Source organism: Silurus meridionalis, chromosome 4, assembly GCF_014805685.1.
Source record: "Silurus meridionalis isolate SWU-2019-XX chromosome 4, ASM1480568v1, whole genome shotgun sequence".
NCBI classification, from domain to species: Eukaryota; Metazoa; Chordata; class Actinopteri; order Siluriformes; family Siluridae; genus Silurus; species Silurus meridionalis.
The window spans coordinates 20,729,964-20,790,911 of NC_060887.1; the positions used below are offsets into that span (position 1 = coordinate 20,729,964).

General features: G+C 36.6%; 2 protein-coding genes and 1 long non-coding RNA gene across 7 annotated transcripts; all 3 read left to right on the forward strand.

Moving 5' to 3' along the window:
* Nucleotides 1-1,896: 1,896 nt before the first annotated feature.
* abhd5a (abhydrolase domain containing 5a) lies at nt 1,897-7,815 on the forward strand. Of its 3 annotated transcripts, XM_046848162.1 has the most exons (9): nt 1,897-2,041; nt 2,495-2,552; nt 2,635-2,705; nt 3,046-3,131; nt 3,739-4,114; nt 4,939-5,093; nt 5,964-6,075; nt 6,350-6,536; nt 6,866-7,815. In XM_046848162.1, exons 1-9 carry the CDS (start codon nt 2,007-2,009, stop codon nt 6,953-6,955), a joined length of 1,170 nt encoding a protein of 389 aa, XP_046704118.1. In that variant the 5' UTR covers nt 1,897-2,006; the 3' UTR covers nt 6,956-7,815. The 3 variants fall into 3 exon arrangements, with proteins under 3 accessions (XP_046704118.1, XP_046704119.1, XP_046704121.1); XM_046848163.1 differs by lacking the exon at nt 2,635-2,705 and having other exon boundaries at nt 1,898-2,041; nt 2,495-2,614; XM_046848165.1 differs by lacking the exons at nt 2,495-2,552; nt 2,635-2,705 and having other exon boundaries at nt 1,931-2,041.
* A 21,423-nt stretch (nt 7,816-29,238) lies between these two features.
* LOC124384886 lies at nt 29,239-45,142 on the forward strand. The gene is made up of 4 exons (XR_006925634.1): nt 29,239-29,393; nt 38,313-38,372; nt 42,067-42,101; nt 45,078-45,142. It is a non-coding gene; the product is annotated as an uncharacterized LOC124384886 (long non-coding RNA).
* A 6,639-nt stretch (nt 45,143-51,781) lies between these two features.
* tcaim (T cell activation inhibitor, mitochondrial) lies at nt 51,782-58,362 on the forward strand. 3 transcript variants are annotated; one of them, XM_046848544.1, is made up of 12 exons: nt 51,876-51,983; nt 52,305-52,350; nt 52,437-52,504; nt 52,716-52,848; nt 52,952-53,102; nt 54,062-54,320; nt 54,516-54,638; nt 55,237-55,334; nt 55,454-55,545; nt 55,688-55,920; nt 56,554-56,697; nt 56,841-58,362. In XM_046848544.1, exons 3-12 carry the CDS (start codon nt 52,476-52,478, stop codon nt 57,064-57,066), a joined length of 1,488 nt encoding a protein of 495 aa, XP_046704500.1. In that variant the 5' UTR covers nt 51,876-51,983; nt 52,305-52,350; nt 52,437-52,475; the 3' UTR covers nt 57,067-58,362. The 3 variants fall into 3 exon arrangements, with proteins under 3 accessions (XP_046704498.1, XP_046704499.1, XP_046704500.1); XM_046848542.1 differs by lacking the exon at nt 52,305-52,350 and having other exon boundaries at nt 51,782-51,983; XM_046848543.1 differs by having other exon boundaries at nt 51,861-52,350.
* Nucleotides 58,363-60,948: the final 2,586 nt, after the last annotated feature.

Below are 60,948 nucleotides of genomic sequence, written 5' to 3' on the forward strand. Positions count from 1 at the left end.
CTTTATTTTCATGTTTATGAAAATTGTAGAGTCACACTGAAGGCATCAAGGGCTATTTGACCAAGAAGGAGAGTGATGGGGTGCTGCGCCAGATGACCTGGCCTCCATAGTCACCGGACCTGAACCCAATCGAGATGGTTTAGGGGTGAGCTGGACCGCAGAGTGAAGGCAAAAGGGCCAACAAGTGCCAAGCATCTCTCGGGGAACTCCTTCAAGACTGTTGGAAGACCATTTCAGGTGACTACCTCTTGAAGCTCATCAAGAGAATGCCAAGAGTGTGCAAAGCAGTAATCAAAGCAAAAGGTGGCTACTTTGAAGAACCTAGAATATGACATTTTTCAGTTGTTTCACACTTTTTTGTTATGTATATAATTCCACATGTGTTAATTCATAGTTTTGATGCCTTCAGTGTGAATCTACAATTTTCATAGTCATGAAAATAAAGAAAACTCTTTGAATGAGAAGGTGTGTCCAAACTTTTGGTCTGTACTATATATATATATATATATATATATATATATATATATATGCAGCAGCGGAAGGTTCGCTTGTCAGTGCTCAGACTATAAGCCACACACTGCAACAAGTAGGTTTGCATGGACATCGTCCTTCTGACATATCTAAATATATATATATCAAGCTTTTAATTTTTTTTTTATTATTATTATTACTAGCAGTCACAGGTTTGGACACATCTACTTCAGTGTACATTAATAACAAAGACATCCAAACTATTAAGGTACATGTATGGAATTATATAGTAAACAAAAACATGTTAAACAACCCAGAATATGTTTTATATTTCTAATTCATCAAAGTTTTGCTTTGATGACAATTTTGCACCCATGGCATGCTTTTCCAAAAACCTTGAGGATTTTCTCAGAGGTGTTAAGAACTTGTTGAATGTTTTTATTTCACTCTCCAGTCCAACTCATCGCAAACCATCTCAAATATATTTAGGTGATTGTGGTGTCCAGGTCATCTGATGCAGGACTCCATCACTCTCCTTCTTGAACAAATAGCTCTCACATAACCTAGAGTGTGTTTATGGTCATTGTCCTATAAGAACACAAATTAAGTGCAAACTAAATTGCAAAAAAGTGTATGGCATGTATTCAGGAGCCTTCCCTTCACCCTCTGTAAATCTAACAATGACACCGCAGTTAGAAGCAAAAATCTTAAATTTGGACTCATCGGACCAAAGAGTAGTTTTCTACTGATCTAATCTCAATTCCTTGTGTTTTCCTGCCCCAATCAAGTTTCTTCTGCTTGTTGTTCTTCTTAGGTAATGTTTTTTTCCCCCTGCAATTCAACCATGAAGGCCTGATTTGTGCTGTGTCCTCTGAACAGTGGATGTTGAAAAATATGTCTTCCACTTGAACTCCAGGAAGCCTTTGTGTAAATCTGTGGTTTCCAAAGCTGGTTTATTTTAATAATTATCCTCTGCAGCAGAGGTAGCTCATGGTCTTCCTTTCCTGGGAAAGTCCTCAGTCTTCATGAGAGAGTTTCATCATAGCCTTTGATGGTTTTGGAGACTGCACTTGGAGATACATTACAATTTCTTAAGATTCTTCTAATTTAACAGAATCTCGTTGCCATAAAGTTAGTCATCACGTTAATTAACACATTTTAAAATATTTGTAAATCTTTTTTATTTGCATTTCCTTCATTTGCATCCTATTTCACTTTGAGAACACTTTCTAAAATACCTGTGAAACACCAATCTTTTCTCTGAAATGAAACGCATTTTTGCGTGCGTTATGTTTTGGGAACAAGCGGCTGGGTCAAAGTTTAGCGTTGTGACCGGGGCTCCGTCTCAAATGCTACGGAAGTGCACTACAGCGAGCACTGAATAGCGGATTTTTTTGACGCACACTACTTAGCACACTACATATACAATAGCGGGCGATTTGGGATGGAGCTTGGATTCTATTTGACTGCGGACTAAAGTGCGCGATGACGCGAGAGGTCACGTGGTTCTCAAAAAATAAAAAATAAAATAAAATATGGCTGAAGGTCCGGAGACGTCTATGGAGACAGGGTAGGAGCCGATTCTTTGCTTTTATTATCATTATTATTATTATTATTTTAAGTTTCTGATATGTTTATAACTGAAGAAATGGTGAATTAATTTATTTCGCATTTCCTGTTCGTGTGGGATTAATAATCGCTCTGTTTTAGGTTGTCAGGTAGCTGGTAGTTTTATAGCCAGATTCTAAATGTCCTCATGTACCCTATATTAGTAATCTGAATGTGCACTGAAGTAATGGTGCTTATACACTATTTAGTGCACTATGTAGCACCTAGGAAGCCATTTGGAATCACCATCTAGTCAACTTCTTACACAACCATGTACTTTATTTTGTTAACATTGTGTTTGTTTATTTATCTTTAATAGTAGTAACGTAGTTTAAACCCTAAATTAGATCCAATGATTGTGGACATATCTTTCTTTTTGATTCATTTTCACTTTCTCTTATTAAATAATCAACAGCACAAAAAAATCCAACACCCCACATTGTCTTGGCTTCAGACTGGTCCATCGTGCTCTGGTATTTCTGCATATTCGTACTATTTTCTACAGTTTTGTCACATTCATGGAGGTGACTCTAAGGTAAATAGTAAACTTCATAGGTGCCATGCTGTCAAGGCTCTTGTTTGGTGGACTGGTGCATGCTCTCATGCAGTCCTGTCATCGCTTCATTGTGAGTCATTTGATTTCACACCTCTACACTTCCATGTCCACGTTGGCTTCTGGGTCACTGATTTTCTTCCTGCACATGATGGACTGTGATCCATTCGCTCATTCTGATAAGACCTAGTCTAGTCATTACAGGTGTCTGCTGTCTAAAGCTCAGTCTTCCCTCTCAGTCTTCCCTCTCTTGCCCATTGTGTTGTTCCTGTGTGTGTTGTTGGCGTCTTTGGCATGTGGCGGTTTTGTTCGGCCTAAATGTGTGTGCGTGGATGAATGCTGTGACCTGTAAGATATGTACGTGCTAAAGCATTTAAGGACCAAGTTCATATAAAAAAAGATATATATTGCAGGTCATGGGGGATCACCAGCTGGCTGCCATCATGGTGCCCGACATCTCTGTGCAAACTAGAAGAGGCAGAGCAGAGGATGCTGCAGCGTGAGTGCTGATTTATAATAGAGCCTATTATACAAAGTACCGATATATAAAAAATCAGTGCTCGAGGCACATGTCGTTATATACCTGATTTTACTATTTCTGCATTATAATGCCTAAATGGTCTACTAATTGTTTTTACCTTATCTGAGAACTTGCATATTTTTCCAGGTGTTAAATTGGCAGCAATAATGACGGTTATATTATGAGTGAGAAGTGCTGTGACTCTATATACTAGGTCCACCTCTCTTTCCTGCAAAAATAATAATAATAATAATAATAATAATAATAATAATAATAATAATAATAACCATTAAGAATAAGTAGTCAGAATTTGTATTCCCAAGAAAATATGCATATTATATTTAATTGGGTAATGCTATAATGTTTGTAAGATTATGTATTTATAGTGTCATTTTGAGAAAGCATCCCACACTGCTTAAAAAGAAATGGCGAGAGATTTAGTTTGTACTATCCACATATTTTGGAAGTAGCTCTGAAGAAATAATCGTGAAATTAGCTTTAATAACAGTAATGTCCTACATGTAACCAGTTAAGTTGAATTTGAATTGTAAATCTTTCACTTTTCTCACTTGTCTCTGTATATTAGCCATCCACAGCAAGTTCTACAAAAAGTTTGTCCATATCTCCAGTGATAACAAATTGTGGACGCTGGTGTTCAGTGACACTAGTGTGGAGCATAAGACCCCTCTGGTGCTGCTGCATGGTTTTGGTGGTGGAGTGGGTCTCTGGACAATGAACCTGGACGCTCTGTCGCAGCAGAGGCCCGTGTATGCGCTTGACCTTCTCGGCTTCGGTCAAAGTAGCAGGCCTCATTTCAGCATCGACGCCCACGAGGCTGAAACACAGTTTGTGGAGTCTGTTGAGGAGTGGAGGGAAAAACTAGGCCTGGAGAGTGTAATTTTGCTAGGCCACAACTTGGGAGGATATCTGGCAGCAGCCTACTCACTTAAATACCCTTCAAGGTTCGCAGTTAAGTTTCATTTTGTCGCTTTGTGATCTCCATAGCTGATGATTGGTCATTTTTGTTAATCCTTGTATGGCAACACAGCTAAGTGTTATCATACATTAAACTATAACTAAAACTCCTAACAAATGTACAGAATTTATTGTTTTAATGCTGATTTTTCATTGCACTTGGGAGTATTGTGAAAATGGCAAAACAAAAATAATGAATAATGCGTGCTCACAGCAGAGCCTATATTTAATGCCACCCACGAAACGTGCAGAGTGCTGAAAATGAGTGAAATGTGAAAGCGTGCCTCCTAATTTTGGTGTGTGTCAAATTTTCCAACGCTGCACCTCAGACAGTGCACCATGTCTTCCTTTTATAAGGTGCCGTTTCTTTCGTTCTGATTGAATAGCTAGTTGTGTCATTTATAAATTTGTTTTGGTTTCATTGTTTTTATTAAATTTGTGTGAGTTTGAAATAAATTAACAGTTTAAACCCAACAGCCAATTTAAGTCTGTCAAACAAGTCTACTAACTAAATTTACACACACTCAAAAGCTGCCAAAAGACACAAACTGTTTTTTTTTTTCAATGTAACTAAATTTTTTGCATATTTCTGTTTAAAATTATTATAATTTTTTAAATAAGAGAAATGAGTAGATTGCTGAACAGAATTTTCAAGCAACAGTGTTGAATTCAGTATTCACTCTACAATTTTCTGGGAATCATTGTACCACATCAGTTCTCTTTACAAATTCTGAGTGCAATGGCTTTAACTGTTACATTTTTTTCAGTGAAGTGTATATAAGTTCTGTCATGTTTATTTGACCGTATTCAGAGTAAAACATCTGATCCTGGTGGAGCCATGGGGTTTCCCAGAGTGTCCAGAGGCTGGTGTAGAGGACAGACCCTTTCCTGTGTGGATTAAAGTTCTTGGGGCCGTCCTCAGCCCTTTCAACCCACTGGCTGGCCTTCGCCTTGCAGGACCACTCGGTAAGATAACAAAGAACAGTCTGGCATATAATGAATGCACCTCAGGCAATTGGTTCTATGTGTACTTGGCTTTCTTATAGGGTTTCCAACATTTATATTTTATGTGTAGACTTTATAATATCTGCTGCATTGAGTACACTGCTGCAAGTGATCATATGGCAATCTAACAGGTGTGTCTCTCTCAACCCCTCCCCCCCAATTTCCAATAGAAATGGCAAATGAGCCAATTATCTGTTGTATCGGTACTAATAGACAGTTGTGCTGGTGTTTTGAATTCTTCAGTATTAACTCACATGTGGTTTAAACATGTTGGGCAAAAAAGAATTGAATTAAGCATACAGTGATATGTCAAATAAAACCCTTTCACTTAATGGTCGGGAAAATTAAAAGTGATTCAAAACACACTAGGTCTTGTGCGATGCGCAGGTCTATTAGAGTGCTCGTGGGTACAGGTTTTTACAATAATCATGAGGATCCATTGTGGGGAAAAAAGATGCCATAGTATATCTGTTTTAGTTAAGATGTGGGTAAGTAGGTGTAGTTAACTGCTGTATGTTACATCTTTTTCATAGAACAGGAAAAACAGTGTTCAAATAAACATGTCTTCAGCTAAGACAGAAGAGCAGCATCTTTTTCCTCTCCAGGTTTTCAGTATGACTCCCATATATATTCACATTTCAGTTGTTATCCTGAATAATTTTAAATAGACTGTTAAAACTACACCAGGTTTTACCCCCCACTCCATCCTCAACAGGACACATTATCCCTCTGGAATCGGCAGCTCTGCTGATTAGGTATGCTATTGTGTGTCTTTATGTTCTGCATAAGTTGAGATGTTATTTTAAAGTATGCCATTTTCCCACCATTCAGGTCCACGTCTAGTGCAGATTGTGCGACCTGACTTTAAAAAGAAATATACCACCTTGTTTAATGACAACACAGTCACAGATTACATCTACCACCTGAATGTCCAAATCCCAAGGTGCATTTATTTGTTTCATTACAATCTGAACCTGTAAAAAGAAACAAAAATGCTGTTGATATCTTATTAGTTTCAACTCAAATCTTGATTAAAATCTATCATTTTTTATGTATAATGTATATAATTTTTAATTTTAACTATTATTTTTAATTAATTGATGCATAATTTATATTTTATTATTTTTATGATATATTTCAATAATAATACTTGGACTGATATTGCTGCAATAATAAACTCATAATAACGCTGTTTTTTTTATTATTATTATTCGTAGTGGTGAAACAGCTTTCAAAAACATGACCATTTCATATGGCTGGGCCAAGCGGCCCATGCTGCAGCGCATTGGCCTGATTCGCAGTGACATTCCCATTACCGTGATCTATGGGTCACGCTCCAGCTTAGATGGCCACTCCGGCAATTCAATCAGAGAAATGAGGCCAAATTCCCACGTGGAGTTAATCGTGAGTTCTACATTCAGCATTCACCTTACAGTGAGATTTATCAGGATTGTTTATGAGTTGATCTGAAATTTGGATTTCTGTGGTTGCTCTCTAAAAATTTATGTAAGACACATTTTTTTGCGAACGTCAGGGATTGTAAAGTGCTGCCAAAAGAGTTATCGGTTTAATTTGTACTATTTATTTTTAGGGCAGTTTTTAACAGTCACTTGTTAAAGCGTAACTACTATTCTCAAAGGATTTTCTTGTGATCCCCGAAGTAAACTTGTGTATATATGTATAAAGCTCCTATGTAGTCATTCGTTCTCCTCTCATCGGTGTCTTGTCTGTAGGCCATACGAGGAGCGGGACACTATGTATTTGCTGACCAGCCGGAGGACTTCAACCACAGGCTTCTTCGAGTGTGTGAAACAGTGAGCTGAAGGGTGATGAGGAATGGCTGTTTTTAAAAAATGAAAAAATGCTATTTATTAAACTCATTATGTTCTCTCTCAGACTTAAAAAGCTGGCCAGAGCGCCTCTGTAATTCAGTATGAATTTGCATGCCGCAGTGCAGCTCTTATCTCTATAGCATCTCAATCACCACTGCAGGTTTGCTGATAACTGGAATTTTTGTTTTACAGCTAACATTGTCATAATTGTGCACTTTTAGAGATTGATTTGATTGTTCCAATTTATATTCATTGTTTTTCAGTCAATAATATGAGCATTTCTTTTAATACACTTATTGATACATAGGTTTAACTGTATATATAAAGGGGCAGCAATAAGCGTAATAATTACTGTAGTATGTGGTAAATATCAAATAGGGTATAAATAGTACTTGAAATCATGAAATTAAAATGTTAACTCAATCGTTGGGAACAATTAAATTCTTCTCAGGGATTTATTCAAACAATTAAACAGAACAAACATATCAAAACAATGACCAGTGAGTGTTCAGTCCTGTCTAAACTCAGCCATTTGAAAAGAAAAGGACGTTCTAATATTTAGGACATGTCCCTTTCTACCTCACGAATAACGTATCTTCTGCAACTATGAAACAAGAGCAGTGTTCACTGTACACTTGAATGTTTTGTGCAATCTGAGCTGTGTTTTTACTTTTGATACACAGCTGAGGTAGTTTTTGCAAAACAAAGGTTATGTAATTCTCAAAGTATGTTTTTGTATATATATATTTATTGATTCATTTTAAACCTGTGTAAATTCATGATAGTGCCAATAAGAAAGCAATCACACAGTAATTACTGTATTAAAGTCTCAGTAAATGAAGTGTTTTAAATTTGTGTGGGTGTGAAATTAATTTCAGGGTTTGGATGGATAATTGGATATCTGTTTTTTACTTATATAATCATTTGTAGGTATTATATTCTGCTTGTTGATATAGCTTGGAGCAGTTTGTGTATCTGATTATTAGCATGATTGAAGAAACGTAAGAGCTACGAGGTTTTACAAAAAAATAGATGCTTGCATCACCATTTTTTCAATAAAAAGTTATTTAGGTTAATTGCTGTGAACAGCTATAAGGCTATAGTCAAGTATAATCAAGCAGTAAGTCTATAATCTGTTAAAGTACGGCACTGTGTAGTAGCTTTTAAGAATGAATTCTTAGTATTTAACTAAGTTTGCACATAGTTACTCTGCGACAATGCAACCAGAGCCTATTCTTTTTGAATGGGAGCTAAATGTGTGCAGTTCTAGCAATGGGACTACGGAAGCGAGGACGTAATGTGTCTCACGATTTACTGTCAAAACTACAATGCTAGTTGAGCCACAAACTGATAAAAGTTACTATAGCAACCAGTTGTAAGAATGTCTACTGGCGACTTCATAGTACAATCACTGGCAACTTGCAGCAAGAAAATGCATGTGTGAACGTATAATATAAGAGAGGTATGCATTTCCTGCCTGTATCCACAAGAGGGCACAATTACACATTGCATGTAGATCTCCAGCCCTGCACTTACAGCATGCAGTAAAGGCATGAAAATCAGTATTGTGTGTGTTCCTTGAGTCCTATAGCTTCCAGTCTCACATTTTGCTGCAAAAAAAAAAATCATAACCTGTCTATACATTGTTAATAAAGAGCTATTAGATTAAAGAAGCCAGTGTCTTGTGATTACAAGATTAGGAAAATGTAATCAAAGCACATTGATGGCTTTTTATTTTTTTTATCCCAGAATTGAATGTGTATGATTGGTCTGTTATGTCTGTGTATCCAAAAGTATGTGACATAAAATGTATGCGCATACAGACTGCACTGGGTTTTCCTAACCTGATGGGAGTCGCCAGAAATGAGACAGCAGTCACGACAACGACGGCTGATGCTTGAATCCTTTTTCTATTGCAGTGCACCAGTATTACGTAGGTAATGTGAATAACTCGTCTCTCCTCACTCAGGTTGTAGTCCAAGACTTGTCAGTATGATCATAAATGAATGAAATTAAGAGTTTGGAAATTGTACTGCTGGACATGTTTTTTGGAAGGGTATGGATTATTTTAGTATAATTTAGTAGTATTTTTCTGTGGGGTTTATTTTTTTTTTAAGCTGAAACATGTCAAAGAATCTAAGTCCATTGCAGAATGAAGAACTGTTTGGATCTGAGCATCTCTAAAAACCTTCTCCACCATTGTGCCCACTGCCACCTATCTTTGACACTTATAGCTTGAGTGGGTGTGTGTAGAACAGCAAACTGCAAAGTGTGTTATATGTGTATATGCCCTGAGTGTTTAGGTCCCTTCATGTCTTTAATGTTTGATACATCCTCTGATCTTATCATATACACCACTGTATGGTCTTTACACCGTAAAACACACAGATAAATAATAAAGCAGGCGGTTTAGTCAATTGGTGTAGATTGCAGTATGTGTTACAGATTGGGTATGGAATGTGAAGGCGACAGGGTCGATGACGGAGCCCTATGGGTCGTCTTGACATCAGGCCAAGGGAGGTCTCCACACAGCCCTCAGCCGACTGAGCTCTTTCACGTTGCTAGGAAACCAGCCCAGCTCCTATATTAGATTTAATTTATTAAATTCCCCTCACTCTGGTGCTTTTTTACAATCTCTCTCACTCTACTCGCCATGTCCCTGTCTGTTCTTATCTAGTGATAAGAGAAGCAGGCATGTGCCGGCATTGCAGCACGACTCGACTGTTAGTGTATACATGTGAAGGTGTTCTGACAGTGGTGAACTGTGACAGACAGTAAACCATTGTACAATAATGACCTCATGTGTGCGCCATGCTGTCACTGACCAGGCCAGTTACTTTTATTTTCAGTGAAGAAGTCAAGATTTTTACTTCACTAAACTTGTGGAAATAAGTCCTTTATTACCTAGCATTAATTCCCAAAAGTTTACAATGGTAAATTAGTATAAGAGCAGAAAAAACATTAACCAGTAAGTTCTCACCTAGCATTATTAAAAGCATGAGTTCAATCATTATGGCACAATTAGTATTATTATAATTTTTTTACTTTTAATGACTAATATGGTGGTAATTGTATTGGTCAGTATTGTATGATATGTGTTTCTGAGATCCTTCAAATTATTCTCAGAATTATTGAAACATAAATATATATACATGGCAATTAACAAGCTATCAATATATGCCTCTAAAATGATACTTTATATATATCTAAATAAATTTCCATTTTAAGTCAGTTTAAAAGGCCAATGGATGCCAAGCTGATACTGCTCTGTTCTGCCAGTTTTGATGTGTGCAATCTGTAAGGTATTAATGTATTGTTACAGTCATGGAGTCAGAAGGAGCTGCAGGTCTGAGTAATGCATTAGCAAGCAAGTGAAAGAGACTATGATCTCAACTCTCTCTGAGACCACACTCATCATTGCATCATGTTTGACAAAGTATATGATGTCAGTTTAAAACAAGGTAGGAAGTTTATAATGGATAATGCTGTATAATGTGTCTGTGTGTTTTTTATAGAGACTGATAGAGATGCTTAAATTGGGATTACTATATTTCTTTCTACATCTTTCTTTCAGGAACAATTTCATCGATGCACCTTAATTATCATCATACTGTGTGTGTGTGTGTATACACACACACACACATACACACACAAAAGACACTGGTTGTGTGTGTGTGTGTGTGTGTGTGTATTTAGGTGTGTTATGTATATGACATTAAGCCATTTAGAAACTGAGCCTAGTGTAATCAGCACCACATTATCAAGCTCATGTTGCATTTGTCTTGAAGTTTCTCTGTCATTAGAGATTATGGGAAAAAGTGTGTGTACGTATGTGCATGAGCAATCAAAGGAGTTAAAAACAGATTGCCCTCTCATAATGCCTCCAGCCACTTCTCCACCCCTATTTTACTTTAGCTGTCACAACTGATACTTTACAAAAATAAAAATAAATTCAAGTGTTTTACAGCTTGTGCATGTACACTAATTCTCACACACTCGGGATCGCTGTGATGGCTGTGAAACTGCTGACTGCTCAGGTGGGCCAAAAGTACAACAGTCGCCATGGTGACCGGAACCTGACAATTCCAGATGGTCCAACAGTCAGCCAGGCTAAACCACAGTGCAGGGGAGTTAAGAGGGTTCGGATTTGTTTTAAAGCTAGCACATACTGAACAGCCCAGAAATATTTACTTCATATAGAGCAATGGATGAACGGTAGCCTGCCTGCTTTTGTGATAAGCCGAACTTCATCCGTGCTGGAGATGCACAAAGCTCTAAAATTGCATATTAGAAGTAGCAGCGCTGTCGTATATGATTAATATGTAAATGGGAAGCACTGAGGCAGATTTGTGCCTCGTCTATTTTAAAGTAGCCGTCTCAGCAGGTTCCCATCCTCTCTGCTTTTTTATTTAAAGTAGAGGGTCTGGGCTGTACCGCCGCTGTTTAGGCAGACAGCTCTGGCAGCCACTTCTGAATCTGAAAAAGAGTGAGTGTGTGAAAGATATGTACTGTGTGCGTGTGTGTCTCTTCATCCTGCTGGCTTTGCTGACCCCACAGTATGAGGCGGATGCTGATGTTTAGAGGTTCAGCTTCCCTTGAATATCCCTGCTGACTGACATGACCTTAGATCTGTGTGTGTGTATGTGTGTATGTGTGTCTACATTTGCTAACCTAAATACTACTTGTGCTGTATAAGAGTGTGTAAGAGACAGGGTGTGTGTGTGTGTGTGTGTGTGTGTGTGTGTGTGTGTGCGCGTGTGAGAGAGAGAGAGAGAGAGAGAGAGAGAGTGCGTGGGCAAGAAACAAGTATGTTCCTGCCAAGCCAGCACTAATAGTCCTAATGCTTCCTGAGGAGTTGCCCAGTGCTGCATTAGGCCTGGATGGGCTCATTGATTTAGAGCTAAGAGCTTCAGCCTGGCCCAGCCTCCACCCTCCTAAACCCACCCAGCTTCCTGTCCCAGACCTCGCCTCTTATCTCCCCAATGCAATTATAGGGCAGCCAAGTGCACTTTCAGGAAGGGGGCGCAGCAATAAGGGCTCAACTCGCCCCTCACTCCTGCTGGAGCCATAGATAGCCACAGTGGGCAGGGGAAATGGATGCACTGCTGCCTTACTGCGGCCGGAAAATGCATCGATGAGAAAGCATGGATCAGCAGGAGGGACTGCATAAAAGAGGGCAGAGTGAATAAATGAGAATGAGAGAAGAGAGATTATGCACAAAGATGTAGCACATAAAAAGGAAAGATGAGGGAGGAGGATTATAAAAATAAAAATAGCGATTGACAAGCTTAATTGATTTATGCTCCACTCATGATGACCGTAATAGTTTGTGTAGATTTATTTTCTTGCATTATCACACTTTAAACAATCATATGTAGTAGTTGACAGTCGCGTTGCACTCTGCTTTTTTTCTAAGTGCTTTATGTAGCTTTAGCATAAATTAGTGAGACACAAATGTAACTATTTCACTTTAAGTGCTATATGGATTGAAAACTATACAAAGTGTACTGATGAAAAATGTATGATTTGTGTAAGACACATCCCTTGAGCTTTTCTGTTGTAGTGTCACACCCTGAAACTGAAATTAACATAATTTAGATATTATTATTATTACTATTAATAGTAGTATATAGTATTATTAGATGATATGTACTGAATCACAAAATAGCCTGTAGTATTGCAGTGGAGGGAAAATGTCAGAAATATTCACCCCCAAAACTTCTGGTACATCCATCTACTATCAGAAAGGCTACTATTAGTTGAATGGAGTTCACTTTAGTGCAATTAAAGTGTCACATGATCTTCATATAAATACACCCTTTCCTGGAAGACCTCAGAAGTCTTCTTTTTTTTCATAGAGCATACATACCAGACCAAGGTACTTTAAAAACAAGTCCGGGACAATATTTCATTCAATTATTAATTTATATATAAAAAATCTATTCTTAAGAAGCATTCAGTGTTAAAATCTGATATACAGAAATAAGTTCCTGAATAAAAATGCATGACTGCATTCTATCTTACAAGGTTTGCATTTTGGTCTCTCCACAATATCTCTCTGTACAATTCAATGCATTTAGGGCATGTATTATTATTATTATTTTATAAATAACACCATCCTTTCGCTTTTAGACACAGTGTGCATAAATCCGACTACATATAACATTTCAGTCAAAATTTTGGTGACATGAGAAGTAAACTGCTATTAGTTGCATTCTGTCAATAACTTAGCTCTCCACTGTCTTCCCTCCTGTACTGCAGTCCAAATGCTTTACGTGAATCACAGCAGGCTTTCACAAATGCCGAATCAAATCTTATCGGAGGAATAAAGGGGTGAAAAAAGGAGGAAGGAAGAGTAAAAGTAAAACTGAGCAGTGTGTGCATAAAGAGCATGTCTTCCTGAGTCTTTGTATTTGCCTCCGCTTCCTGTAAATGCCAGCCATCTCTGCAATCAATAGTTCCATAATTCCACTCCAATTATTGCAGTTTACTTTCAGTAGCAGCAGTTAAAAAAAAAAAATCTAGCTAGACCAGCTGCTGTGGCTCAACTGAAGGCAGAAAAGAGCTAATAAAGACTGCCATGAAATCCTTAACCTCCAGTGAAATTTCTGTACCTTTGTGAAAAAGGTTACACACAGGCCAGGACAAACACAGCCTTATTGTGTTGGGTTCAGTAACATGTTTAGGTGGTCTGCTGATTTCAATTGTGTTCAATTATTATTTGCTGGACATTTCCTGGAAACCAACTCCATTTCCTTAGAATTATAAACGTTTTTTGTCGAATATTTATTTAGATATAATATGTAATTTTTTTTTAGTAAAAACCCCATAGAGGGAATATTATTGTGTCAGCAAATCAACACCTCTGACGGTATTTATTTTTAACTGTTATATGTTGTATATTATACACTATATTCATATTGTTATTATAGTATACATGTGCATTTAACTTTATAGCTATGTTTATCTGTGTAGTTTTTAATTTGTGTGGGATATTAAACAATCTCGTCTCATGATAAGGCCATTTTTATAACTGCTGATGTCAGTTTTCTTTGCAGATTTGACCAAACATGAAGTGACAAAGGTTAACAAATGTAAAATGATTTAGTTATCCATCAATGTGGGGTAATCCTAAAAAATATTTAAAAAATTAAATAAAAAAAAATACCAAATATATTTAAATGAAGAACAGCTCCTGATTTACCAGGACAATGGGCAAGTTAGCATTCCCAGTGTCCATTTTTAAGGCCTATTGAAATCTGAAATGCACAAACCTAAAAGAAAATTAAAGGATTTGTAATGGAGGAGAGGGTCTACAAAGTGTCTTTAACTTTGTAGACACTGCATGACATTTACATTTCGAATGTATGGCATACAGCAGGCACCCTTTTCCAGAGAAACTTACATTTATCTCATTCATACAAATGAGTAGCTAAGGGGTTAGGTCTTTATTTAGGGTCCCATAAGTGGCAGATTTGTAAGGCTGGGATTTGAGCTCACAACCTTCTGAACCAAAGGCCAATGCCTTAACCATTAAACTACCACTTTTCCGATATTCAGTAGAGGCATTCAGCTCAGGCTAGCAAATATTAATTGTTGCGGGTGCCAATAATTCAGGAACTCACTGTACCACTTCATGCTGTCTGAAAGTCAGTGGGCTATTTGCTCAGAGCTGGCGCAGTTCCAGTTGTCAGTAGATTAGGAAGGTGGTAAATGCTCTTTGGAAGAAATGCTGCAGGGCATGTTGGGGATGAATATACCATCCTGTCTATTCTACACTAATGGCATCAGAGGAAATCTGATTTCTAGAAATCGCTTATGTGTGTGAAAGTATCTGTGTGTGTGTGTGTGTGTGTGTGTGTGTGTGTGTGTGTGTGTGTGTGTGTGTGTGTGTGTGTGTGTGTGTGTGTGTGTGTGTGAAAAGAGAAAGAAAGAAAAAGAGAGAGAGAACAAATCTGCTCTAATAGCTTTATGAGTGAGGTGGCTCAAGACTTAGACCTTCATAGCCACTAAAAGCCTATATGCTTTTACACACCCGCACACACACACACATAGACAGAAGCAGTTTTGATGCTTTCTTATGTTAGCTGATTCATTATAACAGCAACTTTTTTTTGAGCAACAAATTGAAAAGTGCCACAGCAATACAGACGCATAGAAATGTTTTTAGTATCTCGCCCAGTGAATATGGAGAAGTGCATTTGTTCAGATTGCAGTCACAATGTTAATATGTTCTTTTTAAACCTAAACAAATCTACTCTCTGTACTTAGTGAGACGGAGTCACCTTTAAACAGCTGTTTGTATTCTAATATTAAGGGCACATTTGTGAAGGAAATTCATTAAATATGTTTTTTTCTTATTGCGTAATCGCATAAATGCAAAAACATTGTGCTAGACTTTAAAAACAAAATTCAAGTCAACCCTCCTGATACTTCATGAAGGGAAACTCTTAGAGCTCACTTTGCTGTGATGCCGAGACATGACAGCAAATCTTCATGATGCTCACATTCCTAGGTAGCACACGCAAGCTAATTTCCTTCTTTAAATATTCATGTATTCAGGAGAGGCAGTGTATGCGCGTTTACACCTACACAGGGCCTGTGACAGGCAGACGGTTTGTTTTACAATGAGCTTCCCCTGAGGGGGAGGCAGACTAAAGGATGGATTTAAATCTGAAATAGCAACATTAAGGAGGCTGTGGCCGGGATCGAAAGGAGCGTGTGATTGAAACCTGAAGTTGTGCGGCTTGGGCTGAACGTGCCTACTGATGAATATAATCCCAGCAGCACGTTTTTAGCCCGGGTTATGATAAGGTGTCAGAAAACCACATGAGCATGGCAAGAGCTTTCCCTCTCTTCCCACCTCGTTTTCTCATTCACTCACTGTTTTGCTTCATCTTTTCTCACTGATATTCATGCTCGTTAATTTCTTTCTCTCGTTCTTGCTTTCGCACGCGCGCACATGCACACTTTCTCTTGCTAGGTCTACAGAAATAATTGGAATTAAAATACACATTTTTAATCCAGTGTGCTTTCAGAAAGTGTCTCGAAGTTAAATAACACGACATCCTTAATTAAGACTTACATTTACAAATAATTTGCAAATGGACTGAAGAGTCGATCGTATTTCTGGTTTCATTACAAACATTTTCCCTAATGATTTCTGCCTGTACATCTTGGCTGCAAGCGTACAGAGAAGCTGCTGTAAAGAATGGAGTCGTAAATGTGTCTCTGTACAGAGCCGAACCGCGTCCTGTGCTGATAGCAGGAGACAACGAGAGAAACAGCATTAGAGCAAATGAGATTACAGCCACATTACAATGGAGCCTGTCAGTCCTTCATTCTCTACTGTCTTCCCAAACGTCTCAACCTGCAGCTTTTCCTGAAACACAGAACAGACATGATGTGCTATACAGTCCATGCATATGTGTGGGATGGGTTTGTTCATTACTATACGTTTGCTATGTCTCTCTTAACTCATACTCATGCTGGGGTTTTTATACTGTGTGGGTGTGTATTTGCACTGTACACTATACCACTATACACCAAACCCATCGAAACTCGTGCATCATACCTCCAGCACAATATGCAAAAAAGAGCTAGACCAATAAATCATTTTCATCTATATACAGCACATTGTGACATAATACTAGAGCTAATAAGATGCATGATTAATGCATCTATTTGCATAAACAGGTAAAAAAAGTTTATGGACTACAGTAGACATAAATACAATCTTTGTCCATAATATTAAAGTAACTGGAGACTTATCAATTCAAAAGTTTGTGCTTCTCATAACACACCTGTAAACTTCCTTTTACAACCAATTCGACCTGTGACTTTGTTTCTAATTAAATTTTTTAATATATTGCACAATATTTAACAGGTTATTGCTCAAAATTTCAGTAGGCAGAGAACTAAAATGTACTCAACTCTGGCTTTTTAGGTTCTGTATTGTTAAATATACTTTACCTTTTTCAACTGTCTTCCACTAGGACAATCTGAAATCTTATATTTTTTCATAGACATATAAGTTCATAAGGCAATAGATCTAAAAGGGCTAGTGTTGGTGAAAAACCTAATATTTCCCAGTATTTTTTATAGTGCTTGCACACAATTAAACAGATGCCTTGTGTTTATTGTGAATGATTTAACCAATGTACCAATTTTATTTATTTATTTTTTTTTACAAAATCTTGTCATTTGTGTATGATGGAAAACTGTATTATAACAAAACACCAACTACTACTTCACTACTTCACTACAACTGCTTTGCACATCATATGTGTGAAATGTAAAAATGCATTTGACTTTCAATTGCTTGAAATATTTAGTATTTGAAAACTAGTATTAAAATCTTTAGCCCTAAATTATGTGCACATAAAAGCAGAGAAATATTACAATGAGATATTGTGGCATCTCATTTACCTAGACTACCTTTTAAAAAGCTTTTTTTTCCGCAAACACTTCCTTTAATTTTGTCTTCTTCATTACATATACTCAATATAAAGAGGTTTTTCACTATACAGCTGATAAAACACCACTGAAATTTTTGTCACAGAAAATAATCAATTCTGTAATTGTCTGCTGGAAATTGCTTTCTAGTTGTTAAACGGCTTACTTGCTTGAATAACTGATTTTGTACATTAGGTGACAGACGGATCATTAATCTAAAATGTGAATAAAGTGTTCCCTGCCTTTGAATGTGTAAATATTATGAACAATGAAATTCATCTGATGTGTGTAGGTGCATAATAATTTGTAAATGTGTTTTTGTGTTTGATCCAATAAATTTTATTACTGCTAAATAGCTGTCTATTCCCTCTCTGACTACATTTAAGGTCATATAAAATGTCTTTGTGCTAGTGTGTGTTATTTTGAGTAAATTCAAGCGTGGTAAAGTTATACATAGGTGTGAAGAAATAAGACTCAGTGCTATTTATATATGAAACTTCCACATTAGAACGAGAGAAATCAGAAGCAGTGTGATTTATTAACTAACAATGATTCAATAAAGAGGAATGTGGAATGTGCTGCGTTCTCTTTTGTAAAGCACAGCAGTTATATTTTGTCATTTTAATTGATCCAGTTTTAACCAGTATTCAGGACAGGTTTTGGATAAATCTTGGTCATTTGAAGATTTTTCCTTATGATCATTTCATTACTGAATCTTTTGGCCTGCAGCAAACTGAACACCTGTGGGGAGTTTGGGTTTATTATTATAATTAATAACATGATCCTTTTTTTCTTAAAATAGACTCCTGCTGTCTGCTAAAAATACGCTGAAATTAAATCTAAAGCAGGGGATGGAGAGAGAATGAGAGAGGGATGGAGAGAAGAGAGAGAGAGAGAGAGAGAGAGAGAGAGAGAGAGAGAGAGAAAACAGAGAAAGATAGAGAGAGAAAAGAGAGAGAGAGAGAGAGAGAGAGAGAGAGCAAAAGCAAGAGCAGGGCCTGGAAAAGTGGGTTGTCTTGCCAGTATATAAAAAGCCTTGCTATTGATAGCACCTTGCATTTGTTGCAGCTTCTGTTTCCCTCGATTTGTTCAATAGATGTGACTCATTATTTAGATCTAAAGCCTGTAGAATTCACACACAAACCAACGCTTTGATCAGTTCACACACCACAACCTTAAATGCGCAACTGAACCCAGTGTGATGTTTCATTTTAATGGTAGTAGAGCTAGATTACACAGACTAACAGCTGAATGGAAGCAGTACAGATGTTGCAAATAGAGGCAGACTAAGTCCATTCATACAAAAAAAAACAGTTAATACATATATTTCTTTTCATTTTTAATCACATTTAATGACTATCTTGGAGTATTCTTATTGCATATTTCATACCCTGTGCACTCTATGAATTGATATCTAATTTTATTTAAATTTATAGTATTAATATTAGAGAGGTATTTATATTGCCAGCACTTCACATAAGCAAATTATTATACTAAACAGATCTAAAGATGTCTTAATAATAAAAAAACCTTGAGTGGCTGATATTGGTGAAGTTTTAAATAAGGAGAATTATTTTTATATTAATGAAAAGGGTTCTTGATGTCAGCACTTTATAACATTCAGAAGGTTTTCCACTAAGGGAAGGTTCTCGGGACAGAGCACTTTGAGCTTTTTGGTTTCTTGATAACAATAGGGTGCATTGTGTTTATTTTTTTTTTTAATAGGTACAAATAAAATGAGTACTGAGTGAGGAGATAATTGTCCCTAATTGTTCAAGTGATAGGGACAAATATTTTAGTACATTTAAACGGAAAAGGAGTATGATGTGTATGTATGATAATAAAATACACAATAAACAGCAAAATTCTATGGCTGAAAAATGAAAGATAACACTCAGACATCACAAGATCCTAATTGATTATTGATTGATTATTTCCATATAGCAGCATGTCCTCATCCTGATTTATCCCTTACATCATTACAATTACATTGTAATTACAACTGCATAACTTTTTTAAATATTTTTCTATGTAATTATATTTCATTTGATACTTCATATTAAAACAATTGCATATTTCATATTATTTAGATATTCAAATACAAATTTTCCTTACTGAATTCTAAACCTACTGATTTATAGCATTATTGAGAGAGAACATTCTCTACAGTGATCCGGCTCTTCTCTCTCTCTCTCTCTCTCTCTCTCTCTCTCTCTCTCTCTCTCTCTCTCTCTCTCTCTCTCTCAGGAATAGGAGTGCTGTTAGCCATGCTTAGCTGTGAAGCTTGCTGTCTCATTCTGTTACGTTAACGCTGATTGTTTTGTCTGTGAAATCTGTTTATTACAGCTGGGTTAGCATGTTGTCCTGTTAGCCAGTAGCCGTGGGGAAACTGGACCTGCCAGCTTTAGCTGTAATGAGACAGTCACAATTTCATTAATGTTCTGGATAATATAAATTGCGTTTTTGTGTGGGGGAGGCTCGTCTCTTATCAGTTCGCCAGCTTCTGTGATTTGTCATGAGAGATGAAATCTCTCTCTCTTTCTCTCTCCTCTCTCCTTTATTTCCCTGCCATTGGTACAATCTGACTTAAGACTCGTACAGTACAGTAGTATAGCATGTTTTGATCACAGCATAGCTTGTCATTTATACTATATATATTAAAAACAAAAAAAAATTGAACAAGTGAACACTTCTACATTCTTCTTATTCATCTGGGAAATTTTGTTTTGTTAGTTGAAACCAACCTAGTGTGTTACACATCTATTACACTCTACTTATGTAGTAATTACAACAGGGGGCTTGTGTGTGTTTGAGTAATGATGCACAAATAAATATGACATAATTTGTATTTTATTAATCGTTAGATTTTTTTACATAGGTGTACCATATGGGAGTCTTTCCATTTAGGTTGTTGTGTTTATATAAGTTTACTATACATTCGTTTCAAATGTAAAGGCTACGGGAAAAAATAGTAATAAAATCATTTCTGATCTTTTTCTGCCAATAATATTATGCTGCAAATAACTGTTAAATGCAACTTTTTTTTTAACGAAAATGTGCACAATCATCCTTTTGTCATGACTTAGGAAATACAACAAAATGAAAAGGTGTATAGTTATGTATTTAAAGGGCACATTTAATCTTAAGCTAGTTAAATTGAACCTTTTGAAAATGAACAAGTAAATTTTTTTCAAAATTAAATTTTCAGCATAACAGTTTAGAGAACTCTATATTACAAAACACTCTAAGGATGTGGAATTGGCACATATCTGGTTAAAAGTATTCTCATGACTTTAATCTGGTTTAGAAAGATATACAATCCCTCCTTTTGAACAAAAAACCCTCAGACCTTGTACATTTCTGGAATCGATTGACTGTCTCGTTCTTTATCCACTTGCATATACATTTAATATTGTGTGTGTAACTTTTAATGGCTCATGTCTAGGATATAGCAGCGTTCACACACCTAGGAATACTGAGCAAACACCTAATGAATCACATCCAGTACGGCTTTATTTGTCAGAATTAAGTGCTGTATGAATAAATTATGTTCACTGGGTAAATTTAGTTTAATGTAACTATCCATTGGGATGTGTGTGTGTGTGTGTGTGTGTGTGTGTGTGTGTGTGTGTGTGTGTGTGTGTGTGTGTGTGTTTGTTGCATCTGCAATGTAAAATAAGCCCATAATATTGCATGTTGTCTACAAAAATGAATGAACTCTTGAATACACACCCCCACCATGACACACTTGCTGGTAGTGGCTTTTGATCCACACTTGACTCATGTCTGTTGCCGCTAGCTGCTTGTTCCTGATTGCTCCTTTGGGAGTCTGGTACTGAGCTGTGTTCTGGAAGCAGTGTAGGATTCTGGGAAGGTGGCGGTGACAGGGGAGGAGACATGGATGTAGCCAGGCCAAGAATGCTGACTCATTTTGGGCTTGATCAGTTTCTGTTGTGTGTGTGTGTGTGTGTGTGTGTGTGTGTGTGTGTGTGTGTGTGTGTGTGTGTGTGTGTGTGATCAGAGACTGAGAGAATATCATTTCCCCTATGGCTGAATGCTGAGTGAAATGCTGGTTTAACAGGGGTCAGTGGCATGTTTGACATGGAGAGGGAAAACACCAAAACAAATCCTGCTGTGTACTCAGCCACGATGCAAGAGCACATCTGACTGAACACCCTCAGGCAAATAACAGCATCTTCTCAGTACAAACTTGTACTTATCTACTTAATGCAAATGGCAGCACTGAAATACATTGTAAAGATAATTTCACATGCCCCGCAGACATGTCAATCAAAAATAGCCCTATATAAGAGAGTGACTGCTACTTGACTGCATTATGGGTTTGTAAGACACAGCAGATGTCAGTGGACCCACAGCTGGATGGAAAGTGTGGTGATTTGAGGTTTTGTTTGAGTTACTATAAGCTCTGACTGTGTCTGTATTCAAAATAATTTTATGTTTCACAAGAAAAGAAAAACATATGCAATTGAAATGCCATTCACATTTTCCTATAAGCAAATATTGGGCAGGTGGAGAGCTAGCATATGGGGCTGCTGATCTAGCATGAAATAATTAACCTAAACATTTCTATTTTCACTTAATGTATTCAGATAAAAACCTACAGTGGGCATAGCTTCCTTGTGAAGCTTTCTGGCATTAAAAAGTACCGTTACTCCTTTTTATATCTGTAATTTATCAGATCATTTATACAGATAATTTTGACTAATGGGCCACATTTATCAATGTTAAACTGAGTGTAAATGTTTGTTTAAGCCAAAACAAAAAAAGAAATTCGCCACATTTTAGGAAATGCTGGTTTCCTTCATACTCGTATGCATACATCCAGGGACATGCACAAATATTTTGAGGGACAGCAGCTCAAGTGGAAAAAAGGGCAAGTCGTTACCTATTTTAATTTTGTTTCTAAACAAAATGTTAAATATATGAACAATATATATATATATATATATATATATATATATATATATATATATATATATATATATATATATATATATATATATATATATATATATTTGCATTTTTGCATTCACAACAATGCTAAGGGTATTAACAAAAGAATGCTAGGGGTATATGAAAAAAGTGTCACTGTGTCTACTCACTCCATACCAGAAATGCGATTTGTTTTTACATGCATTAAAACGCAAAAAGAATCCTTAGCGCTAGGAAGTGGCTAGCAGCTAACACCAGCACTAAGGATTCTTTAGCATTTTATGTCCAGCTTCAAATATTTCTCTTCAAAGGAGAAAATCCTGACAATTGCACATATTAAGTAAGTAAATGAATGAAGAATGGAAGGAATGAAGACATTTATTTAATTATGCTGAAATAAGAACAGTTAAGTAGATCATATCTTTAGAAAATTAAATATTAAATGTAAATCTCTCTCACATATACACACACAGACACACACACACACACACACACACACACATATATATATATATATATATATATATATATATATATATATATATATATATATATATATATATATATACACATATGCATTACCTTAATGGGGTCTAACAAATGTAAACTAATTACCAATCTTTTCCATTTATTTATTTAAATTTGATTTATGCCAGTTTAATTGTCTACTAAATTTATTCAATATAATAAAACGTGTATTGCATTAATTTAATTTAATTGATTCTATTTTATTTTAATAAAATGTAATAAAATATTATTTGTTAGAGCTGTCAAAATTAGGGCAAATAAATTTTATCAGCACTAATTTTTATTAATGTGCAATTAATGCAACACGCATTTCTGTTTGATTACAATTAAAATTTTATTTACATTTTTTATATTCTATTTAAAATATAAATAAATAAATATAAAACAGGTGAAATTTAATTAAACGTAACACACATTTATTCACAATGTCCTTGGTTTAATCAGATATAAAAGAAATTAATAAATAAACTTCACTGAAAAATATTTTTTAATCACTAAACATTTGTTTTACTGCTGCACTCAAATCAAGCACCAAAATCAAAAATTCAAACTGTCATAACATAACAAAAGTTCCGTTTGATGTAAATTTATGTAATTTACAACACCAAAACTACTTTTGAACCTTTACAAGAGTATTTGTATGAGCTTGTTTATTTTGATGTGTCTAACAGGCATGAACAAGTTCTTTGAAAAGCATCTATGACCTTGTCTAGTCTTTATGCTCTATGTTGAGTATGTTTTCACTATTTTTATTTTCACTATATTCGTATATATATATATATATATATATATATATATATATATATATATATATATATATATATATATATATATATATATATATATATATATATATATATATATATATATATATATATATATATATATATTCTGAAGACGTTATTTATTTTACTGTATTCATCTGTAGTTTCTCCACTTAGGTAGCCTGTTTGCCCATGATATTGCCTAAGCTAAACTTTAGCTCATTTATTAAATTGTAGCTCATGCGTCATGGATGTTAGCAAGACAAATTAACTACATTTGCCTTTTGTCTTGAGTATAATTAGCTGTAAATGTATAGTCTTTTGCTCATCACCACTCACTTCCACACCAAGACAAACACTTCTGGAAAGGGAGGGAAGCTTCACTGCAGCTCTCTGCCTGTCTGTGCGGTGCCGATCACTGTGTGCTACACTGCTGAGCTGCGCGCCGGAAACGCAGAGACGCAGAGGTGAGAAAGGCATTGGAACTGGACAGAGCTGTGTGCAAACAGAAACACGCATACATTCATTTATTTAAAAATTTAAAATAAAAACTTCACAAAAAGGGCACTTACTCTTGAGGAAGCAAAAGCCCCCTTTGATGTCTATGTGTGCACGTGCTTGCATACATCACTAGTAAAGTCTCACTCTCCAGTGTTCTGTATTGTTTTCCCCTTTTGAGTCTGGTTCCTCTCCAGGTTTCTTCATCATAACATCTAAGGTAGTTTTTCCTTGCCACAGTCGCCACGGCTGCTCATCAGGGATAAATGCACACCGTTCACCTTAACTTCAATTCTGTAAAGCTGCTTTGAGACAATGTCTGTTGTAAAAAGCGCTATAGAAATAAACTTGACTTGACTTGAATAAAGTGCAAAGGGTGTGCATGACATAACTCATTTACATACACTGATTCTCACAAAACTCAATTGTTCACAGATAGTTGAGAACACAATCAAGCTAATGAACAATCAAGCTAAGGTCTAAAAAGCTAAAGTTGTTATTCACATTTTAGGCAATAAATCAAATACATTTGTGTGTGTGTGTGTGTGTGTGTGTGTGTGTGTGTGTGTGTGTGTGTGTGTGTGTGTGTGTGTGTGTGTGTATAAAAAATATATATAAAAAAAAGATTTAAAATTACAAATATGTTCCATATGTAAAAGTGCAATAATCCATGATAATTATATAATTTGAAGACAAGGTTTATATGTCTTCACATGACTCACTGTATTCAAATTTGGTGTTTTCTGATTAGTAGTGCTTCCTTTCTTTCTTTCTTTCTTTCTTTCTTTCTTTCTTTCTTTCTTTCTTTCTTTCTTTCTTTCTTTCTTTCTTTCTTTCTTTCTTTCTTTCTTTTGCTTTATAAAGTTACTGTAGAATCAAGGGAAACTAAACATTATTAGGGTAGCATTGTGTGCATGTGTAAATCATCACACATACCTATTTCAAATCTATCTAAAGATAATAACGGCTGTGAATTGTTATCTCAAATTAGATTTCTCAGCATTATTTGCGACATGTAACTAGGGTTGCACAAGCCTTAATTCCGGTCCCAAGCCCGGATAAATGGGGAGGGTTGCGTGAGGAAGGGCATCCAGCATAAAAAAAATATGTGCCAAATCAAACAAGCGGTGGTCTGCTGTGGCGAACCCTAATGGGAGAAGCCGAAAGAAAGTTTATTTGCTACATGTAACTAACAACAGTAGCAACAGTCATAGTGACAGCATCACTTTTGTCTTTCATTTATGAATGTAAAAATGTTAACACTTTTTCCCAATGCATGTTTAATTTTTTTAATTGCATTAGTGAAAATTATAAAATCATATAGCCATGCAATTTTGTCATTGCTAAACCGCTAATCTTTCTTTACAGCTATCTACATGAGCCTAATAGCTAACCCAATGCAACAGCAACTATTTGACATCAAACATGTTTTGGCAAACTGGGTATATTTTGGTTATGTAAATGTGATCACGGTCTTAACATCATATTAGATTGTATTATATGTAATAATGTTTGATAAATTGTATAAAAATTTACAGTATCTTTAAGAAAAGGAAAATCAGTTTGAATTATTGTAACAGTGAGGATGGGAAAATGCTCGTTCTTTGGATTTTCCTTTCATTGTCTTTCAATTCCCTTTCTTTTTGCAAAAGCACTGCAGTGGATTTTTGCTTTAAATAGCTATGCCCTGACAACCATCTGTGTGCATCCTACACACACTCACACACACACACACACACACACACACACACACACAAACTCACACACACACACACACACACACACACACACAAACTCACATACAAACTCACATACATTCTCTCATCCTACACAGGGGTGGCAGGGTTGAGCTAGACCTAGGACAGCTGGGTGTATCCTCAAACAGGCGAGTGGGCAGGCATGCATTTGAGCTGCTCAAGATGCTGACAGCCGGCTTTTAACTGCACACGGGTACGCACACACACACACACACACACACACACACACACACACACACACACACACACACACACACACACTTCTTCATTTTCTCTTTAGAAACTAATTGACCTATTTCAGATACAAAGGGTTGTCTAATGAAGGAATTCAGCAAGAACATAGAAAGATAAGGTTTAACTGGTAGTGATAATGAACAGTTTACATGCTCTAGAAATGAAGACTCATAACTCGACACTCTAGATCAATAGACGATCATAGAGACATTAAATCAAAGATGAATCAATATTTCAGAATTTGAAAGTTTTAAATGCTCTCAGTGTGCCACTGCCTTTGCCACAGTTTGTAGACCTGGTGTCCAGGCTTTCAGAAAGAGCTCCAGGAGGCCACCATCACTTGGGTGGTGTGAGCATAAATATTAGCATGATCTCTTCCTTCTCTGTGGGTGATGGGATCAGACAGATGGAGTCCATTAGAAGAAGAGCTGTTCTGAGGACTGTAGTGAGATCATTTAATACACATCGTCTTAACACTATCAAACACACACACACACACACACACACACACACACACACACACACACACACACACACACACACTTACACATAAACAATTACACGTGCAAAAAAAAAAAAAAAAAAAAAAAAACTTCCACATCCATCAATGATCTGTCGCAACATGCATGCACTCACATTCTCAAAAAACATCCATTTACTGTATGTAGATCCAAAGGGGAATTGCACAGTCTAAAGACAAGCCGCAATCAATGGTGCATCTTCATGCTGTGCAGGAAACATATAGGCTCTCACATCCCCTTCCCCCACACAGTGATTCTCTTTCTGTCTCTGACTCTTACTTTCCCTCTCCATTTTTTTTATCTCTGTCACTCCGTCAAACTTGAATACGATCACGTGATGGGGGCCAATCAATGATGCTGTACAGACGGAAAACATATACGGCCACTTCAACCACCACCCCACCACCATCTCCATCTCTACCACGTCTCATGATACCTTAAAATCAATAAGGCCGTTCCCTAAGGAAAGCATATATGGCCAATTTCCTCTTCTCCTCCTCTATCCCTATGCCATCACTCTGGCATTTTCTTATCCATCCATTCCCTCCATCTCTCAGTCATTCTCCTGTAGTGGCAGCTAATCAGATCCCCACTGTGCCTAGGCAGACAAGCATTCCTATAGGGTGGGGTTGTTCCAGGCTGCAGCTTCGCCAGGATTGACGCCTTCTCCTTCTTTCTTACACACCTCACTGTTGCCATGATCCATAGAACGCGCCGTCTTCGAGGAAGCGACAATTTGCATGTCCGCTGATACAAACACAAGAGAGAGACACCAATGCACAAATTTCATCTATATACACAAACACAAGGAAATCTCACTATAATGCTGCTGGGGTGGACACAGAAACACACACACACACACACACACACACACACACACACACACACAGTGTATGTCTGCAGTAAGAGTGGCAGTCAGGCGTGCAGATGCAGTTGCTTTGTTGGGGGCAGGGAGTGCAACCTCACTCCACAGCTATTTAGTGAAAGCTACATTAACACAAACACACAGCAGCTTACATTAGCTTACACACAGTTTGGCTATGTGCATATTCAGACATGCAAATATTCAAATAATTAGAGAGATAGAGAGAGAGAGAGAGAGAGAGAGAGAGAGAGAGAGAGAGAGAGAGAGAGAGAGAAAGATGAACATAATTACATAGTTTTCATGAGTGCAAGAATATTTGGACAAAGAACAAAGGACAGCACGCACACAAACACACATGCACATCCAAGTGGGTTACCCTCCCACACCTACCTGTCAGTCGAGTCCTTTATCAATACGAGACCCGATGGACATTGCATTTTGTGTCAATCAAAGTGAATACACAAAAGTCAGACCTCTCAAATAAAATCATCGTTACCCATCTGCCCCGGGTGCTTGACTAGAAACAATTCTGTTTTTTGTATTATTTGAGAAATTAGCTTTGAGCAGTTTGATCTATTTTCACTTGGAAGCTGCTTGTGTAATACACTTACCACCGGCGTTTTTTGCTATTTCTGTATTATCATGCAGGCACGCCTTTTTCCATAAATTTTACCCATAAGTGCCACACTACGCATTGCCATTGCTTACAACAAATTACATGAGTTCATGTTTTCTGTTTGAGGTTTTATATGTCTTTAACGTAATTTGTTCTTTCCTGCAATGGGACATTAACATCTGCTATAATTAGCTAACAATTCAGTGCCGAATGAAGTGCAGTTAATAAACCTGCACCGTCACACATTCTCTCTGTCCTTGTCAGTGTTCTAGTAAATGGAGAATTATGTGAGATAAACACTTCTGCATTTTGTGCCTATACCAAGACAAAAAGCTTCATGTGGCTGCTCAGTGGACCGTTTACCTCTGTTTAAGTGCAACCAAATCATACGATTCCTTTTAAAGGAGAGGTAATTAGGGTTTTACAGCTAATTATTCCAATAAAAGTGAGCAGCTCATCAAATAAGCTGTTCTAAGGTTCGAATAGAATAGCTTTCTTTTTTACTGTCTGTGATGTGTGTGACTGTAGTGTCATGCTTGCCAGATCTGTCAGCCCACATGCACACGCACAAGCACACACCGCCTCAGCAGCTTACACACCCAGCGTGCAGACAGAGCGCACACCATCGAATCGTATGTACAGTAATATGACTGCAGCGTGCTCATTTTAGCGTGCCCCAATGACTAATGTTAATCCTTACATCTTGGGCAAATAATGTTGGCTAAATCAATTTCTGGCGTGAAGGCATCCCCTTCCCTTCTCCTCTTTTTTTTTCTCTCCTTCCTTGAATTTTAATGAAGGCGAAGTGGTAGCTCCAATCAGGGCGCAGGAAGTGGACGAAACCACTCAGAAGCAGATGGAGGGTAGCGTTGAAGGTATAGGCGCTTCAGTTACAGTTCCACTCTTCTCCTTCCCCCTCTCCTTGACTTTCTCCCATGGGTGGTACAACCTGGCAGATTACAAAACACCCCTCCCATGTGCCTCACCACTCTCTGTGCCAGGGTGAAGCGACCGATCTGATGCTTCTGAAGAGTATGGACGAGTGATCGGTGAGAGAGAGAGAGAGAGAGAGAGAGAGAGAGAGAGAGAGAGAGAGAGAGACAGGAAGAGAGACAGGAAGAGAGAGAGAAAGTGTGTGAGAGAGAGTGTAATAGAGAGAAAGAGATGCAAAAAGAAAGAAAAGGCTAGTGGAAGGTAGGAGGACACAATCGACATCACTATCTGCTGAGAACATTGGGGTAAGTACCAAAAGCATGCAGACATACCCACAAACACATACATTAAATTATTTTACCTGTTCTATATCTGTGTACTTTCTAATGCATTGACACCCCTCAGGCCTTGACAACTTTCACACCTATAGGAACATGCATGCAAGTCATAAAGGTCTAATGCACCTTAACAATTATACTTCATATCATAATAGGGTATTAACCTGTCAAACACTGACAAAGAATGAGGCATACTTTCTTGTACACTGTCAAAGCTGTATAGTCTGTCAATAGAGAAGTGGGTCTGAACCTACCGACCTGCAGGCCTTTTACTGCCTTCAGTCAGTTTCATGTAACATCGTGTACACTGTCCTCAAATTCTCACATAAGAAGATATAGAGTGAGAAATGGTACCAAGAGCCTAAGATCTGAGCTGCAATCACACTGGAAATGTGAACAGTGCACAAATAGATTGAGCAGCACACATTCACACACACAGTCTCAGATTCAGACAAAGATTTAGGGATGCTCTGCCTCATAGCCAGCACTGAGATTTTGTCAAGGTTTTAGTAAGGAAAAAAAATGCTGTGCATCAGTGGGATTTAAAAAATAATAATAAGTAGAACACCCCAAAACATTACTTTGTCAGTAAAGCAGAAGTGCTTAAGACTAATCCCATTCTTGACTTATAATGATGAAGATTAATTCTAATGCTCTGACATGCACAGAGTGAAGTGTCTCACAGGCGTTCTCAGATTTTAGGTTAGGTGTGGTACTCTCTTGATTCTGCCCATTGTAAGTCGCACTGGAAACGTGATGCCTGGAAAATAATATTTTGGAACAATCTGATTCAAGAACAAAAAACTATGTGCGACAGCACTTGACTGTAGTGTTGGTCAGTACCATTCTGAGCAATTTGGAGGTTAAATGGCAAAGAGGATAAATGGAGAGGTCTTGTTTTATTGAAAATGACTTCAATGCCAATCACCAGCTTTGCTCCCAATATAGAGGGTAATGGAGACTAGAATATTCTACTGAAGTAAAGAATGATGAGTGCAGGTGGAAGAAAATTTCAAGTCCAGGCTAGTGCTTGATCTCTGAAGACATAAACAGATGTGCAGTTTGATTTACACACCTGTTCTGTCTGCATAGATGTGATTCATCCTCAAACACAACGATGGAAGAGATATTTCTCATTTGATGACTTGACCATTTGGATGATTTGATCATTGATATTTTGTGCAGTTGTGCTTCTGTTTTGCATTTACAAATTGGTGCATTTACAAATGTGTGTGTGTATAAGCATGTGATAGGGGTTTAACAGTAAGGAAAACCCATGTAGGGCAGATGTCACTCCTCTCACTACTGCATGTAAGAAATATGCTTGAAGAAAAATGGCATTAAATGTATATTACACCACTGACCACACACCACTACAGCAGTACACTATGATACACCATGCCTACATGTACTCCATATTACTATATTCTAATCTATTATACACTACTTTAGTCCATTGTAGAACATATGAGTAAATGTGTAGTTCCTGATGAACATATTCTTGTTTAAAATATTGGTTAATAATTCATATAACTATTACAGTCTGGACATGCGCTCTATATACAATGACTACATATTCAGAACTATTTAAAAATAAAATAAATCCATACAAAAATGACTACATTGTGAAGATATATGCAAACCGATCATTACAGATAACTCACTATTTACTGAAAATACAAAAAATTACTTTAAAAATTTGATTTTTTTCAAAGAAACTCCACTAGTACACACACACTAACCAGAAATCACTGAACGCATTTTTCTAATCATCATTTCATCTGTCTGTGGTCCTATTTTGCACTCTGTGTCTCTGGGTGTGGTGCCGTATGTAACCAAATGCAGAGCGTTTAACCTCACATTCACCCTGAAGTGCATCAAATGTATAGCGCCTTTGGCACTGGAATTATATCAAAGCGCGTTTATTGAGAGCCAGAAAAGTCAGTAGTTGGTTTCACAGGAACAAAATGGTCTGTATTTAAATAATATGAATTGATTTTCACTGAATTGAATTAATAAATCAATAACAAGTCTATTAAAGCTCTTTATATCCATTAAAATGTTGACAAGCAAAACGCAGTAGCAATACCAATAATGTGTCCAAAGTCTATATTTGATATCGGTACATCTGATAAATGAAATGATTTAATTACATAATTGGATAAGGATCTTTGTAATGGTAAAGAAATGTCGGCAAAGGCTTCCAAATGCTTTAACATGAATCCTATATGACGCATATTGTATAGAATTTGGTACGTAATGAACAACACAGTGCTTTCCTACACGGCACGATCACAAAATGGCCGTGGTGGAGGCGCTGTCCACAGCTGTGTGATTGACAGGGAGCTCCACGTCGTGGGTGGATTTGCTCTGTACATTGAAGTGCACGTGAAGTATGCGTGCAGAATCATTCCAGGGTCTCTTCCTTTGTTCTCCAGGGCACATCACAAAACAAAGGCAATTAGGAGGAAATGAATTAGATTTTTATGATGCTTTGTTATTGCACTCTGTAAACTGTTTTAAACCTGTGGAAAAAACTGTGTGGTTTACAGATCAAATGCATACGCACTGTGTGTGTGTGTAGGGGTGTGTGGGTGTGTGCATGGATGCATACATGTGCACAAGTGTGCATGCGTGTCTGTTATCACATCGATACCGAGATTTATGTTCAATTCATTCTAATACATTCTTGATTCTCCGTCCCCTCTTTTTATTTGGAGTGTAATATACACAAATATAGTTTGCTCAAATTGACTTCATGATATAGTTATATTTATTCATATTTATTCACAAAAATGCTTGTGAAGGTTAATCTATAAATAAACAATATGAGAAATGTACATAATGTTGTTATATTAAATGAGGAGCTGCATGTCCAATATAACATGCTCGAGATGAACCGTGAATCAGACAAATTGTATCAGACGTCAAGTCTTTACTAATCACGTACACCGATTCTTGTCAATTTTGGGATTCTGTTTTTCTATACAGGCATATTTTGTCAGATTTTCAAACAATAGCCATCTCGACAAAAAACGCAAAATTTCCCATAGAATGGCCGAGACTGCCTCTAACCTTGATCTATTCCTCCTTCTCTATCTCTTTCATTCCATCCATCATCTCACTCCCCCTCTCACATTTTTTCCTCATTGATTGGGTTCGTATGCTGGAATTAGTCATTCATTTCCGTCTCTTAGCCCTGCCCTCTCTCTTTTTCTCCTGCTTTCTCTTTCTTCCCACCTCTCTGGTTTATAACAGCTAGATTACACACTTACACTGTGCCACAAAATCTGCCACAAGGACAAGGACAATAGTTTATTGTTGGAACTTACTTTCAATCAAACCCATCTCTCAAGCATCTCTTACATCCATCCTCTTATCTGAAGCCTTTATTATTGTTTGGCAAAAAAAGTCAAACTTCAGATAGATTAAAAAGTCTGTTATATAATTTTCTATGGATATAACTGTTGTAGTAAATGAATAAAAACGTCATTTTCCTGTCTGTCTCATGGATTAAGACTATAATCCTTGTTAAAATAGAAAAACCTCTATTCCCCATAATGGCACCATTAGGAGTTATTAATAATGCAAGGAGTGTGTATGTGATGTGGAAGTGTGTGCTTTTGAACCCTCATTATCTTTAAAAGGTCTCATAAAACACATATGTTCTATATCTGCTGCTGCTTCATGAATGTCAGGATGGTGCCTTGTAGGGTTTCCCTATACTCGTTTCCTGTTTGTAACAGCCCTCTGGCCACTTACACACACACACACACACACACACACACACACACACACACACACACACACACACACACACACTTACTCATACATGCACACAAATAGATACACACACTCAGGCAAGCACGTGCATCATGTGATTGCACAGGATTCTCATCGGGATTCTTTGTCTGAACACTTGCATGCTGTCGTGTGCACATTTGTGTGTGTGTGTGTGTGTGTGTGTGTGTGCTCCTGCATATCTCCACACGTACTGGGTGAGAGCTTTGTGTGGGAGGAGTTTGTGGAGAACAATGATGGGCTCTCTTGTCTGCCTGCCCATGCGTGTGTGAGAATGTTTATGGGAGCGTGAGTGTGTGTGCAGACTCCTCTATGCTAATGCTAAAGAAAGGTAAGTCTTTTTTTTTTTTGTCTCTTCATCATGTGTGAAAGTAATAATAATATTAAATGCTGATTTATTTTCTTAACAGTAACAGTATATATTTCATTATCTTTATCCAGTGTTGTGTATATGTTTTGCATAATGTATTCATAATGGAAATTATATGTATTTTAAACAGTTAACAGCACTGCAAAACTGTTTAGGCTTGTTTTAAATATACCTATTTACTTATATAGTACAAACCTTTAATTCTGAATTAGTAATTTTGTGCTATATATCATATAATTGCTTGCAAGAACAGTTATAGTACTATATTCACAATGAATGCTGTACAATATTATAGATTTCGCAACCAACTTTCAGATTTTATTCAGAATGCTTCTCTGTGAATCAAATGATTCCTAATTCAACTATATATATATATATATATATATATATATATATATATATATATATATATATATAATCACTTGCTCCAGGTAAAACATCTTCAGTGCTTTGCACACATTCTATTGTACTCATGTACTGTTAGACAAGAGCTCAGGCCTTTCCCATCGCTCTTTCTGTCCTCCATGGTTCTGTCTCTCATTGTTCTTTCCTGTCTGCCACTCGCATGTGTCGTATCCACACTTGTCTGTTTGAACATCAAAGAAACTTGTGCATTAGAAGAGCTGTAATGGCCGGTAAATGCTGTGTCATTATTGGGATAAGGCTAATATTAGCTCTGTACCTTGTGCTAGGGACAGGAAGGATGCTCTCACATTGCTAGAGAAGGCTCCTTTTTGTTCAGCACAGTGCTTTGTTACAGGGCTAAGGATGGGGCAGAGGTCTTTTCAGGTTTCTGACGATACAGGAACTGTTACTGAACTTTACAGCACTATCTGTGTTTATTTTTCTATATCCCATCATTTAGGATCAACATTTGGTTCATAATTTATTACATTGTATGCAGAATGATTTTATTTTCCTAATAGAGTTCTAAGTCAAATAAGAAAAATGTGTCGCCAAGCAGGAAGAGCATGTATAATCTGTGTGATAACCTGTATGGATCCTTTAGAAATGGCACAGATGCATTTTTAAATGGTTAAATGCATAGTGTTGCAAAGTAAGCTAACACAAATTACAAAGCTATTTACAAAAATACTATTTCTATGAATGTGCTGTTATATTATTATAATAATATATTACTTAAATGAATTCAAGATTTAGAAATATACCCACATGCAATTGTTAGGTTAGTTCTATAGTATTTGTTCCAGACTAAGAAGATTCATATTTCTATTATTCTTTTCAACATTTAAATAAATAATTATTTCTGTTTGAGTTTACCTGCCCGTTACACTTGTTTTAATTCAATCATAATGTAATTAAAACTATGATTATTATTGTGAATGGTCACTGCAGTTATTACAGTATATGTTAAATAAGGTCTTGTTAACCATGTTGGAACTGAATTAAATTGAACAAATTTGAAAAATTTGAAACATTTTGAAATGTTTCTGCATTTGGTTTTTCAAGTCCCTGTCAGGAACATGATTGTGCAGTTTGCACTAATGGACATTCAATGCTGTGCAGCCTGATTTTAGTCACATGCATTGGTTTAAGCAAACTGCTTTACTCATTCCTGTTTAGAGCAATAACCATAGACTAAAGAAGCCTTTTCATTAGTGTTATCTGTTGAGGCCATATTGCCCATGCTTTTACTACCGCCATGAGCATTCATCTTATAAGCTGGAAGAGGACACTGCTGTATGTGGAGTCCTTTGTTCTATTCACTAGGACTTTAAACTGTGTTCATCTTCACTTTATCTGAGATCGTGTAAACGCAAAAGCCGCCATTTTCTGCCCTGAGGAATTTCGCTGCAAAGATTGGAGAAAATTCATCTAAGATTATTTTTCAAAGTGTTATCAATAATTAACACATTGGCATAATTTGGAATTGCAAGTGTAAGAGGATTAGTGCACTGTAAATTGTGTGCTATTTGCAGCAATGCTGAGTGATTTCTGAGACTACAGCAGAGAATAGCTGTTATTTATTAGACAAAGGATACAAATTGTGATGTCTTCTTCAGTTAAAAACCTGCACAATGGGATCCTATGAAATGTTCAAAATATGTGTGTAAGAGAGAGAGTGAGAGAGAGAGAATTTCAAGTAAAATAATTAGCTGTTGTAAAAACATTGCTCCATGTAATCCAGAAGGAAGTTCACTGCTATCTCTTAATATGTCTGCTGTGATCCTGTGAACTGAATTATCTCAAGATGCAGAACCGCTGCTCACAATGCAGCACAAAACAATCATATTGCCTTAATACAACACTGCCACAAAACCTCATTCAAACAAACACACACACACACACACACACACACACACACACACACACACACACACAATAAAACTGTTAAGTAATGGCGGCAGCACACTTGGGGCTTGTTGCACTACTTTCGAGAGGCTCCTTGTGATAGGACGGCAACCTTCCTGCCCGTGGCCGTCATAAATAGATTTCACGCCTCTACCTTCTCTCCAGGAGATTTTCTGCTGCCGGCACAAATTTAGTCGCAAAGTGTCAGCGATATTGCATGTGCTGCTACTCCCGCCATGCATTTTTGTTTCGTCTGTCTGACTTCAAATGATTCTAAGAGCATTAATATTGTTGTTCGTTACTCTCTTTATATGAGAAACAAAGGTAACCAATTCAGGTACCTGCAAATTAAGTCTTGCTTCTATATTTGTTTGTATATCAGCCATTTTGTTGTAAAAAATAAGTTGAGCAATAACTGGTTGAAGCATATATACTTATAGACATGCACTCATTATTTGCTATCTCTCTGAAACTATTATCTGGTGAAGAAGAAAGTATCAAAACTTATGAATAAAATTTTAAATACTTTAATTACTGTGTGCAAAAACTAGAAAGGTCCAAAAGGTGTTTTTGTTGCTGATGTTAGGTTCTATTTAGACATAGGCATTGCATTAATTACTGTTATATATTTATATGCATTTGATGATTAAGGGAATGGTGCTCATAAGCATAATGGTATTGTAAGACAAAGGTCTGTGTGTGTGTGTGTGTGTGTGTGTGTGTGTGTGTGTGTGTGTGTGTGTGTGTGTGTGTGAAAGAACAGTTGGCCTTGTCTGCATGGCGAGCTATATTTCTGTGTGAATTTTCTACTTTTTATTTTTGGAACAGACAGCTATCGGTTGGTGTGTGCCCCGAGGCTTTACAATAATTCTGTAAAATTAATGTTTCCTTTTTGACTGCCCCATTTTCCTATTCTAATTTTCAGGAGTTGTGGCTGATATTCTTTTATCTTAGTCCAGTTGTTTCCACTCTCCTTATAATTGACAGAATATACCGTGTTAGTGCATTTTAGTAAAGGAAGGGAAAGGAAAGCAATTAGAGTCTAAGCAGCGTATTTATTCTTATACGGGTCAAGCAGCAGGGCATTTTGTAATTCATTTATTTATTATTTAAGAATAAAACAGTGGATTTAAAAAAATAAGAGAACACAAGTTGAATGCAATTAAAACATTTCAAATTCCATTTCTGTATGTGTGCACACATTTTCCTACAGATTACATAAAACAAACAACAGACTAAATACAAAGTACAATCATCTTCAGGGAAATCAGATTTATTAGAAAATGAACAGATATTAAATGATGTCTATAGTAAATAAAAGGATTTTTTGTTTGTTTGTTTTATTTTTCTTTAATTTTATAATTGTATTTTAAACAATGACATCATGAAATATATGTATATATATATATATATATATATATATATATATATATATATATATATATATATATATATATATATATATATACACATTTGACAATAATTTTCTGCTTTTTACACTTTGAGCATTAGCTCAAATAGATTCATGAGGGACCTTCACCCAGGAGACATTTATAAAACTCTAAATAGGCCAAGCACTTTAATTTTAAGTAAAAAATTCTTAACAGAAGTAAAAAAAAAAAACAAAAAAAAAACTAGTGCCTATATATTTTCCAGATAAATTGTTCAGATAGATAGATAGATAGATAGATAGATAGATAGATAGATAGATAGATAGATAGATAGATAGATGGATAGATGGATAGATGGATAGATAGATAGATAGGTCTAATTAGTCCCAGTTAAAAAAATGATGTAAGCTATAGTTTGTCAGCTCTCCTTCACAAATCTATTAGTCATGACTAAATCTGTCCATACCAGGACAAAATAAGCAAGGTTAGAAAAACAGCCGAATTTTTTTTGTCTAATCAATGAGCATAATCATACAGCCTACATGCAATAATGAGCTCAGGCACTGACCACTTGATTAATGACACTATTATCTGTGTGAAAGGAACCTGCTTGCTGTCCACCCATTGGCACACTGAGAAAAGTAGCGCTGCAGCACCCAAATACCTCTCAGTGACTCATCTCTTCTCTTTTGCCTTATTAATCAGCTTTCTTTCTCCATGTCTCTCTGTCTTTCTTCTTCTCCAGTGCCGATTTTCAAGCTTTACAACAAAGATTTATTTAGCGCTCTTTGTTTATCGTGTGTTTGTGAGTGTGTGTGTTTGTAGGTGCCTTCGATTCTTAAATCATTTTTAAATTTTTGCTAATAAAATGGATAAGAATAGAAGAGAATCATGTACTAGGCCAACTTATAAATTCCTTCTTATTTCAATTTGTGGTAAAATGTTTAGTGATATAAGAGATGAGCTCAGAAAAGTATTTTTTTTTAATTCACTTTTTTTTTCTCTCTATAGTGACACAAGGAGATGCTGGTCCTGTACTGATTTAATATGCTACCAACAGCTGTTTGTATGGTAAGTTGGGAAGAAAAAGACATTGCAACCCTTTTTAACGTTTTATTGATTAATAGTATAATTTACTCTCTCTATAATGGAAACTAATATACAGGATTTCCCTTGAATCCAGAATATGAGAAAATTTGGAAAATAAAAATTCTCAGTGTAATATGTACTCAAAAATCAGATTGTTTCTACTGATGTAAAACACAGTTTCATGTCACAAATGTTCAACATTCCTCCTTTTCTTTGCGCTTTTTAAAATGTAATTTGATTTCCTATGAGAAGAATTATTTGCATTTGTTTGTCTTTGTCCAGATAATCTGTAAAAATATGAAAATATACAATAACTCATTTATGCTAGACTATTATAAATGAACCTTTATAATAAAATGTATATATACGTTTTATTTTTGACTTTTTATGTAAATTTATCCTCACACTATTTTAGAAGTAAAACTGTGAACTATAGATTAAATGACAAACTGCTTTATTAAATTTAGTTTCTTTTATTGGAAAAACTGTTGGTTTTTTTATGAATAACGGTTTAACATTAATCTTTAGAAAATATAAATTAAATAAGATCCGGTTTAATTTTTCATAAGATGCAGATCCTCTTACAATCTCGTATATTATGTATGTACTGTCTATGATTTATGAAATTGCAGCATAATGCTTTAAAACTTCACAAACAAACAATTTTAAAAATGTGCTTCTGTTGTGGAAAATGTGTTTCTAAAAGAAAAAAACAATATATGATGATATTTAAAATGTCCTGATGTGTAAAACACAAAGATACATTTCATGGCTTCATAGGAATGTTAGTAATACAACACCTATATGAATCATGTACATAATATTAATCATAATATTACTAAAAATAACTCGCCATTTAAAAAAGATTGTGTCAAATATATATTTTGTAGAATATCTACTTCATATGCAGTTCATGAGTTATTTTGCTCTTGTCACTCTTTTTTTTAATTACCACTTCAACACAGTGTACAGCAGCCGTTTACTCTGTTAAAGACTGTTGTATTTTTCTTTCTTCTCTTTGTGTAGCATGACAGACAGAAGAGTGGCCACGTGTCCATTGTGTGTGTGAGAGAGAGAGAAAGAGGGAAAAAGAATGAGAGAGAGAGAAAGAGAATGAATGGTAGGTCAGTCCTAGCCTGCCAATATCTCTTTTCAAGAAACCAGCACACTGACTATGTGCCTTTACCCTTTCTTTCTTTCTTTTATTCATTTCTCTTTGATTCTCTTTCATTCTTTCACCAACTTGCTCTCTTGCTCTCCTTATCTTTCCTAAATTCACACTTAAATGATCCAAATTCATCCTGAGCCTTTTAGTCCTTCCCAAACCCCCTGCTTTTATTGACTAGGCATGCTTTTCCACTGCCACTGGAAGTTAATGTAAATATTTCTTTAAAAACACTGGTAGCCTTAACAGGACATTTATCACTAACCATATGCTTGGTTTAAGTGTTTGAAAATAATAAAGATTAGTATGTGCTGCTGTGGTTACTAATTAAACCCCTATTTGCCTTAATATTATATCAATAATAATTCATTATAGAAGAGTAATATTTAACTCAGGGCTTTTTTTCTATGACATTTCGTTCTATTCACATTGCACTTATTTAATGTTTATGTATGGTTCAAAGTTATACGTCTAATCCAATTAAAATGGTTTTCTGTGTTGCTCTGCATAAATAAAAATCAATTTTATGTATTGTTACACTTTCATACCTACCCAATATTTTAGTTGCTTTGACAAACATTTAAATGTTAAAGTATCGTTTACCTTGATTGCCAAATGTGTAATAAATGGTGGAAGCGAGCGATCCGATTATCATACATTTAGCACTCCATTGGATGTGATAATTGTTAATCATTACATATAAGTTAATGATGTGTGTGGTGTTGAGGTTTAATTGAACACTATGTACACAGCTTTTACATGACTGCTTCTTACCAATCCTTCTCCAGCCTCCAATCAGTCTGTATGGATGATATAATTTAATATGCAGCTTCAGACAGACAAGTCTGTTTCTTTTTCCCCTGCTGCTTCTGCTGCATCTGATGATGATGATGACTATGATGATGATGATGGTGGGCATGAAGGGTGGAGGCACTGCAGAATGACTTGCATTTTGTGGAGCCCACAGGGAAAGACATAATCTTAGTAGGGCTAATTAAGAAATGTAGAGTTTTAATGGACTTCCTAATGCATCGCTGCTGCTTGCTCTTTCGTTTGACGGACAGTGTAAAGCTTGAAAACTGCATTTTAGCCCTGGATCAATATGCTGAATGCAGCAGGAGCTCTAACAAATAATAGCTTGTTTGGGCTCCCGATTAATGTTGCAATGTTTTTTTATATTTCAGCTGTTTTATAAAGATTGGACTTAATTGTGTGGGAAGCTCCAAGTCAATCAATCCTTAATTTGTTTTCATAGAAAACCTTTACATTTTAATACATATATTAAATGGATAATAATTGCTCCTTTTTGTTGAATTGTTTGCGTTTTGTGTGATCCAGTGTGTTTCTCTCTTTCTCCGACATTCAACAACTTTCTGTCCTGCCCATCTGATAATTTTGTGTCGTTTTCATTTCATCACCTCTGTTGTCTTTTCTTCCTTTTCCCTACTCTCCTCACTCCTTTCTACCGGGTATGGTGTTTGTCTCTTTCAGGATGTACGGAGTCACGAGTTTTGAGCTTAAAAGAAAAGAGACCTTGCTTTCTCTTTTTCTCTTTCTCTCTATCACTGCTGCAGTGCCACGCCTGCCAAACACATACAAATACTCAGGTTCAGAGCACACTAGGCTGCTCAGAGGACGCTCAGAGAAATGGCGCGTGTATAAGATAAGGCACATGCAGCCACTCCTCCTCATATCTGTGTACTCATAATAAAGGTTGAAACAGTGATGCCGAATTTTATAATATTTCACACTCATTTATATTTCTACAGATAATCACAACATAAGCCAAAAATGGAAAAAAGCCTTATTGTTCCTGCAGGCCATGTAGGCTGCAACAGTTACAAGATTAATTGTACTTGGGAAGATGATGGATGTGCCTTTTAGTTGATAAAGCTTCCTTTTTTATTTAAAACTTTTGGAATTGAAGAGACAATGAGAAACAGAAAGGGGGTGAGAGAGAGAGAGAGAGAGAGAGAGAGAGAGAGAGAGAGATTATAATGATGATTTTTTTTTTTTTTGTGATACAATCACTCTGTAAACAGACATTCGGAAGGGACCATAACTGTTGGCCATGTGTTCGCTGACAGCCTAGAGACCACAGGGCCTGCTTGCATGTGTGGAGTGTTCGTGTGTGTGTGTGTGTGTGTGTGTGTGTGTGTGTGTGTGTGTGTGTGTGTGTGTGTGTGTGTAAGCGTTTGCTCACAGAGGAACTGGTGCAGTCTGATTCAGACCAGTAGCTCGTCACGAGGCTCCTCTGGTCCTTAATGAGCAAACTGCCTTCTGCTGTAATATAGAAGAATCCTTATAGACACGAGAAAAAAAATTCATCCTGTTTCTATATTTCACATTCATTCTATTGCATTCTGTTTGTAAAGTGATTTTTTTTTTTATTTATTTACATTTTTACTGCTTATTTTCCTTAGTCAATTTATAAATGAAAATTAGCAATGAAGGACTGTGTTCAATGTTATTCTAATATAGTTTTATATTTTTTTTCCACCATCTTTTTAGTTCTTCACTTCGCCAGAAGTCACATAAGCCTAGAGGTGAGTATTTCCCTTTACAAATTTAGCTAGTTTAAAAACTCGAATCTCTCAATTTACAATCTTCACGGTATCACCTTGCATAAGATTTATTAATCATGTATATGTTTACTATGTATTTATTACAGTCTTGATTAATGAGTAACAAGTCACTAACCACTGATTAGCCCTATATCTGAACCAGACTACAATTATATGCAGGGATTTTTGTATTTTTTCTGTCACTTCTGAAATTCACCTTTGGCAGCTGCAGCAAGCTTGATAAGAAATTGTGCTCTACCTCTAAGTCGCTCTGCTTGCAAATGACCACAATCTCAATCTTTACACACACAAGCCTACACACGGATGTGTACACATGCACATACACTTATACCAACTTGTGATTATATAAAGTATTTAGGGTGTGTACCTGAATTTAATCCTGTTTTGCATTTTGATGTATTGTGTATGTTGAGTCTGCAGCATCTCAGTTCAAAATGTTCATATCCATCATACAATCTAGCTTTTTTCCATTCTTTCTTTTTTTTGGTTGCGGCCATATGATTGATCCGAACGTCTGATTTCCACTGGGATACCAAAAGCTGTTTTCAGATGCTAGGCGAAGACTTTTTGCTCACTGAGTGCAGCTGTCTGATGCACCCAGGAGATATTTGCTGCTCCATCAGCTGTCAGTACAGCACTCTACCTGAGACTTACCAGACAGTCTAGCCAGACAATTCTCTGTTTCTGCAAAACACATCTTCCAGCTGCTATCTAGAGCTTTTGCCATGTTGGCATTTAGACCAGAAAGAAATTACAGCCTACAAATGAGCAAAAAAATACTTAGACATGTTTTGTCAAGAATATGCCTTTACTACCTAGTCAGGTAAATACCTATAAAACTGGTCTTCACTAGTACAAATTGTACAAATATTTTAGAAACTTATTGTGTATATGCTTTTTTATATATATTCCCAAACCTATTGCAGTATTTAAAATATTTAACTATATAAAAAATGTAAATTTTATATAAAAAATAATTATTATAAAAAAAATTATAGCATGTCCAGGACAATGAAATGCTCACTGTCTGTGTGAAGGAACACCTTCAACAGCATTCTGTTTGAACACAGAAACTTGCCTGTCTCATGACATATACAGTGAGGAAGAGAAGAATCAAAGAACATTGATCCATCACAAAGCTGTCAGAGAAGCAGCTGGTTTTTCACCAGGAAGCCGCCACAGCCCATTCAGTCAGCCGAACACACAGAGCTGCACAGATTTCCTGTTAGAAACATGAAATGTCTAACCACAGAAATGCCATGGCCTGTTTTCTGCATTATCTATAAAAGCTATTAACTGAATATTAAGAACGACTGAAATTAAGCTGAAACAGTGGCCTTTTGGATAAGCGAAGTCAAACACATATGACACAAATGTATCAGATATTTGGCTTATAAACTTGCATGTATTTTCACCGTTGCTGCAGCACAATATGGTGGCATTCGCTGTCTGAAGGGCATGGGCAAGCGTCCAAGATCGCCCCGCTCACCTCTCACACCTTCTCATTGAACTCATAAATAGAGGTTCAGAAGTACAAAAGTCGTTGTGCGCTGTCACTATTAGGAGGAACAGGAAGGGCAGCCCAGTTTATGAAACAGGCTTAAAGAGAAATATATTACCTGTACATCATAGGCAGTTGTGATATGAGTATATAAGTGTGCAGGAATTAATAGGGATTAAGCTGCTGGGGTTAAAGATGAGGCAGGCAAATGGCACGATAACTGAGTGGCAGAAAGTAGGTGCACTATATTAGTTGAACTTGCAAATATCATTTACCTGAAATTGAAAGAAAAAAGTAACTGCTTATTTTCCATATCATGCATGTGACTACAGAATACATGCATGCGAATAGTCTACTGAAAGAACTCACACAGCCACTTCGCAAAATAATTAATCATGTCTAACAAGTGTTCAGCTTTGTGACAAGTGCATGTCTATGAATCACAGCTCTCTCCTGAACATCCCTTGAAAGTAAGAATGTCATTAATAAAAAACCAGACAGAGATCATGGATTAGTTGTTTGTATTACTCAATAAAAGTGATTCAGCCCCTCTGAGTCAGTAAAAATAATGGAGGAATGAAGTCAATGTTAGCTCAGAGATCATGCACTCATCTGTGCAGAGATGTTAGTCTGACCTCAATAGTCATGCTGTCAGAGAAAAGACCACAGCTGCTGCAGCACCCAGTTATCTGCCCTTAGCTGCATATACCCAAACATTTGAAAACACTTGTAAAGGTTACATGTAGGAATGGCACTTTTCAATACCTGTGTTTCAGTATAAAATGTGTGATCGGATTTTGTAAAAAAAATAAAAAATAAAATAAGAACAAATCCAATTCAATTGTGCAACAATTTTAGCTTGAAATGTCACAGAATTGGTTTTAGCACAATGTATCATAACCTCATGTACCATAGTAGAGATTTATTGTCATTCTCTTCAGAGACCCTCTCTAAGTATAGAGTAGAATGACATACTGCACTCCAATGTGCAATATATTATTTAGTATATAATAAGTGACAACAGTGCTAAACAAGATCATTACCAGACAATATGGAGTGCAAATTAGGAGAACAGGTCCATTGGAAATAACAGTAAGCACCTCATATACCACAAAAACAGTAAGCAGCTACTATTGCAAAATTATAATTCATTTATTTTATTTTTTTAAGTTCATTAAAATGTTGCACATATTTGCACTTTGATTTTTGTTTACTTGTATGTTTTTTTTGCATGTATGTTTTTTTGTTTGTTTTTGGTTTCTGTAAGATTTTTTATAGGATTGGATGACCACCTTTAGTAAAATGACCCATTTTAAAGTGTAGTTCAATCACTAAAAGCTGTTAATGAAGATTCTGTATTGGTGCTGGTTCCAGAAAAGAAAATGAGCTGATCTTATCTGATCTAATCTAATCTGATGTGTGTTTCTGATTGACAGGTGAGTGGGTGCTGTTTTCTAAGGACACAGGCAGGATAAGCGCAGTGGACAGAGCTGTATGGTGGGGCGGGTCAGCTGGTGTTGTGAATCAGGCCGCCATAATGAGTGGGCACGGCTTCTTCATAACACCAGGGTCACACCCTACCACACTCAGCACCTGCCAGCGCGCATCACACATATCCACACAGACACGCACAGAGAAACACACTGACCTCAACTGTACCAACTGACATCACAAAACAATGGAAGGAATTAGACTATCTGCGTTGCATATTTATGTCTGATATCCAATAAACTACATAATAGTCGCAGGGCAAAAAAAAAAAAAAAAAAACGCATCCAATTTTAATAAATATACTTTTAATATGTTTGCTATATAGATGTTTTGCAATTATGTAATAAAAAATTTGTATGTTTTTTACTAGGTCTGAACTTATTTGCATAAAACAGAAAACCATGTTTAATGAGTCTTGTTATTCCTTTGTTGTCCTTAGATATTTTGCTTCTGGTGAGGTCTCAGCATGCTGAATTTATTTAGTTGCTTTCTTAAAGAACAGCCTGTTCTATTGTAAATATGTGTACATAACGTTATAGAGACAGATTGAGTGAGTTTTTGCAGTTTTCACTGTAGGGTTTATGTAAGCATTAATAAAATTTAACTGTACAGGGCTACTGTTAAATAGTTATGATTTGACAGGTTTTAAAATTAACAACAAACATTAATCAACAAACATCACTGATTAACTTTTTTCCAAACAATTCGGAAATCTTGCACTACAACTGTCAATCCACCACTTACCAAAATATCTGTATGTCTGTCTGTCTGTATCACTAATAACAGCAGCAGACTGTTGATCAAAGGCTCTGCTTCCTATTTATTCAATGAAGTGGCTCTTTTAATACTTTAGCACTTGACAGTAAAATTTTCAGAAGGCTATTTGCACAAAACCAAAAAAAGAAAACATGGCCAATTTTGGTTGAACTCTTGAAATCCTATGTGAATTTTCTATTAATATATACAGAAGATATTTAACTAGCAGCAAACAGCTGGGAAACACTACAGTAGAACCCAGTGTTAAGTGTTATTTCATTCAGTTATTCATCTTTACTGATTGCTGTTTGGCTTCTAAAGCAAAAAATCTCAGGAAACCTGGCTATAAGCATACAGTCTGGATGGGTTGCACAGTCCATCGCAGGGAGCCACCCACACATGCACACACACACACACACACACACACACACACACACACACACACATACACACACACTAGGGGGGATGGCACAATCTCTTGTCTTATCAATCACAGTGTAACAAACTAATCATGGGCATCTGTAAGCTTATGCATATAAACGATGGTGATTCCTCTGCAAGTGTTTCTTACTTGAAATGTAGCATAAGAATTTGAAAAGATACAGCTGGTTGAAATTATGTGACTTATATGAAGCATGTGATAGCCTTTACCCTCACTGGTTGCTAGCTGGCATATGATAAGGAAGATTTACTGGTAGGTGGGAAATGACCACATTAGTAAGAAAGTCAGGGGGGAAAAATCCAAAAGAAAATTAAACAAAACACACACATACATACAGAGAGCATAGACAGTAACCTTCTGATGAAACTTTGAGACTTTGAACCTTCTGTGCCACAATGCTACCCTCCAGCATAAGTGATAAATAAAAAAAATATTATATTATATACTCATCCAATGGTGTGACATGACATTTGTTGGATTGCAAAGAATATAGATAACTCCTAGCTTCCTAGCATTGGGGCTTCTCTATACTTCAGTCTCCTCATCCACAGGTAAACAAATTAATTATGACGTGTTGCATATTCCAGTTTATGCAGACTATATCCCAGAATATTACTATTCCAGAATATCACTATCTAAACAGTCTAAACCTACTGAAGTCAGTGAGGGTGTGTTACTTTCATTAAATGACACTAATCACATTTAAGAATACGTAAATATATATTATTTATATCTCTATATTAGTTATTTTGGAATACTCACTGAACAGTTTAGGAACCTCTGTACACATTCCTGCAATTATTAATAATCATCCAGTCATTCAGCAGCAGTGTAATGCATAAACTCAAGCAGATATGGGTCAGCAGCTTCACATCGATTTTGACCGTGGCATGATTGTTTTTGCCAAACAGGCTTATCTGAGTAATACTCTAACTCCTGATTTTCACACATTTGGTATTATTGCTAAACATGTGAATCTCTTCAGAGTCTCATTTTACTGTCTTCAAATGGATACTTTTCCAATCTAGCATGATAATGCATCATATCACAAAGCAAAGATCATCTCAAACTGGTTTCATGAACATTACAATGGGTGTTTTTCAGTGGCATTCCCAGTCACCAGATCTTAATCCAATAGAGCACTTTTTGGATGTGGTAGAACAGGAGAATCCAGTGGTGGACAGTAATGAAGTAACTGTAATTTGTTACTGTACTTGAGTAGCTTTTTTGCATATCTTTACTTTAACTCTACTACTCTTCAAATAAAAATCTAATATCTTACTGTTTACTCAACTACATTTAGGGAAATCAGTCGTCCCTTTTTATTTATGAGTGGATGAAAATTGTATTATTACTAATAATTATATAATAATTAATAGTATTGCGAGTGAAGATTTAAATAATAGACCGCGGCTTTAAATAAGAGCTGAAAATCGATGTGTGTGTGTGTGTGTGTGTGTGTGTGTGTGTGTGTGTGTGTATATATATATATATATATATATATATATATATATATATATATATATATATATATATATATATATATATACTTAGTCCACCACTGAGAGATTCACAGCATGAATGTGCACCTGAAAATCTGCAGAAATTGTGTGATGTAATCATTTCGACATGGAACAGATTGTCAAAGGAATGTTTCCAAAATCTTGTTTAATCTATTTTTTACAGCAAAGGAAGGCTCTTTCATGTATGAGTATTAGTTCCTAATCAAAATTCTAGGTCATTGTTCTCATATTGTGGTGTAGCAATCATCTACATTAGTTCCTACCTACAAATCTCTAAGAAATCATTGTAGTGTTATACAAACCTGATTTAAAAAGTTGGGACACTGTACAAATTGTGAATAAAAAAGGAATGCAATAATTTACAAATCTCATAAACTTATATTTTTTATTTACAATAGAATATTGATAACATATCAAATGTTGAAAGTGAGACATTTTGAAATGTCATGCCAAACATTGGCTTATTTTGGATTTCATGAGAGCTACACATTCCAAAAAGTTGGGACAGGTAGCAATAAGAGGCCGGAAAAGTTAAATGTACATATAAGGAACAGCTGGAGGACTAATTTGCAACTTATTAAGTCAATTGGCAACATGATTGGAAATAAAAATAACCTCTCAGAGTCGCAGTGTCTTTTAGAAGTCAAGATGGGCAGAGGATCACCAATTCCCCCAATGCTGCGGCGACAAATAGTGGAGCAATATCAGAAAGGAGTTTCTCAGAGAAAAATTGCAAAAAGTTTTATGTTACCATCATCTACAGTGCATAATATCATCCAAAGATTAAGAGAATCTGGAACAATCTCTGTGTGTAAGGGTCAGGACCGGAAAACCATACTGGATGCCCGTGATCTTCGGGCCCTTAGACGGCACTGCATCACATACAGGAACGCTACTGTAATGGAAATCACAACATGGGCTCAGGAATACTTCCAGAAAACATAGTCAGTGAACACAATCCACCGTGCCATTCACTGCTGCCGGCTAAAACTCTATAGGTCAAAAAAGAAGCCATATGTAAACATGATCCAGAAGCGCAGGCATTTTCTCTGGGCCAAGGCTCATTAAAAAATGGACTGTGGCAAAGTGAAAAACTGTTCTGTGGTCAGACGAATCAAAATTTGATTCCCCTTTTTAGAAAACTGGGACGCCATGTCATCCGGACTAAAGAGGATAAGGACAACCCAAGCTGTTATCAGCGCTCAGTTCAGAAGCCTGCATCTCTGATGGTATGGGGTTGCATGAGTGCGTGTGGCATGGGCAGCTTACACATCTGGAAAGGCACCATCAATGCTGAAAGGTATATCCAAGTTCTAGAACAACATGTGCTCCCATCCAGATGGCATTTTTTTCAGGGAAGACCTTGCATTTTCTAACATGACAATGCCAGACCACATACTGCATCAATTACGACATCATGGCTGCGTAGAAGAAGGATCCGGGTACTGAAATGGCCAGCCTGCAGATTTTTCACCCATAGAAAACATTTGGCGCATCATAAAGAGGAAGATGCGACAAAGAAGACCTAAGACAGTTGAGCAACTAGAAGCCTGTTTTAGACCAGAATGGGACAACATTCCTATTCCTAAAATTGAGCAACTTGTCTCCTCAGTCCCTAGACGTTTGCAGACTGTTATAAAAAGAAGAGGGGATGCCACACAGTGGTAAACATGGCCTTGTCCCAACATTTTTGATGCCATGAAATTTTAAATCAAATTATTTTTCCCTTAAAATTGTACATTTTCTCAGTTTAAACATTTGATATGTCATCTATGTTGTATTCTGAATAAAATATTGAAATTTGAAACTTCCACATCATTGCATTCTGGTTTTATTCACAATTTGTACAGTGTCCCAACTTTTTTGGAAGCGGGTTTGTACATAATTCAGACCTAGTTTTCTTAGTATTAAGAACAATCAAACCAATTTTATTGATAAGAGGGGAATAAAATAAAGCCATTTTGTGACAACACATTTTGTTTCAAAGTCCATACATAATGATGAGGCCATCACTTAGTGAGTTCTTCCATTACCACTGTCACCACAAAAACTTAAAAGTTGGTAGCCTAATAAAGCAGCCTTAGTGTCACATGAGTCATAGTAGTTGCACCAAGTTTGGGGATATGAAATCAATTCATAACTGCTTTATCCTAGGCTTTATCCTAGGCGGGGTCACAGTGGATAACATTATGGACTATGAAGCTCTGAGCCTACCTTCTGGGGAGGTGGTAGCTCAGTGGTAAAGGCATTAGACTCAGTTCGCAAGTTTAAATCCCAGCACCACCAAGCTACACCTGCTGGGCTCTTGAGCAAGGCCCTTAATCCTCAGCTGCTAAGTTGTAAGTCACTCTGAATAAGTGTGTCTGCCAAATGCCATAAATGTAAATGTATTGCCATGCAATTCTCTCAACTAGCATGTGATGAAAATTTGAAGAATGGTTTGTCCTGCGCCTGGACACTATCCACATGATTATGTATTCTCGAATACAATTTTAAAAATGCATACATCATACAACACACAGAATGGACACTGAAATAAATACTGTATACACTTTTGCAGAACATTTTGTTTACATTTTGTCTACTATTCACTTTGTCTCGTTACAACAGGTTTACTGGCGGAGCTATTTTGTGTTTTGTGTTATGTCTTGCACTGTCTTGGGTTGTCTTGAACTGTCTTGTGTTGTCATTGCACTGTTTGCACCAGGTTGCACACATGCACTTTATATGGCGAGGACACTAGTCTTTAGCCCTGTGTTTTCTGTTTCTGTGATTGTTTAATGTTGCATCAGGGTTCTGGAGGAAAGTTGTTTCATTTCACTGTGTATTGTGTTAGCTATGGCTGAAATGACAATAAAAGCTTCTTGCCTTGACTTGACTTGAACACTGTATTGTATTGTCCAAAACTGTGAACTTGCAAAAAAAAAAACAGCAAGAAAACCCAAGGTAAAAATATGATAGCTATTATAGATTTTCTTTGCAAGTCAAGTTTATTTCTATAGCGCTTTTCACAACGGACATTGTCTCAAAGCAGCTTTACAGAAATCAACAGTCAAGGTGAATGGTGTGCATTTATCCCTGATGAGCAAGACTGTGGCAAGTAAAAACTCTCTTAGATTTTATGAGGAAGAAACCTTGAGAGGAACCAGACTCAAAAGGGGAACCCATCCTCATTTGGGTGACATCAAGAGTTTGATCATAAATCTTTTAACAATACAGAACACTGGAGAGTGAGAACTAACATGAGCACTGGAGTATTAGATTATAAGTAATGTTCTTTCTACAGTTTTATACAGTCTTTATGGTTATAAAACTAGGAGCTACTGAGCTCAACATTTGTGATCATCACAGATCCAGCACCAGCTTTTCCATGCCAGAGCCTTTAAACACTCCAGGAGGTCCAATGTCAAAACTCCACACATGTAGTGGGATCCAATTGGCACTGGTACGTCTCTAGATGGTACGGGATGTTTGCGAGTTTGGCATCTACTTCTTCAAAGGTCCATAATCTTCATGAGGTGGGACATGACTGGAGCTGGCCAAACCTCAGGATGCCTCGGGATGGGGAGAGAAAGAGAAGCAGTGGAGAGGAATTAGCGTAGCTGCTGTTCATGATATCAACAGCACAAGTTGATAATGTGCATGTGATCAGATGTTCTGGAGCACAAGGTTATGATGTGAGACGTATGTTATGTGTAGGCTTTGCTAAAAAGATACGTTTTTAATCTACACTTAAACTGGGAGAGTGTGTCTGAGCCCCAAACACTGTCAGAAAGACTGTTCCAAAGTTTAGGAGCTAAATGTTAGAATGATCTACCGCCTTTAGTGGACTTTGCTTTTCTAGGAACTACTAGAAGTCCAGAGTTTTGAGATCTCAGGGAGCGATAAGCCGTTAAATATCCTTGAAATGCATCTTGTCTTATATGTAACTATTTTGGAATTAAAGCAAAATGTAAACAGTCTGAAAACCCAAGGATTGATGAGGTGTGTTTCGTGTTTACATCACTAGAGGTCAGTGTTAACACAAACAGGACTCCTCGGAATCGTGTGTGTTTACATGCAGCTCGCCTTGAATGAACTGCTCAGAAACACAGATTTGCTGGGCAGAGATTCCAAATCACGATGTATCGGTATGTGAAAATGTTTTGCATGTTGAGATCCTTGCAAGGTATCACCATATAGCGGGTAGTGCTGATGGATAATGCAGGCGATATCTGTCGCTTCCTAGACAGCTTGTTTATGCAGTTGGTTAGCTAGCCGCTAAGTTCGTCACACCGCTGTTAAAGGTATAGCAGAGGTGGAAATATTTGAGAGTGCTACGCTTTTTATTACTGAATTCACTAACAAAATGAAGAAGAGACATTATATTTAGGATTTGCCTGAACTTATTTGCCCAGTGGTACCCTTCCCCCGACCTTTTCCAAAGTAAATGACTTGTGTCTATGTCTCAGACCTGACCAAAGTATTCATTGTCTGTAACTGGTGAAAGTACTGAGGGTAAGTAACTGTCACTGCCCGGGTGAATTGCTATACTTTATTCATGAAATTATCAAACTGTTAATTTTTATGACTTATTTTTTAAGGAATGGTTTCAGAGGAGGACTCTACTGAAAGCTATCGTGATGTCCCTGACCTCACTCCTGCGTTTGAGGTTAGTATCAGAAACACAGAAACCTTGCTGATGGAAAGCTGTGAAAGTTCAGGAGTGTTCAGGGTGTGAATCTTAGTATCGAATATTAAAGACACACAAACTAATGAAGAAAAATTAGGGGATAGTTTTTTATTGAGGAATCCCTGGAGAGAAGTTTCTTTGCGTACGTTAATGATGTCAGGTATTTCATCAACTTTTTGCTTTCACTCAGGCTCAGCAGCAGATGCAGCACAATTCAGATACTTCAACTAAGAGCTCTGTCAGGAGTCGATGCTGTTAACGCACTCCGGCCCTTTTACTTCGCGGTCCACCCTGACTTCTTTGGCCAGCATCCAAGAGAGAGGGTAAGAAATGATGCCCCTCTTTTCCGAGATTTTTGAGTTTTATGTAAATTCTCACTTAAGCCCATCAAGCATTGTTTTTGTGCTCTGGTTTTCTGGGTTGCAGGAAGTGAATGAAAACTCTCTCAAAAGATTAAATGGCTATTTAGAGAGTCTTCAAAAGCCTGGCTTTAGGGATGTCAAGCCTACAAAACTCACTTTTTATCTCAGGGACATAAAGGAGAAACAAGAGAGCCACAGTGATGTGCTGCATTCTGGTAAGTTGGTACTCTCCTTAAACAATAAGTATCTTTAGCACAGAGATGTGCTTGGACTAATGGACTGCTTTAATTGCTATAAAAACAATCCATCTCTCAGAATTCCATCAGACCGTGTGGTGCATCATGTCGCTTACTAATCTGAATCAAGAGCAATCTGTAGCATAGCATAGGATACAAGTAGCTAGCAACTAAAATCTTTTTTTTTTTTTTTTTTATCCTAAAGAATTAAGTTCACACTGTGACAAACTAGACAAAAAAAATAGAAAGTGTCCTTCTTTTCTGTGACTGCATTTCAAATAAGTGTTCAAGTAGTGATATTTATACTGTTATACAGCTCTTTTTTTTTTTTTTTTTTTTTTTTATATATATATATATAAATATACCCTATGTAGTAAAGTTGTTTGAGCTTGTGCCTAATGGATTTTTTCATCATGGGTACCTATCTAAATACTAACAAGGAGAAAAACTTCAACATTGAATTGTCTTCTTGTGATATTGTGCTTTAAAATTGATCAAGGACATTTAGGAGAAAAAAGAAAGTTAGTTTGGCTGCCATTCTATTCAGAGACATTGTGTTTAACCATTCAGCTATTTGTAGCTCCTAGCTTCATCACGCATGGTACGTGGGCATGAAGGATAGCTAAATTTAGAAAAGGGTTATATGCTAAAGTGTCACTAAAAGTTACATTCTATTTTCATGTCTGGTTTTGAGCAGTGGGAGGAGGTTTTAACTACAGAACTGTCATTATTTTCGGCTAACCATTACATGCGTTTAGAAAAGCATTATAATAAGGCATTAACCAGTTTCATGAACACTCGATGCAGTATCCTGCTTGCAACCATTTGAAACCGGTTATTTATATTTTTGTCTCAATTTTGAGACTCAAATTTAATCCATTCAGAGGTTTCCCCTTTGCTTATTATTGTACAATCTTTTGTTTTTCTACATTTTCCAGGTTTTCGTTTGGTGACTTTCACTCTGCAGGCTAAGGATGTCCTGTGTGCAGTTGTTGATGTTTTGAAGTCCTGTAGCTTGTCAGTGGAACATATGCAGGGACTTTTTACAGCCAGAGACCAAAGCCAGAACTCAGCACAACAAGAGGGAATTCCTTTCTATCGCCCGATTAAATGGGACAAGACATATTATACATTCACAGGCTTCAGAGACCCAGAGCAGGAGCTGGAACAGGCAAAGAAAATGGAAACCACACTCAGGTTAAATTCGAGTTAAAACAGTACAGTTTTCAAATATAAATATAAAAATAACAAGCATCACTCACTGTATGTCACAACTCTGTGACATCACTGTCACTGTGACATTACCTTGAGCATTTCTGCATTGGTTACTTTTGAGTACATCAAATTGCAAACTGATTATTTAACTCATGGTTAAACACTGTGATTTTGTAGTCTGTGGCTGAGGAACAATGAATCGGAGGCCAGTAAGAAGCAGAAAGCCAGTGTTCCACGAAGAGCCGAGCTAAAGAGACTCAAGAGAGAGCTCATTGAGAAACTGGGCCTGCTAGATATCAGGTTAAATTTCATATACATGCATGTAAAGCTTTTTGAGTATTCCTAACAAAAGGCTAGTTATGAGAAAAGTCTTTAGACAGTGTAAGCATTACTATGCTTACAAGAAGTATGTGGACATCTTACCTGTATATGTAACCATTCCAAAACCCTTGACTTTAACATGCCTTCACCCTTGTAACAACCTCCGTTATCCTGGGAGCGTGTTGGAATATGGTCGTGGGAATTTGCTCATTCAATTATAAGATAACTCCTCAAGTCTGGCACTGATGTCAAATGAGAAGGCTTGACATGCAGTCTGGGTTCTAGTGTAGCCCAAAGGTGTTCAGTGCAGTTATGGTGATGGCTTGGGCTAATTGGATTGTTCCACATTCGCCTTGGCAAACTGCACTTTATGAATCTTTTTTTACATGTGCACTGTACAGCATAGAAGGACATTCTGTACAACTTTTGTTTACAGCTTTGTAGCAACAACCTGGGAAAGATGTACATATGGATATGATAGTCAGGTGTCCACATGCTTTTGGCCAAATTGTGTATATGGTGATTCTTTTAAAAAAAAATTCCCCTGTTGCATGTTGTATTTATCTCCTTCCTGTAGATGGCAGCGCAATTGGGGAGTTGCACACAGATGCTGTCAGATGCAGAGTTTGAGCCGCCTCTCTTCACAGAACCCAGAGGCCATGCTTAATCTCAGAGGTACTGAACGCACAAGAGGTTTATATATGAGTTATGTTTTTGCTGTATTAACAGATGATAGAAAAGATGAGTCAGCGTGCCTGCATGGCCTCCTGTATTGAAATTGTCTCACCACACAGGGCACACAATACTCTATACTGACCAGTCAGGAATGAATGCCTTAGGCCATGTGATGCTGGGAACAATGGATGTACATCATCAGTGGACAAAGGTAATGTGTGTGTGTGTGTCATTGCCTTTAAATGGCTCATAATCCTCTCCTAAATGGGTGTTATTATTTGGCCAGAGTTTCTCTTTCTCTTTGCCCATGTGTTCTTTATGTTCTATATATCCATGTTGCTTGGTGTGTGCAGATCTTCGAGAGGTTGCCTAGTTACAGCAGACTGTTGCAGCAAACAGAATGGCTAAAGGATAGGATCAGTTTTATGTTAGGGGGAATCCAGGTGATCCATTTGGATCGTGTGGGTCTGGTGTTGCCTTTGGAAGACCATTACAGTGCGCTTAACACCTTCCACAAAAGACTTCTGCCTCACAGACTCACCCTGCACCCTCGCAGCCTGCAGGGACTTACTATGATTCTAGAAAAGTAAGATTTCACCTATTCTTTTCTTTATTCACAGTATTACACCATAAAATAAACAACAAAACTGAAACCCTGTAGAAGCAGTCTCAGCTCCTACAAAATGCTTGTTTTAGTTTAACTTGAATGGGTAAAGTGAAAATGGGAGAAGACATGCGCAAACAGGTGTAACAACCACCAGTTTACCATTACTTAACATAATATTTAATACATAACATCAACCACTATAGCATAAGTAAATCTTGAAAACATCTGTTTTCAAAACAGTTCTTTTCATCATTTTCATTCCGTAATGTTTTAATGGCCTTGAACCAGACTGTGTTGAGTTGTGTGTGTGGTGCGTGTGACTTGTGAGAGGTGTGTGTGCGAGTTGTGTGAGGTGGGTTTGAGTTGTGTGTTTAAATTGTGTGTTCAAGTTGTGTGAGGTGTGTTTGTGTCTGTGAGGTGTGTGAGTTGTGTGTGGTGTGCTTGCGTTGTGTCTGAGTTGTGTGAGGTGCGTGGGAGGTGCGTGGGAGGTGTGTGTGAGTTGTGTGGGAGGTGTGTGTAGGAGGTGTGTGTGAGGCAGGGAAAACTTGACACTCTTGAACACCTCAGTGCACTGTACTGATCACTGTTCTCTGTATTTTTTGTCTACTGCAGTGACTCTTCTAATCTTAGTCTACATGAGATGGGCCACTTTATCATTCCCACCATGACTGACCCTATTCACCTCCAGAACTTTCTTCAGAGCAATGCCCAAGAGGCTCGCAGTCGTCTGCAGTGCAAGGAGCAGTTAGTACAAATGTATTCTTTGTTTCTGTCGTGCAGTTTTTTCTAGCAGAATTAGAAGGAAATAATCATTGTGATCATTTGTTAGGTATTTGTCTGTGCAACTTAAAGATTTTGTAATAGTAGTAACATCAGTTCCCTCTCTGTGTGACCTGCAGGTTAGAAGCTGAGGAGGAGGATGTGGTGTCCATTTGTTTGCAGGGTCTCTCTCTGTGCAGTCTGTCCAAAGAGCCCAGTGTCTCAAGCAGCCAGATGATCCCATGCTGCAGGCGTTTGATTGAAGAAAGGTCTCCTCATATGCAGGGTCTGCACCTTTGCATTTCACACTTCTACTCAGTCATGCAGGACGGTGATCTGTGTATACCATGGGACTGGAAGGGCTGACAAGCACTGTGTGTTTTTAGGTTCTGTCATGTAGGTGTGAAGGATGATGTGATTAAGTTTTGGTTATTATATGTAGTATGTCATTGAATGCACTTTTTTTTGTGATGCAACCAGAAAGGTGGTTTGTTTCCAAAGCTGAAAGAATTTGTGAAGCAGGTTTGTGATTATGTAAACTTTAAATGTGAGGAACTCGAAGTCGTCTTTCAGTTTGCTGCAGTTGATGGCCATGAGCCAAAATTTTAGTCAGACTACTTTATATGTTAGAGTGACCTTTTCATATTGTAGAATCGGAACACAACGACTGATCATATTATAACGTTAAGCCTGTGGCTGTCAGACACATAATTCCTGGAATTAATGTCTTTTACTGCTGGGTTTATCTTTCAAAAGGTGTCTGAAACAATTAGTGTTAAGTGTCTTTGCCAAGTACTCAAATATACTCTGCATAATTCAACAAGTGACTGCCAGAGGAGCTACAGAATAAGATTTGCAGTATTAGTGATCTACACTGCCTAAGAATATTAGTCCATGTGAAGCACCTGATGTCCAGTAGATGGCGCCCGTCTACAGTGTACAGAACATGTACATAAAATAAAGAACAGCCATTGCATTACACTATCAATAATTTGTCCTCATAACCCAGTCTTACATATCATGTAATATACTACACATTGAATTATAAATGGTAACTGTGTTAAATATCTATGACTACAAGATGTTAAGAAAAGACACTATCAATTTTAAAACTTAAATTTTGCTCCTTAAAAATTAGTTGTACAATTTAAAAGCACAAAACTATAACTTATATGAATATATACTCTTTACCTTTCACTCATATCAGTGTCTGATCAGTGTTTAATGCATCCGGATTAATTATGCACAGATCCTGTGAAAACCTGACCTACAAAAACGTGTGGGGTCTTCCCCAAACTGTAGCCACAAAATTTTAAATGTGTGATTGTCTAGAATGACATTGTATACTGTAGATTTCTCTTTACTGGAGCTAAAGACCACAAACCTGTTTCATCAGGCTGGGGTCTATGTATAAATATATCAATAAGTGACTGTGCTGCCTTTTAGCTGACTCTGCAATTGTATTTATTCTTATAATTGTGTATGCAGATGATTCCATGATTTGGACTAGGTTTTGTACTTGCATTGTATATTTTGATTCATGGTTTAATTTCAACGTTGAATATCTGATGTCCTATGTTAATGTACAAAATGTGTGAAGTAGGTTTGTTGTTTTCTCAAAGGACTGTTGGATTTAATAAAACCGACCTCTGTTACTTTGAATCTGTATTATTGTATTGTCCTTGAGACAAATTGCTCAATTTAAACTTTGTTTTTGGAATGTACATTTTACATTTTGGATTATGTAAAAGTGTATTCAGCACATTAAAACTCTTTTTTTTTTCATGGTCTTGGAGGTAATTAAGGTTTAATCCCTCTATGATTTAATTATTGTTTGGTGGTTTCTGAATGACCCTGTGTGTTCCATTTCAGTGTTAATCTCTGTTGGCTTTTACAGTAATAGTAGATTGATTTTGTTACTGCAGATTCTATAAGAGCATGTCTGTAGGAAAGGCGTTAAATCTAGAATATGGTTGAACCCTGTGACATCCAAATGACAGAGTCGGAAAATGTGAGTGATCAAATTGGAGGTGGGTTTTAAAAACATTTTTGTTGCCCTTCCATAGAAACTCCTAGAGCACCTTTGAACAAACTGGGGGTGGGCCTCTACTTCATCACTGATTTATTGCACTGATGCAATTTTTATGTCATTCTGTGTAGCTTGATGGTAATAAATAGTTTTTTTTTTTCTTCTTCTTCTTTTGTTCTTACAGCATGTGCAAATGACACACAAGTACCACAAAATGTGTGTTAAATAAGGACTAAAACATCAATAGCATTAAAAGCATCAATAATTTTTTAGGAATTAGGAAAATGTATCAAAGATTAGGACAGCTCATTTTAGTCTGATTAAGAAGATTTGCATGAGCCTCCATTTGTCCTGTAACACTGTTTTCTAAGTTTTTATATACCTTGACAGACCTTGCTGTATTTGGAACAGGTTTGAACCCTTCAGTTTCAGTGAAGAAAAACAAATGCTACAACATACAAAAAAAAAAAGCATCGGTAAGAGTTTGGAGAAGATCCGCATATGGGTGTGATAGTCTTTTGTTGTGTGGCCTTTTTTGTTGTTTCAAACAGTATCTTCATCATCATATACATCTGCTTGACTTTGTTAACCTGCCATAGTATAAAATATGGTTTGGGCTGAAATCTGAGTAGAAGAATATGGTCTATCTGTCTTTGTTCAAGAGCGGTCTGGAGAAGCATGTGTGATATATGAATGTCCAACCTACTCTTAACTCTTAAAGTCCTGTAGCTGTTTTCAGAGACTAAGAATATGTACAAATCCATAAAGATGCCCAAAACAAAGTGATGAAAAGCCCAAATCTCAGCAATGACAGATTTTTTATTTTAATTTTTTTTACTTTTTATCACAAAATTCTCACAAATCTCCAAACATTCCAGACAAACAAATACAAAAGCAAATCCACAAGGATATAAAACATATGTGACTTGCTTTCAGTCTTTTGTGTCAGTACATGAAAAATTACCATATAGTATATTAAACAATTTGGAATGAATAACACAACTAAGAAGCCTGAGAAAACAATTATCAAGATATTGTTTAAAAAAATAACAATAATAAGAGAAAAAAGAGAGAGAGAGAGAGAGAAACACTCTACAACATCCTCCATTTCATTTATAGTTCCTACTGGCTTCTAATGCCAACAAAGAGACAGACAAGCTGGTCTGTTTTTTTTCTTCACACACCATCCCAAGGTAACATGTTTAGCAGTTTAATATTCCTACTGCCACTGAAAGAATATTTAAACACCACATTTGTTTTTAACACAACCAAAACTGTACTGCAAACGATACCGAAACAGATCCACGTGTTTACTGATGACAATTGAATTAGAACCCATATATAGTCCTAAGCGTTACTGGATTACAGAGAAAATGGCAGCATAGTGGTGCAGGGTTCTGAGTCACCTCTTTCCAATTAGTGTGCTTTTTGTGTTTTCTTAACTTTACAAAGAAAATAAATGTGTCTTGTTTTATTTAAAATTAATATTAAGCTCTTTGTGCATGAAATGAGTCATGTGAACTTTAGGAAGCAAAAATACTCATGCCAATACCATGCTTTGCAGAGAAGCATGGCTGGAGAAATAATAACCGTGAAGTGAAATAGGAAAAAGGAAACGAAAAATAAAAGATTTAGAGAAGTTTGGATAAAGCTGATGACTTATAGTTAATTGGGACACCACAAATGATGTATTAACATTCCCACGATGCTCAGTTATTTAATACCCAATTTTTCTCTGCATATTGAAAACACTAATTAAATTACAAGCAGAGACTCTCTTGAGTAACACACTCATAAAGCAGTACTCATAGTGGGCTACACTGAATACACTGGCACTGGATAACTGGTCAAAGTCAGACAGCAAAACAGAAATCAAACTGTTAAAACTGAAAGATAACTTTCCTTGCTTTACTTCAGGAAGGCCTTAAAGGCCTGTACACACATTAACAGACGCACAGACTTACTCACACTGCAGTTATTTCATCTGTTTATTTCTCCTTTTTTCATCTGTTTATTTCACCTTCGCTATTGTTACCATTTGAATTAAATATAATTATATGGAGGCAGCATAAGTTTCATTGGACTAAACCTCAGTGACTTTTTCACACATATGAATATTGTACATACACAAAATGTATGTACTTTTGTTTTTTTTAGTATATCATCCTATCTTATATTAGTCTAATACAAGATTTGAGTAAAACATGAATGATATGCAG

Bases quoted from the DNA above. Each gene is read 5' to 3' on its own strand.
- abhd5a (XM_046848162.1), top strand. From the start codon at position 2,007: ATGGCTGAAGGTCCGGAGACGTCTATGGAGACAGG. The intron at 2,706-3,045 runs GTGAGTCATTTG...TATATATTGCAG, and splicing joins AGTCCTGTCATCGCTTCATT to GTCATGGGGGATCACCAGCT. The intron at 6,076-6,349 runs GTGCATTTATTT...TATTATTCGTAG, and splicing joins CTGAATGTCCAAATCCCAAG to TGGTGAAACAGCTTTCAAAA.
- tcaim (XM_046848542.1), top strand. From the start codon at position 51,927: ATGAACTGCTCAGAAACACAGATTTGCTGGGCAGAGATTCCAAATCAC. The intron at 54,639-55,236 runs GTTAAATTTCAT...TCCTTCCTGTAG, and splicing joins CTGGGCCTGCTAGATATCAG to ATGGCAGCGCAATTGGGGAG. The intron at 55,921-56,553 runs GTAAGATTTCAC...TGTCTACTGCAG, and splicing joins CTTACTATGATTCTAGAAAA to TGACTCTTCTAATCTTAGTC.